The following is a 72089-nucleotide window of genomic DNA, read 5'->3' as shown; positions in this document are numbered from 1 at the left end:
GACCATTAGCATGTTTGCACCTCCAACAGGCACTCGAATCTGCCAAACCTCTTACATGTAATCTTTGTAGCATCCAAAAAACTGTTCAGAATTTTGATCTGTCTACACCTTTCTCCTAGATTCAAGGATGTTAGAGTCGCATTCTTGCATAGATTTCTCCATCTGCCCTCCGACATCTCTGAGTCTATTATGTCTGACCATTTTGATAGTAAGTCATAGTTTGGTTCTTCATACTGTTCAAGATTCTTGTACACTTTTGCAGCCATGCCACCTTCTGATTTATAATCTTTCAGCCAAATATGCCACCTCTTGCACCCACCCGGAATCTCGTTCACCAGAGCTTTTTTCAGTTTCCTATACTCTCCCATTGTGCAATCCCTAAGATCTTTAACTAGCTTCAGTCTTTTAAAGCTGATCCATTTTCCTTCTCCAGCAAGATCTTCTAGCCACTGCACACCACCCAATAGCCAGTTTGAGCAGAAAAGAGGTTTTCCATTTAACGTAATGGCTGGATTCAACCAGAGCGAAGTAAATCCATCCTCTAAAATATTCTTTCTGCTCTTGTTCCAGAGATTCTTCCAGCATGATCTCACAAAAGCTATTAGTGGAGATGATGTATATCCTGTTCCATCCACTGTTGATAGAATTGCCCTTGGGGAAACAGGCAAAGACCTACTTGATTCCCCCATTGTCCAAACATCAGAAGAATCTTCTATGAAAGGCACCAAGTGGCGGACCCCAAATGCCAAATGATAATTTTCGAAATCCGGGACCCCTAGACCACCAAATGCTTGTGAAAGTTGCAGTTGCCATAGTTTTAGATTCAGTTGTTTTCCCTCCCACAGGAAGGACTGAATCAAGCTTTCCATTTTCTTCAAATAACATTTTATGAGCTGCAAGGGAATCATGCTTAAGACATAGTTAACTCTCAGAGTTGTCATCATTTTGATCGCTGCACTCTTCCCCATATACTTAATTTTAACTCACTACATCATTTAAAGTCTGACTCCATATTTTGGATAACGTGTGTAATGTTCACTTCCATCATTTCAGCTACATCTTTAGTCAGCCGAATTCCAAGGTAGCGCATCTTGTCCAGACACCAATTAAAGGCAACATTCTTCAATGTCAAGGTCGAGCATGAATTCGATGCTGGCAGTGCCTCTGATTTTGACCAATTGATTTTATAACCAGAAACTTTGTGAAAAATGTCTATTTGGTTAGTTAGCGCTGGGATGGAGGACTCCACATTCTTAACAACCAGCAACATATCATCTGCATAAAGCCAGACTTTTTGACATACTTCTCCGTAAGAAATACCTTTGATTGCCCTGTCTTCTCGTATCTTCACAGCCAAGAGTTCCATTGCGATGACAAATAAAATGGGTGACAGGGGGCAAGTTCAAATATGTTCGAGACCAGACCATTAGTGTTCACTCTGGCTGTAGGTAACGAATGTAACAGCCTTATCCAATCTATCATGTTTTTCTCAAATCCGAAACCTTCCAAGTCTGCCAGAAGATATTTCCACTCTATCCGGTCGAAAGCCTTTTCCGCATCCAGTGACAATACAACCACATCTTCCATATGTTCCTTACTCTCAAACAAAGTCAATAGAAGTCTTCTCATATTATCCGAGGCAAGCCTCCCTTTTACAAAGCCAGCCTGACTCTGGTCAATTATATCCAATAGAGAGGCTTCCATTCTCAGAGCCAATGCTTTTGCAAAGATTTTATTATCTGTGTTCAATAAGTTTATTGGCTGATAGCTACTTGTTTTGACTGGAGATTTCCCTTCTTTCAAAAAAACAGATATCAATGCATGTCTCATAGATTCTCTCAGACAACCATCTATTAAAGATGAGTGTAACATGGCCAACATTAGATGAAAAACCTCTGCGGGGAAAATTTGATACAGTTCAGCTGGCAAACCATCCGGTCCCAGACATTTCCCTGAATTTAAAGCACCAGCAGCTGCTCTGAGTTCCTCTTCATCCAATGCTTTCCTGAGGGAATCTTTGTATTTCAAGAAAACATTTCACTTCCCCCTGGGACATATGAACCTCTGAAGAATACAATTTGGAGTAATATTCCTTGAAAGTATCATTAATTTCAGCCGGTTCAAAGGTCATAATCCAATTAATCTTTTCTATAGCATTAATCGTTCTCTCATTCTCCAAAGTCCTAAAGCGATAAGCAAGAAGTCTATCACATTTCTCGCCCTTTTCATAGTACTCGAATTTTGTTCTAAATAGGAGTCTCTCAGCATTTGACGTAAGCAGATCTTCTAGCTTTTCTTTTTTCTTTTACATGGAACCAAAAGAACACATAGATAATTTCAGCATGTTTTCTTTTTCAAGAGTATGAATTTCCTCATTCAGCTTCGTAATTTCATTGTCCTTCTCTTGTTTTTCTTTTTGCTCGACATACCAATCAACATTCCTCTCATGTAAGACTTGAAGGCTTCGCACACAAATTCTAAATTCTACTTTCACTTCACCAGTCCAATTTTGAGCCACAAAGAATCTTGCTTCTTTTATTATTTTATTATTTTATCCACATCTTATTGTCATCAAGAAGTGCAACATTCATCCTCCAAGTGTAGGGGAAAAGTAAGTTTCATATCAAGACTGATTGGTGCATGGTCATCGGCACACCTTCACCATCCTTTCCCCTCACTCTCTGGCAGGCCTCCCTTGGCCCTCCTCCTACCCCCACCTGTGAGGCTAAGAACCTCGGGTCATCTTTGACTCCACCCTTTCCTTTTCCGCCCACATCTGTGAGGTCTCTAAAAAGTCAAATTTCCGACTGCACCTCCTCAGAGGAACTCTACTTTTCCTCTCCTTCCCCCAGAAGCTCATGGTATCCCAAGCTCTGGTTCTCTCTATCTTGGACTATTGTAACAGCCTCTTTCTAAATCTACCTGCCTCTACTCTCCGCCCTCTGCAACTAATCCAGAACAGGACTGCAAGTCTTGTCCTTGGCCTCAAGCCCTGGGATCGTATCTCTCCAGCTCTGAAATCTCTCCACTGGCTCCCAGTGGATGCAAGGATTAAATTCAAAACCCTCTGCATTGTCCACAAGGCTTTCTGGGGCCTGGGTCCAAAATAACTTCAGCTATCCCTCCGCAAATACCTCCCCTCTCGAGCTCTTCGCTTCTCTACCTCCAACTCCCTCAGGGTCAGTCATTTTTCAAAGAAACAAGCTGGGGGTATATCTCTGTCTTCAGCTGTGGCCTCCCTGTGGAACAGCCTCCCTGCCAATCTAAAACTTGAGGAGAACCATCTCCGGTTCCGGAAGCACCTCAAGACCTTCCTCTTTTCTTCTGCCTTCGCTCCCCCTCTCCCCTGCTGATCTGTTCTCTCTTGCACTGTGCACCTGGCCACCCTCTGTCCTTCGGGCCCCGGTGCCTGCTCATCCTGCCACCCTCCCGCACTGCTCCGGGCAACCCCTTGCACTAGGCTCTGTATCTGTACCCATACAGCCCACCCTTTTTCTTCCTGCGCTTATCAGACCTACCCTATCTGCTGCCTTAAACCTAGCACTTGCAAATTGCTGGCTGCATTACCACTGTTTGTCACCTTTATTATTTATTTATTATTATTTATCTGTTTCTCCTCTGCTTCACACTTTCCACTTCTCCCCCTTCCATGCACTTTTCCACTCCCACCTCTCTCATGCACTTGCGCGTTCTCAATGTCACTGGGCCTAGTAAGATCGCTGTTTTGTTCTCCCCTGTTCCCCTCCCTTGCCTTGTCGTGCTCCTCTGAAACACTTGTGTACGAGCGCGATAGAAATAAAATATCAATCAATCAATGGTCAGAAATTAGTATGGCTTCATGTCCATCATTCCAGATGTTCTAATTCTCACAGCATAGCCTAATTCTCACAGTGTGGCATGTTTTGTGCACACTGTGATATACATGTCTGTGACAAAGAGTACGCTTGAGCAACTTTATGCGGCAGGTATGATTACAGAATATATACATGGTAATAGCTTGGTAGTTTACTTAGGAATATTTAAACCTTTATTTCTAAGTTTTATCCAACATGCTCCCGACTCTAGTGTATGCATGGGCATCTGGACATCACATCTTTTGGGTTGTTGTTCAGGCCTCCTGAGTTGTGCAGGCTACCTTTGAGAAACAAGTGGCCTGCACATTTCTGAAATGTGATTTTTTTCATTTGCATTAATTATGAAGAATGTGCAAAATTGGTGTTTTTATTTAGCAATTTTAAAATTAATTGCCTTTTGTGAAGCTATGCTTTAGCTCACTTGTTCTGTAGATTAATAAGGATAATTACAGTTGTATGCACTTAAAACACACCTTAACGTAGATAACCTGTTGGGTTTATCTCATACCTGTTGTTTGAGCTGGTTGCATAAGGGTGAATTGTAAAACCTTCTTGCATTGCCTTTCAATTCCCCTGTCACAATTAGTGTGAAATATCTAGAAGAAGTGACTGGGCAGATAAAAGTAGGATCAGGTGTAAACACGTGATCGGTGGTCAAACCTAAGCTCCCCAAAAAAAGAAAAACACATATTCATATTCCTAACTGAGTTAAAGGTGCTCCAAGGTTCGATTGGGCCTCTGTTTACTTGCGCCAGGCCTATGGAGGCTGGAAACAGGGTTCACAGGAGGTAAAGCAAGCTTAGTTTGTGTCTGTATGGTGTTTGTATTCTTTGCTACCAGTTAGTGTCATTATATGCCCAGTTGCTCAACCTATTTTCAATTATCACTGCATACTTACATTATATACAGAAACGATATGTAACATGACCTATAATGCCATATTGTGCTGCTTTACAAGGTATCATCTTAATGTGATCAGAGAAATGATTTGCCAGTCAATTAATTGGTAATAACTGATTGGTGGCTGGTCAAAGACAAGCAATGGTTCACATCTAATTGCATAGGCATACTAAAAAATGAAGTGTGAACTATAATGTGCAAGCCACATACTTTTATCTCTTCTACAAACTATACACTTGCAACCATTTGAGTAGCTCTATAGGCCCACCAAGGACACCACAACTAAATGCCGGGAGTACAGGAACACCCAGCCTACTCCTTAACTGATCTCCCCAACAAGATGGAAACCCCTAGGGAACCAACCAGCATTTGCTTTAATATTTACAGGTTTAGTCTACTCAGCCATAACCAGCTCTTGGGCTAATATTGTTCTTCTAAAAAAAGATTAGGATTTTATCTATTTGTTGACATTATTCACCTCAGGTTCCTGTGGTTATTTGCACTGTAAAATGGTTTTGGTTGCCAAAGAGGTGGTCTACTGTACTTGAGAGTGACATCTATAAATGTTGCTCTTCTTTTACCAGCTGAGCGGGCCAGTTCACTGATATATTTCACCACCATTTTGGTATGAATGTTTCAGCGATGCAGACAGAACACAGCTTTTCAAGATGCTATTTGTCATTTCACCACTACTGGCCTCTTGTCATTCAATAGGAGTCAAGGTCCCTGCAATTATTCACAAATGCCCTGTGTGTAGGAGAGAAGTGGGATGTTGATATTTCTTAAACTACATAGGCATTTAGGCACATGCCATTTTATGAATTGTTGGTGGATCTAAGCTTGAGGGGCTGTTGGGTATACCTACAATCACTTGGGAACCAGGGTTCAATTCTAGTGACCCCAATCTAATTTGTTGCACTTAATCCCTACAACAATGTGCTAAATGTAGAAGCACTTTCAAGCACATTTGGGTTCCGGCGCCACTCATTCCCATTGTGCTTATAGGCTTGTGAATATGTCATACATCTGGGATAGAAACATATTTGGGATTCTCTTAGCCAACTGTTGCCAGGCTATCACAGTTTAATTCCCCTGAAAACTTTTACAATTTTTCACATGTTTCAGGTCGTTAATGATGTTAAGGCAATTTGTTTGCAAAAATATCTTTTCAGCCTGATATAGGCACAACTTTGTGTACATAAAAAAACACTGAGGTGGGCATGGCATTAGTCCATTGAACTGGCTGAGGTCTACAATAGGTTACTGTAGCACCCGTTCTAAAGAATATGCCAATAAATACAGGGCCTCATTACGAGTTTGCTTGTAATTTGACAGTAAATTCCCTGAATTACCACCAAACTCGATTAACATTACAGCTACTTAGTCCCATGGGTATACCAAGTGATTATAAGTGGTGATAGGGTGGTGTAATTCCCCAGCTTTGGAGTTCACTCCATGGGGATTTTTGGTGGATTTACTTTGCAGTGAATCTGCTGAGTTTTGGTGGCACATGGAGGATTTACCTCCAGTTTTTTGCGCTGGTGGTAGAGCTTCCACATTCGTTCCAAATACATAATTCGATGGTGCAGGACAATCAGCAATAATTTCATTACCACCCAGATAAGTAGCAGAATTAACACCACTTTTTTCCTGATCAGCCCCCAGTATTCAGCTGTATACTCTATTCCTAGTGTCACTGTAAAAAATGGGTGGCACTGCTGTACAGCCGTACCAAGATGTGGATTTCGTCTCAGTTCTATGAGGTGTGGGAGCTCTTCATCAAAGATTCCAAGACCTGACGATTTTAATCAGTTCATTTTGTGTTGGGTTGAATATCCAAAGGTGGCTGGAACATCTAGACCTGCTATTGAGCAGTATCCTTGTCAGCGTTCATGATGGGTGATTGAGGCCGCTGGTGGACGTGCCTCAGAGCAGCCTGCTGAAGGAGCCATGCAAGTGCATAGCAGAGCGTGTGCAAGGTTGCCATAGCCCCCTGCTTAGCTGATGGCCAGTTGCATTATGGTGGGCAGATTTGGCTCCATATCAGAGACATATCTCTGCATCTGTCTGGTGTGCCCCATGGGTGGACCCGAATATGAGGACCAGGATATGTGTAGTCACTCTGCCCCTCTGTTTAGCCATTGTGTTGGTGGTAGGGACCCACCCAGTCCAGGCGGAGAAGCAGGGCTCTTCCAACCTCAGCTGGAGAGCCCTTTATATGAGCAGTCTCCAGACCCAGGGACAATAGCCTCTTTTTTTAACATCTGCCATTTGTCTGATATGGCCGCTGTCAGCGTCTCTGAGACACCATTGTATGACCCCTGAGGTGAGGAAGGGTGGTGCTGAGTGACTTCTGGCACCATGTGTGATGTTTATTCTGCTGGCTCCTCTGCGTGCCTAGGGTTGTGACCGCTGCTGTTTTGAATGCAGCTGCAACTGTCTACAAAATGGCTGTGAGCTTCTGGCTGCTTGGAGGTTTCTATACTTGTGATGCACTATGTCTTCCAATATGGGTCATATATCCGAGACACCGGCCTAAGTGACCTCAGTCGCGCAATGTTTCTTCAATAGTCCACCTCATTCACTGACAGCCCTGGGTGAGGGATATGTATAGAAACTGTCTGGTGGATGCGCTTGTCATCACAGGTGTAGACAGGTGTTGGGAGTACCTGACTGGAGGGGGTCAACCGGTGTGGGGGGTGACACATTTTTTCAGACCTGCTTGCTGTTAACCCACTGATGCTGACATCTCTGCTGATTAGAGGAGTCATGCCCATTACTGAGTCCATTCCAGAATGACAAAAGGGGCTTACAATAAGAAGAGTGGGATCATGGATTGGTTTGCAAGGTCCACTCCTAGGCCATCTGGCAGCACCATTGTCTTGGTGTATACACTGGCTACCTCCCTGACCGCTGCAACCGCCGCACCGCTGGATATACACCAAATCCTGGAGCCGATGCTGCATGGCTTGGCAATTAGTTAATGGAAAACTGGTCGATATCAATACCAATGTGCACACTCAACTGGAAAAGGAGATTATGGTGGCGAAGGGGCAGATTATCTCTACTGAGGATGATGTCTCGACTTTATATTCCATTGTCACTATTTTATCGAACGACATGAATCAGCTTAAATCGAGGTGCTATGACCTAGAGTCTAGGTCATGCAGCTATAATATTTATATAATATGGGGAGCCTGAGCAAGCACTGTGTGGGAATATGGAGGTGGGATCGAGGAGATGCTTTGCAATTTATTGGATAATCTGACGTTATCTTCACATTTTACAGTGGAGCATGCCCACATTGCTCTTATGACGAAGCCCAAACCTGGTGACTATCCTCAGCCCATTCTTGCATGTATCATGAACTATCACAACAGAGATCTAATACTGTGCTAGGCCAGAGAATAGAAGGATCTTTGACTCTCCTCTCATTCGATACATATCCCCTGGCTTTTTTGGTGGCTGTTACACATGAGCGTAGCATGTTTCTATGGGTCAAAAGATGCTCAGTGAACAAAATATCCCTTATGTGATGCTTTTGCTTGGCAAGACTCAAAATTCAGTTCAATAGTAAGTCTTACTTTTTCACCCTGCCAGAAGACGCAATATCCTTCATAGAATCGAGGATTCCTTTTGAGGACACTCGTGCTGGAAGTGCCTTTGGTTCATGATTAGTTATGCGTATTATCACTGTATACTGATCAATGCTTGAGTCCATTGTAATATGCAGGAAAGTGGGCCTGAGTTTGTATTCACATTCTGTAACTAACCTTATAAAATTGGTGGGGTAGACTCCCACACTGCATGGAAAAAGGTGTCCACTGTGCAAGTGCTAATGTTTTGGTGTTTTATTGAATTATGGGAGGAGGGGATATACACTGCCATTGTTTGGGGGGCAGTGAGTGCGGGTTGGAAGGAGGTGACGCATATGGTTGTCAGTATTGTTTTCCTGTGTATCCATGGCACAGTCCCATAGGATGAAGCAACCCAAACCCCTTCTTAGTTGGAATGTTCATGGATTGGGCAACCCGATCAGAGCTAAAACAATTGCATCATATGTCAGCAGGAAGTGAGCTCATATTCTCTTTCTACAAGAAACGCATGCACTTAAGAGGCAGGCCTTGTCCTTTGCACCAGAATGGGGCCCTCAACTCTAGTACACCACCTACTCTTTATATGCTAGGGCAGTAATGACTCTTGTTCATCACTTCCTGCAATTTGTACATTTGGAAAGCAGGGTAGTTACTGGTGCATGGTATATTACAGCAACAGGAAGTATTGCTGGTTAATCTAAATGGCCCTAATATAGATGACCCTGATTTCTATGACGGGACATTTCGACTTTGTGCTAAGTATCCTATGGTGGAAATACGTTGCAGTGGCGATCTCAACACTGTACTAGATATTACACTTGACCACATGGACACCGCTGTGAGGGCACTTAATAGAGCTGCACAAAGCATTCATACAATTATGACTACATTGACGTTGCTAGATGCTTGGTGCATACTGCATAGCACGACCGGAGAATATTTGTCTTATTTGTCTGTTTGTGATATGCACTCCTGCATGGATACTTGGCTAGTTTCTAGCTCTCTACTGAACAGGGAGGAACACTGTGAGATTCTACCACACACCTCATCTTACCATGCTCCTATACTGTTTATGGTGGGATTGGTGTCGGGGGATGGGCCTTGCACGATATTGCGATTAAAACCTGCTGTTAAATGCAGCCTACTCACTCAACTGAACCTTCACACACAAATCTACACTTATTTCAGTGCCCTCAGTAGCAACTCTCTGGCAGGCATTCAAAGATTATATACGCGGGGTGGCCACGTTGACTTTATTTGGGGTCACCAGGAGCATCAGGGGTGAATTGGATTCCAGGGAGGACAAACTTTCATCTGTCCAGTAGAAGTACGTGTTAAGCCCCTCACTTGAATTAGATGCCTTTTGAGATATATGGATAGGCCAGTACTTGCAAGGCGATATGGTGAGGTAGACAGGCCTGTTTGGACACTTGCAGAACTACTGAAGGCACAGACAGGAAACACACGCATGCTGTTTTTTAGATGTCAGAATGGTACGACAGCAAACACTGATGAAGAGATAAACAATAATTATTTTCAATTTTACTCAAACCTATATCAGTCCAAAGGGAGTGCAACCCCTCTTGAACCAGAACCACATTTGAATGGGATACCACCTACTTTATTACCCGGTGAAGCTAGGTAGGCCCTTTATTTGCCAATGACAGTTGAGGAAATCAAGGCTGCCATAGTACATCTACCGAATGGTAAAGCATTGGTATTCAATGGATTTTGTGCAGAATTCTATAAGAAGTTCAGAGGGATCCTTGCTCCTTATTTGTTACAAGTGTGGGAGGAGGCGCTGTGCATGGGTCACTGCCTGATACTGTCTGCGAAGCGATAGTTATTTTATTGCTTAAACTTTACAGCAGGCGAGGACTGCAGGTCATATAGACCTCTGTCCCTTATAAATATTGACGCTAACTTGTATGCTAAGTTCTTGCAACCAGGCTCTCCCCATTGCTGCCCTACATGGTTCACCAACCAGTCAGGATTCATACCTGGCCGCTCAATGGCATTACATTTGAGGAAGCTCTATATTGTGATGGCTCTGACTTGGTCAAGTGTGCGGGCAGTAGCTGTGTCACTGGACATGCAGGAAGCATTTGATACGGTGTTGTGTCCTTTCCTTTATCAGGTTTTTTAAATTATGGATTTGGGGCCCTTTTTATATTGTGGGTCAGACGTCCTTATACACAACCATAAGCTTGTGTGCAGACAAATGGGCAGCTGTCACCAAAAATGAAATTGGAAGGTGGGACCAGACAGGCCGTTATACATCTAGGATGGAGGCCAGAAGTCATATTGTTGTATGCAGATGATACTATTTTAAACATTCAAGACCCGGAAACCAATTTGGCTAAATTGATTGAGGAAGTCAGGGACATTGGCAAGTACTCAGGTTTGCATTTAAATACCTATATGTCCAAAATATTCCCCCTAATTGAAACGCGCCTGGTATGTTGGATACCTCTGGTCTTAAATGGTCCAAGTACAGTTTTCATTATCTGGGCAAATGAATAGCCACGTCCACAGATTTGACATTAGCCCTTAATTATACTTTATACTTGGTAGTTGTGAAATCCAAATTTCAGAAATGGTGCCAAATCCCAATGTCGCTAGCCTGGAAACTGTCACAGAACAAGATGATCCTTTTACCTAATTTACTATACTTGATCCACAATATCCTGTTGTGGTCAGGTTGTGCATTGTTCAGTGATCTTACCTGTGGTCTGTTCCTCTTTCCTGTTGGCCAATGGTCAAGGTTGCATAAAATAGGAACATCTTGCCAGACCATATGATGTTGAAGCTGTGGCGGCCCCCGATTGGTAGTTATACTACATGATAGCACAAATTCACTTTGCAACCTATTGGATGGGTGATGTATCAGATGCCCCACATATTCAACTAGAGAGGGTGCAGGTGGGCTCCACACCTTTGTTGGTGTTGCATGCAGGTGACCCATATCAATTCTCCCACCCGCTAGGTCCAGTGGGGGTACAAGGAGGCTTGGCATTTTGGCCCAGTATGATAAACAGCTTCCACTTTGGGGACTCTCAATGGTGTCAACCACAAGTGACAGAGATAATGAAAGAAATTGGCATAGAGTCCAACTATCACATTAGGCGATTTGTATATTGATGAACATTTTGTGGACTGGGATACTATTAAGACGCATGTGTGCGATAACTATTTACAGTTGCTGAACTACTTCCACATGAGAGCCGCCTTCTCTACTCACTGGTCGGTGTCTCTAATAGAACTTCCTACACATGCCTGTTTGAAATACATACTAACAAACACAACAGCCAAGAAAAGAGTCTCTACACTGTATGCGCTAACACAGGCTATGGATACAAGGCAGGCACAAAGGCTAGAGAGAAGTGAAGTGCAGAGTTGTGTGTGCAATTCACTTAATTTCAAATATTGCATAATACACTTCCAGACACTCAATGGGCTTTTTTACCTGCCATCTAGAATTATCAGGCTTGATCCCCAAAGTGCTAAGAATTATCCATATTGTCATGATGTAAATGCCACGTTGCTACATATGTTCTGGAGCTGCCCCAAGTTGAACAGATATTAGTCAGCGATCTGCTAAACATTATCGGACATATTGGGGGTTCAATGGGAAAATTGAGAAAACTAAGCAAAGATGTTTGAATTTGGGATTACTGCTTGCTAAGAGAGCAATTCTCCTGAGATAGACCTGGAGTGTACTGCCCAATCGTGATAGTTGGTTGCAAGTGTAACGTGGTCGAATGACACTGAGGAACTTTATCTGTCCCTGTTGCCATTGGTGTGCTGGCCTAATCATCTATTACAGGACTTCCACAATTATTTAATGAGAATGACAGAGTGTTGCAATGTTGTCATCATATGTATGTAATGCTATAAGCTATTATAGCGTTGTTATACAGGTGAGACTGTTCCTTTGACTGTAATTGCCTAGTGCTTCCAAATCACCAAATGTTTAATAAATACACTTTAAAAAAAATGAATTTTGGGCACAGGACTTGAGAATTGGAGACCAATGGTGACCTACCGCATGCCCCTTCCTATGGAAGGGCCCTTCTCAGGGAATCTTCAACTGGAAAACATAAGCTCCTTAATTTACTCTCTCTCCCATTTATTCACACCAAAACATTGAGTGCAATACAGTGGCATTCAGGCAACCCATTAAGGATACTTTGCATTGCTGCATGACCCATGTTCCAGGCTGATTCTCAATGCACTGCGCAGCCAGAATTATTTTTGCACCTGCTATACAAACAATGAATGCCTTTTTACTGAGACTATCTGTCTTTGTATGCTTTTCATTGCAGACACATTTGTAGAGCAAACTCTATCCTTTTGCAACACTCCCTCGACCCAAAATAGCTCTGAATTGAGAATGGCATACATTATTACGGCAGCTGTTTTTGTTTAAGTGGAGAGGTGATGTGGCCTAGCAATTTAGGTTGGTCGGTTTCCTTTGGTTTGGGTTCCAATATTGATTTGCATATTGCGAAATGTTTCAAATTAATTAAAAACCTTCCAACCATCAAATTTTTGGATACAGTATTGCTGATACAGGATCACATATTCATTTTATTTAATCACTTGTGCAGACCAAAAAACAAAATCAACTTCATAGAACATGTATTAAAATTCACATTAATTTCACCATCTACTCATTGCTGCTATATTCCCTTCGATGACCACTGATAGATCCTTTTAACTTGGGCAATTGTCCTGCACCAAATGCCTTGTGAAAGTAAATAAAACCAAGACTACCTTAATATCATCAATAAGGTCAGCTGTGCTCATGGGTTATATATGCCATGATGTGCACCCACAATATTCCGATCTGATTTAGATCTGTTGACTGAGGTGGTGTCGGGTCCCAATGAAATCCCAGGCCCACAGTCAGTCTTGCAGCAAGGGAATTATTTGGAGTCCTGTCCTGCACTTTCGTAAGTGTGCAATTGTCTTGGGAATAAAGACTTTGCACATGTCAGAACAGTGCCCCGCAGACAATGTGCACATTGAAGAAGGCTGTGTTCATTATCCCTTCAAACATGACTCTGAGGCTTGGGCCTGTCTTGAAGATGCCTCCCAGACATGAACTTTCACCACCTGCTTTGATTGTGACTTCTCTATCTTTAGAATAACCATTGTCACAGATGGCCTCAAGAATACATCAACACGTGAAGAGTGTTCAAGGGTTTTTGTTTAGATAATTCTCAAAGGGGTTCGCTAATGTCCATCCCCCTCTCTCTCTCACTCTCTTATCTAGAAAAGGGTGCTCCCTGCCTAATCAAGGCAACTCTGAACCTAAGGATGGCCACTGAAGACTGGTAACCTCCACTAGCTAAAAACCACCTACCTAAAGGTGATGGTCTAAAAGCAAATATCTTATATAACTAAAGCACCCTCTGTGAGAAATGTTGGTGGTCCCTGCTCTAAGATCCCCAGGGTGTGTTATGTAAGGGCATATACCTCCTTTGCTCTACAGTTCTTCTCCTAATGTCTTACTGCCACTCTCCCTTTTCTTCTCCTATTCTTCTTTCTCCTACTTCACCCATGGTTTCTCCCTTCTCTGTCCCCCTGGTGTCCCTAATTCTATTACCTACCTCCACTCTGCAATCTTACTCCTCACTACTCCCTCTCCACTGCAACTCTCACTGGTCCAATCTACTTCTACTCTCCCTCTCACATTACTACTCTCACTCCAGTCGCACCTCACATAGTTACCTTTGTATTGCCTCCCCAGTCACCTTTCATTGACTCTTTATTTTCTTTCTATGAATCTCACTCACTCACTCACTCACTCACTCACTCACTCACTCACTCACTCACTCACGCACTCACACACTCACTTTTCAGGCACATTTAATACCAATTACCATTCTCTTTCACTAACCAATACCTCCCTTTGTACACTGTCTCAGCATGCCTCCCCCACATTCCTCCACTTCATGCTTTCCCTGACCAGCCCCTAAGTCCTACTCCACCCTTGACCTCACCCAAACAACCCACTTGCTCCTCCATTGACTCTCTCCCTCTACTGTTCCCGGTGCCAATAGCTGATTGTTCCCCTCCCCAGGGAGGTGTTACAATTATGAAAACATTTGAAAGGGGTCTTAAGCCCCACCCCTTTCTTGTACTTGGATCTGCTGTACTCCGGATGTGGTGACCCACAAGATTCAATATCCCAGTTCTTGTATTTCCCGGCTATTGAGAATTCTGCTCCACGACCCCAATGCAGGTGAATATAATCTCACTCGTTGGATAAACCACCTGGGCATTCTGTGCCCTGACTGGCGTTGGCTTTGCTCTGTCGCAGGTTGCTGTCTCTCAGCGTGTAAATCCAGATCCTTCTCACATGCTTAATCGCGCTGCTGATTTTGCTGTAACAGATCCCGTAGTGGCTTGCTTCATTCAGGCTGCTGCTCTAGCGGTTCCATGGTTGAAGTTGCTGATATTAAAGATCCAATGAAACAACCAAAAAGACACTGGCTGGAATGTGCTGTGCAGGCATGAAGTGATTGATCATGAGAATCCCTCAAGTGAACCAGCACATGGGGAATGGACAGGGAATAGGGCCCTCCTTGTGACACAAAGACTTTTGTTCTGCATGAATATAAGGATGATTAATGGCTAAACCCCCTACTCAGCTTCTTCATTTCTATAAACCAGTAATCCCATTTATAAAGGTAAAACAGGAATAGCCAAGAGATATACATCCTTTGCCTTTTGTGGTAAAGTGGGCTGAGGGAAGGCTGTACTCTCAGAGGGGGTGTGAATGTGATCCACTAGCATGCCAAATAGCAAAGTACAACAGTAAAAAATAAATTAATATACAATCAAGGTCATATACAAACAAATACACTTTAATTAAACACACCAATGTGCAAATGACTATTAAAAACACTATATAAAAACCCATCTCTGTGGAAAGAACACAGAATTTGTAAAAGCTAGAAAGATGCAGCACTCCGAAACATGGGTGAAAGACAAACAACAACCACAGTTAATTTGAAAGATAAGTCTTTCAGTGGAAAAACGGGCAAAAGGGATGTAGTGAGTCTTTGGGGCTCATAAAGGTGGTGCAGGGATAAGGATTAGCTCTGAGTACCTTATTCCAATGTTTGGTGGTCGATGGCATTGAGCCAGAATTTGAGTGGTTGTGTTTGTGGGTCAAATCTGTGTCGAAGGCATCGAGTCATGTTGGCCAAGGTGGTGAACTGAGTTGGGAAGAAAAGGTGCTCTGTGTGGTTCGGAGCAGTGCAAGATGAAGGAGTCACCAGTTTGAAGAACAAGCATGTTTCGAAAGAATGAATACTGTTGTTTCAGTTCGATGCATTACTCGCTGCTCCAATGGTTCGAGTCGAGTTCTGATGCAAAGCCTCTGTGGTTCGATGCTTTGGTCAATTGAGTGATCAGGAATCGATTGCACAGGCATTGGTGAGTGATCAGGATTCGATTGCACAGGCATTGGTGCTTGAGATGGTCAGGTAACGAGATTCTGCTGAAAAACTACAGCGTCAAGCCAATTCAGTGATGCTAGCAAGGCTGCTTGGAATTAAGCGTGTGCCAAAGTTAGAACTGTTGGTTCCTGTTGTCTTGTCATCCTTGAAGGTTTCTCTGGTGTTGCTTTATGTAGTTTGAAGGTGTAAACAGGGTGTCTTAGCTCTCAGGATGATGTGAAACCCACTCTAGGGCCTCTAGGACAGCAGCTTTCTTTTTATGTTCTGCTCTTCCAATTCAGTGCTGTTTGCAAGCAAACTGGCAGGTCCTGGTCCTCAGCAAGCATCACTCCCAATATACCCTGGGAGTGAGTAGGAATCAGAGCTTCCCTCTGCCTTGCAATTGTTGTTCTTCTTCTTCACCTAAGTGGCTGAGGGCTTTGAAAAAGTCAACCCTCCCAAAAGAGAATTAATTAAGTCTTGAAGTCCAAAAGTGAATCAATGAAGCAGTGGGAGAACCGGTTTTTTACAGACAAAAGGTGATTGGACAAAAGCAAGGTTGCTTTAACATGTACAGTCCCTGTTCTTGTGATACGTGAGCTTTGCTTGCTTGCATTATACCCAAAGTGCTTTATGTTAAGGAAGTAAAGGAGAGGTACAGAGAGAAACACAATGGAGGATCCCTCCCCATTTGATCTGAGCATCCTTTGTCTACACTAACCCAACCCCCTTCTCAGACACATTGTATCAAAGGTCCTTGCGTGGGCAGAATCTTGGTGCAAGGTTAGTCCTTTGTGTAAGGCGTTTCCTTTGATTCCTTTTTCCCAGGACAGCTCCTCGTGAGGGATCTGTATATACAAAAGATTCCAGAGTATTCACAATTATATAATTTATTATTTTTAATTAATAACCCATTTGCGAAAACTTAATGAGACACAACCGATAAAGCTTGATTAATTTTTACAAAATCAGGGGGATAGATCAGATGTGTGAAAGAAAAGGGTGAGTGCTCTGCCTAAACAATCAAATCCTAGGTGCCCCGATACTGAAATGCATTTTTTTTTTTACAATACAACAACTTTTAAAAATGTGTAGAAATGTTATTTGTACTGATTAATCAACATAACATTACATCTACCAAACATTTACACTCATGATTCATCCCTTTTTCGTTATTCTTAGGGTTTTCATTAGGACGAAGCATCAATCCTGAGTTTGTCTTCAACTGTTTACATGATATGCGCTGCCCTGTTATATCCGTCTGTTATATTATATAAGTTGAAGTGTATGTTTCTTATCAATACAATTTGAAGTGCAAGTGCCAAATAATTATCATGCCGAATTGCATAAGATTTTAATCCCAAACTTCATTTAATCACTTTGTGTGAAAAGTATGGTTGGTTCTTATGCTGAATTTCAAAGGACTTATTGGCAGGCTTTAATCAATTAATCACATTTCTGATTCTTTGCCATTGTAAATATGGACTTCATCAAATCTACAATAAGCAAATGTATATCTGTTATTCTTGCAATTATCTACGATTATTTGTTATTACCAAATTCTTAACTGCAGAGAATCACACGACTTTTGCTTGTTTTCTCCATGTACCTCTTAAACGTAATGTAGTGTTACATACTACATTTCATTAATATCTTTTGCTCAAAGTCGTCTATTTTTGAGATTTTTTTGGTCTGATCACGTACTTATTTTGAATTATTATTATTATTTATTTATTTGTTTATGGTTTATATAAACCTTTACAAAATAGAACATCAATACAAAAAAGGAAACTACATTTCAGAATCAAATAAAAAACATATCGTACATTTGATACATAGTTGAAACAAACAGACATTATAAACACCTTCAGATAAAATTTCACAATTTGAGATCACATTTCGGAGCCTTATCCAAGAAGCTTTATCACAAGATAAAAACAAACAAATAACAATTAGCTCATGAAAACCATAATAATTATGAAGCAGATCAGAAACAATTCATATAAAGTCAGTCCTGTAAACCTTAAAAGAATTCTTAAAATTCCCAAAATATGTCAGTTTGTTTAAACCGATATTTCTTATTTATATATAAGGTTTGAACATAATATGAAAATTCATTATAATAATTTAAGATAAATCACAGAAATGTTTTAAAAACGCCAAAATTCTCAATTTTAAGACAATCGATGTGTTATGTCTGATTTGATACCATAAAGATTCTGTATCAACTGCATGAAGATACATAACAAATTGTTCGAAATATAAAATCCTTTGCTTTAAAACAGCTGGACATTGTAGTAGTATGTGCTTCAAAGTTTCTTCGGTCCTTTCTACCTTACAGTATTTACACCACATCCATTCACCGTTCAATAGGTTCCATCTTTTTAAAATATAATTTTTTTTAAGATATCAAAACGGAACCTCATAAACGAGTTTCTAAAATTTCGAGAAGGGTATTTCACTAAATAATTCTCAAGAACGGGATAAAATTTCCAAAAAGAGTGTATCTGATTAAGGGTTTTAGATTGCCGGACCGAGTCCAAAGTCTTTTACCAATCATTACTTTGAAGTATAAGTTTCACTTTTTGCAGTTTATTTATCAACATCTCTATAGTTACTCCTATATTCAATAGTGACTCATCAATTACAGGTTTTAAATTCACACAAAAAGGGTTAGATTGATCTTTTGCTGCAATCGTATATAGAGATGAGGTATCATTCATCAAACATTTCCTCCATAACAACATTTTCCTCCATATAATAATTGAATGTAAGGATTGCAGACCAAATTCATATCTAATTGCGTGAATGGGAACGCCTTTAGGGATGAAAAATAACACACCTTTCCACATATCTTTTTTTCATGAAATCAGAGCTTTCAAGTTCATAAAATTCTAAACCATATGTAAGTTTAGGGATGCCCGAAATAGTATAAAAGCATTTCAATGGTGTTGCAGTGAATCTGCCATATTTGGCGTCAATTTTCGACATCTGACGCTTTATTATTTCTGCTTTAACTTCTAACTGTTTTTTGATTATTGGCATCATACTATTTGCTATAAAATGGTATCCTAGATATTTCAGAACCGGTTGACTTTTTAAACGTTTCCCTTTACAACACCATGTTGATGAAGATTGTTTTTTATTAGGTTTTCCCATTCTTATAATAATAGTTTTCTCTGCGTTCATTTTTAGGTGTAAGCCAGCAGTAAATAACACAAAAGCATTGATCAATTTTTGCAGACCGATTTTAGTCCGATCTAGTAATAAAAAATCATCAGCATATGCTACCCACTCTATTGCCATTTCACCTAGTTTTGGTGGAACCAAACCTTTACCCGATATTGCTTTGGCAGCCTTAGAGACATATAAGTTAAATAAAATGGCGGCTAACTTACAGCCTTGTCTCAGCCCATTAGGTATAGGTATTTTGAATTACGATAGCAACATGTTGGGTGTCTCTCCAATTTGATTTATCTATGTCGTGGCGCAACTATACCGACACCATGGTTGTCATTTCGGAGCCTTATCCAAGAAGCTTTAACCCAAGTTTTTTCAGTTAATTTTATAGGTTTTTATTAGTGCAACTTAACCATAATGTCGCTTTATCAAAGTGTTTTCATTGAATTTCATAGGTTTTTATTAGCGCGAACATCTGAGATCATTGTGGACCTTCTGGACAGTGCAATGTGACTATGCGCTTGTGCATGGCATGATGACGTGTCCATGAACGCGTTTGCACTTTGCGTTCGGGTCCTTGCTTCGAAGGCCATTTAGAACTGCATTTTCTACTGATCTAGGAACTTTTAAGCTCAAAATGTATACTTGCACAGCTCCTACACCTATTCTTATTCATTATCAAGTAACAATCTTGAACAAAGCACATACTTGAAGAATATTAGCAAAACTGCTCTTTACCTTAAAAATGGCAGCAGCTCTTGTCTTGCCTCCTCCCCAAGAGCCAGCACCACCACCAGCTGGAGGACTCAAACAACAAAACAAGTGTAGTATTTCCAGGGAAATGGGTCGTGGACCGAACCCAGATTTCACTAATTTTTTTGGACCTACTTTTTGGGCATTTAAAAAAAAAAAATACTGGACGGATTAACACCAAATCTACAAAAGCACGCTTTTGGGACCATGCCGCTGCTCCTGGCAGAAATTTGGTGAAAATCCATCCAGCGATTTGGGCTCTAGGCATGAGCACATTTTTGTCCATTATGTCTATGGAAGAAAAAAAATATGGGATCCCCTTATAATGTTGCCCCCCTTTGACGAAACCTCACCAAAACTTGCCAAAAAAAACTGTGACCAGGTCATATACTTTTTTTTGCAAAGTATGGTAAGGATTCGTCCAGGGGGAGCACAGTTATGAGTTGAGCAACTTAACCATAACTACACGGCCGCTATTGCAAACCATGTCATATCACTACACAAGATAGACATAACCTAGCTCTAAATAAAAACTGTGCACAAGTATTTAATTTGTCTTGCCACTCTATCACAAAGTGAAATTGATTGCCTTTGTAAAGACCGGAGTTTTGTCGCTAACAATCAGGCAGATACTTTACAAATACGAAATAAACTCACAAAAATCTTAAGGTCAATTTGATCAAAAGCATATTTTGCCAATAAAACTTGGGGAAATAGTACAAAACAGCACTGGTCTACATGTAAAAAACAATTTTACACCCCCATTGACTGTTCTTGATCCTGAAATTCTCACATTTGAATAAGTGATCATGAGAGTAGTGTCTAAATTAGAAACCAAACATATTCATTTCAAGACAAATTTCAAAAGATCAAAGGAAATCATTACATGTACTTAAACAAAATGGAAAAGCTAGCAGATAAAGACAGGGGCATTGTAAAAAGGGGATACCTGTGAGTATGAAGCTGTTCCAACCTCCTACATCACTGCCTTAATGGATCCTTTAGTTATGTAAGCCTTTAACAGAAGTATGATTAGTGAAAAAGAAAGAGCGTATCTTTTGAAACAGAATCCAGTTGTCCCCTCCCTCTATGTTCTCCCTAAGATTCATAAGAAAATCGACGACCCCCCAGGCAGACCCATCATTTGCAGTCTCAATTTATTTTTTTACTACTGTCGAGACACGTAGCTTTCTACAAGACATTATAAATAAAAATGGAGTGAAAATATGTCCTCACATGCCCGCACCAAGTTCTAGTCACTGCGGGGTATTGTATACAGACATTCCTCAAATTGAATTAATGTATTTCTTGAAAGACCGTAAAAGACTGCATAGAGTGGCAACTGAGTTTTTAATTGACGGGCTCTATTGGTTGTAACAAATAATGTCTTTCTATTTAAATATCAATACTTGTGGCAAATAAAAGGTGCTAGCCTGGGCTCCACATTTGCCCCTAATGGGACAAATGTATTCATGGTTGATTATGAGGATGAATTGATCAACAGCGAGAACAATCCCTTCAAAAACTGTATCACACAATGGTTTCATTATCGTGATAGTATATTCGCAATTTGGCAAGGAGATATCAAGGATTTAAAGTATACCATCCTGCCTGTTCTCGCAACATACGGGCACATAATGGTGCTAGTAGATTTAGTCTTTGCCTGCCTGCTTTACCAAGCCCCTCCCACTTTGCAGGTAAGATTTTGAGCAGAACAAGCAGGAAACGGTCAGTGGAGAATAGATGGAAAACTGCTGTTGGCCCCTATCCTTCCCAAAACCATCCAACCTTCCCTTTGTTTCTGAGTGTGTCATGTACCTTTGTTTTGGCGTGGTGTCTCCCCTCTTGCCCAGGCCTCTCAGTAAATCCGGGAACTCTAGGTCTTGGCCTATAGAGGTATTGAGTCCAAGTGAGAGTTACATCACTCTTCTAGGTAGTTTGCACTAGACGGTTGTTAGCTGCACCCTGTCAGTCAGCATCATACTGCTGTAATGTGTCCTTGTCTGTAATGTTCCTTCTTTAATGTGTTTGTGTTTGTGATATTCCTTGTTTCTTCTCCTACCTCTCCTAGGTGTAGGAGCGGACTGGGTGCCTGGCGACGGGTTAGGCGTGGGGTGCCAAACTGAATAGTCAGGTAGGCAATGCTAGAGTGAGTGGTAAGGGCCTGGAAGGGCATTTCCCTTTCTTGATTTGCAGATACGCAGAACACGACGATGCCTTAATGAAGCAGGAGTGCGTGGAGTGTGCGAATGCGACTTGGTTAGGTAAGTTCTGTCCTGTTTCTTCTTCCTTTGCTTTCTTCCTTCTTCCTCAATTCCGGTCATCTTATTCCATGTCTAGTGGTTGTTCTCTTCCAGGCGCAGACTACTTCTTTCTTCTTTCTGCTTTCTTTTATTCTTTCTTCTTGCTTCCTTCTTCCTTATTCTTGTGTTGTTCTGTGCAGGATAGATGGATATAACCAGGCGACAAAGACCTTCCAGTCAGGCTTACTGGAACATCTGGCATGGTTTGTTGAGCACAGCAGCATCTTATAGGCCCATTTGAAATTGCTCAATATGTGCAAAGCATGTGTGATGTGCCCTGAAGTCTTGTATATCCTTGTGGATGGTATATCTCTACATGACTGACCACACATCCCAGGCAGACATTGCAGCAGAACTGCAGCCATCTTGGGGCATCACCCAATGGCACAAGGCACACAGTGCACAGCTTGCACTTGAGATATTGACCTGATGGGTTGCACTTGGCAAAAGCTCTGAGGACATAGAGGAAGCCCCTTTCCGGGGTCATACCGATCTAAAGACCCCTTAGCGCCTGCTCCACTTCAAATAAGTTACAACAACAGAAGGGACAGCCTTCATACTTAAGCCTACGACTTGGAACTTAGGGGAGGTTGATCCAACACATTTTATGTGCTTGACTAATGCGCATAGCATAGCGTGCTACAGAGAATGAGAGCACAGCGTGCTATGGGGAAAAATAGGGTAATGCTCACAGTGAGAGGAGTGGGAATGACAATAACCCACTGCTGACATTAGCCATTATTTTACAGATGCATCAGCATCAAAGGCACAGAGTTGAAGGAGCGCACATGGACCACTGCAGGGGCTAAAGTTAAGTGTCCCTTACTTACATGACACTAATGCAGGAAGGCAAGGTATTTGGAACTGTTGTTGTGTACTAGTGTGATACTGGATCTGAGGGCTAGGCTTTAGTGAATGTGGTTGTGCAGGCACAAAGGAATCACGTATGTTCCACAAAGGTATTGAGTAAGTTCTACATGCTGTGTTGCATCATCAGCGGGATTAAGGATCACTACGGAGCCAAAGAAGCTTACCCTCCTACTCTCCTCCTATCCACAACATCTCCTTCACCCTCTTCCAGGTTCCCTATAAACTTCCAAACCCATCCAAAGCATCCCTCTTTCCCCACACGGATTGCTGAATGCTGTGTATACACACGCAGAGTCACCAAAACCTCTGAAGGGAGGCAGGAGCTCATGCTACCCCTGTGCAAAATGGTTGTTGCAGCTTACATACCCAATTGCACAATCTCTCTTCTAGCCAACCTTCCTTTGTTACAAATGTGCCCATCCTCTAACTCCACTGCATTGTCAAATTCTATTGTAAATCTGTGTGGTCCCCAGAACCCTGGCTCACATTTTGGCAGCATTCCAGGCCTCTGCACAAACACTCTGCTCCCCATACCCCACTCACCACTACTCATATGATTCTACCCGTCCTAACTTTCCTTCATACACAAACCACCCTTTCTCCTAACTCCCTATCACTCCACCCAACAAAACCTGATCTGCCCAACCAAGGTGGATTTGTCACTGTGCGTGGCTTTCTTCTTCTCAGAACCTCAAACGGAATTAGACCAGTGGTTGCATGTGGGGCTAACCTGTAAGCATGAACTCTCTTCTGCACCAGCTCTGCCAGATTCTGGCTGGCATCGGTAGCCATTCTGATCCCCTGCATACGTGTATGATGAAATCGCTTAACCACAACATTGGTTTCAGGGTGATACAATGAGATACAATGATGTATCACTTGAATACCCTTCAGAAATTACTCCATAATGCCCAAAGTCAATTGAACTCCATTGTCTCAGCCCCTCCTTCTGAAATATATTATCCACAATTTCAATTACAGCACTGGAGTCTGCATCACATAAAATGTGTGCCTCAATTCATTTGGAAAACAAATCACTCAGCAGAACAACATAATTCTTCACTCCTCTTGCCCCAATCATTGGACCTAACATGTCCACTACCAACAACTCAATAGGATTCAATGGCTGAACATAGTTTCTCAGCATCCTTTCTGCATCCCGACACACAGCACATTCCTTCACCAGCCCCTCAGTCTCAGAGCCAGCCCAGGCCACCAAAAATCTCCCTGCAACATCCCTTTTGTCTTAGTCATTCCCAAATGCCCCCTCTCAGCCACCTTCAAAATACTTCTCCTCATTCCCAATGGTGGCACCAACCGCCCAGCTTTACAAAAGTCTTCACCCTCTACACACAAATCATCCTTGACTTTGTGATAACACACTAGTTTGTGGGTTGGTAACCAATCCCTCCAACACATCCTAAATAGTTGACAGAATGCTAAATATCTGCCACCTGCTCCACAGCCTCTGCCCTCACTTTCTGATAGTGCCCTCACAAACCAAGAATACTTGACCCTCAATAATTTCACCATTCTCCACATGTTGTTCCTCTTGAACCCTATAGCACACCGTGAACAGGTAGTCCACAACAATATTGTCTTTGCCTGGCACATGCTTTACAACAAATCCAAGCCCCTGAATCGAAGTGACCCACCTCATTATCATTCTCGAGACGGCTTCAAGGGCTTATGATCAGAAAAGATTGTAAATGACAAACCCTACTGGAAATACTTCAATTGTTTTATTTGTCACACCACACTAAGTGCCTCCTTCTCGATAACAGGAAATTTATGTTCAGCCCCTCCAAGCATTTGTGAGGTGAAGGCTATGACCCTCTTGACACCATTTTGGTTCTGTGACAGATTTTGCCCCAAACCAGAATCACTTGCCTTGGTCATCACAAATGTCTCACATGCAGTGCAAAAACTCCACAACTCCGGTGCTCTCGCAATGAGACTATTGATATCCTCAAATTTCTGTTGGCAGGTTTCATTCCATTCAAAGGGATACCCCTTCTTAAACACTTCCCTGATGGCTTTGCACCTGCCTAATACATTTGGAGTCATATGTACCAGACCAAGAAATGACGAAACACTTGTCATTTGCCGGACATTCCTTCACTTTGGTTGAAACCAATTCCTCTTTAGACTACACTCCCCTCTCAATCAAATCATGCCCAACATAATCAATCTACAGCAAACATAACCAGCACTTTTCCTTTCTAATGGTAAGACAAGTACTGGACATTACTCTCAATGCCAACTCATGTTCTGCTGCATCCTTGCATGTAATATGAAAAGAGCTACTGACATGAACTAACTCAAACCTGTCATTTCCAGTTGAATAGTCAAACAGCATCTCCACATTACTCTTTATGATATGGCACTACCACACAAAGTAATTCATTTAAGGAAAACAATTATTTCAGTGAACATGTTTCATATTATTTTACAGAAACAAAAAGGAAAAAAACAAAGCAAACCAAAACTAACTCATAAACATGGCCACACCAATGTGGCCTCTTCTGAAAAAATGTACAATTATTCTTAAACCTGAGAATATAATATAATCTGGCTGTACACAAAATATAATGCAGCTACACATTTAGGTGTCAGTGCTTAAAAATGAAGCGAAGTCAAGAGAGACATGCATAAAAACAGTGGTGTCCACAATTATAGAGTGTCACTGTGAAAAAATGAAAAATACATACAAAACACAAACAAAACTAATACAAAATTGCAGTCTGTAACCAACTCACACACTTTTGTGAACAGTAAATTTGAGTTTCAATCCCATGTTAAAACATAATTCAACAATAAATTGCTTTTCTTGTACTTGATATCATAGTGACTGTGGTCCATGCACTGGTAAACTAATGCCTACGTGCCCATTTAATGTCAATTCACACAACCCAACTATATGTGTACTGAATATATATGTATAAGGCAGATATTAGATGGTCCTTGGGATGTTTCGGCAAAAAGATGTTATGTGTACTGCCTTCTTTGGGGCAGGACTTCATGGGACACTCTGCAAAAAGACACAAATAATTTTAAGTGAAATGTAACTCTAACTGAATATAAAACAGAACAGTTACTCAATGAGTGTGTGTGCTTCAACTAATAACTGAGCTTATCATAATGCTCCAAGTAAAGACACCATTGAAACCCCTGTCTTCAGTCGACTAGCAAACATATGGGGATCAAGTGCTTCCTCACATAAAACAGCGGGTTTATCTGATCCAACCTACAGCACACCAACAAAAGGTAATGGAAATCAACACATCAGGCTTTGTTATGAGTTTGGCGGTAACCTGCCATTGCTTCGTTGGGGTCTTCTGCCGAAATCGTAACACGTTCCACCTCCTGATATCCCGCTGCTGCCGGGACAAGTCCCAGCGGCCCGGGACGACAGGCAGTGTAAAGTGTAAGTCCTCACTTCCGCTGAGGCCCAGAGGACTCCATGGGAATGGAGACACAGAAGCACCATCACCATTGCTAATGTTGTCAGTGCTTATAGAAAACCATGCCTGAAGAGGACAGTGCCCCCGGCCGACCTGCCATGGCAATGGCCCCTGCAGGCATACTTGCAGTCTTGCAGTCCATAAAGAGTGCTGGTACGCTGCTACCAGCACCCTTATTTCCAGACCACCAGGCTTGTAAAGAGGTCCATCATTTTGGAAATACACCACACCCTTAGCATCTTTCAATAGTGCATACACCACCCGCTACAAGGAGAAAGAAGCTGACAATAGACCAAAAGGCATTCTTATAAATCTAAAGGTCCCCTCATGCATGACAAAGCTGATATAATCTTTCCAGTCCTGATGTAACATAACCTGGTGATATGCGGAGGCCAAGTCAAGCATGCTAAACACCTTAGCTCCTGCAGCTAAACGTACCAACTTACCAATATTTGGAAGAGGAAACTTAACAACCCCAGCCTTTTTACAAACACTGAGGTACCTGCCCGTTGCTCGTTCAGGTCATCACCACTGTCAAATTTCACTCTGAGGTCTCCACAACTTCAGTAACACCATCCTTCATTAATTAATTTGTTACCTCTTCCTCAAAGAAATAGGAATATTCCTCACTCATGCAACAACAGGAATGGTATCTATAATGATATGATGATGCCCCTTTAGATGTACCAACTCCTCCATGAAAATATCACTGCTCTGTTTTCTCAGGGCAATCCTCCTGACTCACCTCCACCACATGACCTGACACACGCTGACGTCCCCAATGTTCTCACTCCTCATCCAAGACAGGACTTTGTTCTTTTCACATGTTCTGTAACTACTGCATGAAAATTCAGGTTCACTGTGGCCTTGACTTTCTGGTGCTGGGCCAGCCAAGCCTCTCTTCAATTCACCTGTGAATGTAGATTGCTTTTCCAACTGCTACGCACTGAAAGCCTTTCACTGGATCTGGCTCTCCTAAAATGTGTTGTAAAATCATCAATAGTCCATAGATTCCAATGCATATACGTTGGCGCATCGCCCCAGTCTATTCACTACATAGCCATCCTTTAAGAATACTTTGTCTACTTGCGTTACTGCATCTGTACACTTATAAAATAACTTGATATCTTCTTCATTATTTCTGTAGCGTGAACATCTTCACCTCAAGCCCGAAATGTTGCTCTTCTTCAACACCTCCTCCTTTTTTTATGTAGAATGTCTTTATTCTTCAGTCTCTTCTTCTGAGTGTGTCAGCTCTGCTGTGTATGACATCACCAGGCTTCTCTTTTGCTCAGTTTTCACACTTCTTCCGGGATTCCATTCAAATGGGCATCATATTGTTGTGAATGCTTGCATAGCTTTGTCAATGGGAATCTTCCTTCCAAGATCGTTTTTGGTATCATTGTTTTCACCGGTAGTGTGTTTGTCTCACACTCTTGTTCCCAACATATAGGCAGCATGGGGGAAGAGCTTTGGGTGGTGGTACTTGGCTCCACCTCTACAATAGACATACGCATTAGCTCCAATTTGGCTTCCCTTAAGCTCCAGTCAAGCTCTGAACACTCCAAAAATGTCAATGTGGATACCACATATGTGTTTGCATTTATTGTCACTGGATCCAACCGCAAGCCTTGAAATTTCTCTTTTCCAAATGTCACTTTCACTGTCCTGTGTTCACTAGGATGGAGATATTAGCCCTGTTGACTTTCACAATCGCATGTAGCTTCTCTCCTTTCTTGGGTTTAGAGTTGCTGACTACACATTGTATTTTCATTGTATAGTTTTACATTGTATCTATATGTACATTACTGTATTCTACCTGCTTCGATGTATCTCTCTGTATATAACTGTTCACCACTTACTGCTATTTGTACTGTCGATTATATTGTCTATCTTCACCATTTGTGTTCCCTCTGGTATGTATCTTAAGCAATGTGCCCAGTTATCTGAGGGCTAGGCACGCTATACAAATAAACAATTCAACTCAATTCAGAGCCTTGGCTAAGTGACCAGCTAACTCCTTCAGCACATGATTATTGTCCATAATCATGTTCATCCTCTTGAGGAAGCACGACAATTGCTCATATAGGGCCTCATTACACGGTAAGCGGTAAGGGTTTACCGGTACCGGTAAGGGCACCGGTACTGGTAAACCCTTACCGCCTTACTACGAGTTCCCTTGGCGGGACCCGACCTTAACGGCTTGTTTTACCAGCCGTTAAAGTAGAGTGCCGCAAAGGGAACTCGGTGCTAATTATGGTACCGCAATCTGCGATACCGTAATTAGCACCTTCCCCATTCCCATTATGCCCTATGGGGGCAAAAATGGGAATGGGGAAGAGCCTTGGTGAATGGGGAATTACCGGCCACGCTCACCTTGGAGTAGGCCGGTAATTCCACCATCCACCAAGGCGCACACGTTAAAATACCAGCGGCAACCATGGCGCTAATAGCGCCATGGTTACCGCACAACGTGTTATGAGGCCCATAGTCTTTTGGTAAAAATAAAAGTTCAGCGCAGTACATTTTTTAATTGTTATTTATTTATTAGTGATTTGGTTAAACACAAACCTTTCACCACTTACAATAAAACATTTAAAATCACATTCTAATATGTGCATAACACTGTCTCTACACAAAAAAATATACACAATTAATCGATTAAAACCCAGAAATCTCCATCAATTAAAACCAGCATACTTGAATTAGTTTATTGGTTTAATGATTTATTCCCCCACTTCCGAACCAATCCTAAACCCCCAGGAAAATTTCCTCCAAGAAGTTAGTCCAATGGTTAGGCTTACCCTCTCCACACCATTGAGCCTGTTGCACCATTCATCTATGGAGAGCCTTTTAAATGTGTTGAAATTTTGCGCATATGGAAACTTTGTTTCTCTGTAAGGCCTGGGCAAGCCAATGCCAGATGGTACAATGTCCCCTTAGATTCACACACACTAGAAAACTTGCAATACACATCCGGCCCCCTCCATTGTTTCCTGGCGGTCAAAATCTCCTTAGTGGGGTAAAGGTTAAATTGAAATCTCAAAAACTTTGCACGGAGAACACTACAAGGAAACAATCTCAAATATCTCGGAAGTGTATTGCAACTCCGACATTCCACTGTAAAATCTCGATATACCTTGTACTCCCCTCTTGAGTTTATTGTGTCCAGCCAATCTTTCTTCCACAGATTTAGTTTGATCACACTAGGGTTGGTCAAAAGGATCCATTCTGTCATGGCTAAGTCCATCAAAATCCCGACACATGCATGTTTACATACATTCAAGATTGGTTAACTCTGAGCGGCTAATTCCTCTGTCACTACCCCAAACCCTCTTACTGGATGCTTACAGACACATTTCCGGTACAATGACAGGCTCTTCCACTTCATCATTGCACACAATGACATAAGGCCCAGCTAAAACCCGATTACTGGCTTCCGTGTGCCCCTCAGAATGCCCAAGACCCTTCTCAGACCTTCTAGGACTACCCACCATGTACGATCAGTCACAAAAAACACCTCATCGCCATAGGTTAGTACAACCACAAACTTTGTCTTAGAAAAAAGTAATTACTGGGTTCATTGAAAATCACCCAAATCTCCTTAATAATATTCTGGCTTGCACTGCTAAATGTTTAGTCTTAGATTTTAGTTGTTCTGTTTGCGGTCCATCATTTATACTATTGTTCATCAGCATTCCCAAGAACAACAAAAGTTGTTGTTACTGAGATTCATTTATTAGGAAACACCCAGAAAGACCGAAGTCCACTTCTCCCTAAAGCATGCTCCAGTATCAGAATTTGTGTTTTTGGCATGTTCCTTTTTAGCCTGTTCTTCTCTACATACACCTGTAATGCATTTAGTTGTCTCAAAAGGCCTATAGGTGTTTGGTCATTTAGGACCAAATCATCCATGTAGAGCAGATGCCCTACACAGCGGTCATTTATCCTTGGCGAGAATTACCTCACCTTCTTCCAAGACTCCCTTTAATCCGATATGAAAAAGTTGAAAAGTGCCGGCGCCAGTGGGCACCCTTGTTTCAGGCCTTGCTTATTTCTTATAGACTCTGAGAGCAAGCCACTAGCATCCGACCTTTGTCAGAATAGGGGGCCTGTATCGCTTTCAGCAACCCCACTGGGAATCCCCTATGGGCTAATTTATCCCACAGCAACTGTCTATTGACCGAGTGGAAAGCCTGCTCAAGGTCTATAAATGCCAAATATATTTTCTCTTTGACTTGCATGACTCTCGTCTTTAAGATATTTAACAGGAAGACATGCAAGCTAGTTCCCACTAATTTTACAAAGCCTGACTGTTATACATCAAATCTTTCTGTAAGGGTGACCCAATTCATCAGCCTCTTTAACAACAAAGACGCATAGATTTTACTGACCATGTCCAGAAGGGCAATTGGATGACAGTTTCCCGAATTCTCTCAAATTCCCTTTCTGGGCTCCCAAACACTAATTTTGATAAATATTTCCAAAATGTTTTCTTCTTTAGCACCTGGTTTCAAATATAGATTGCAGACTATGTAGCATTCATTTGTGATTAACTTCGATGATCACCATTTGAATGTATGGATTAGGGTGCACAATCCCCAACACCTCCATATTACAGCCATTCTCAACCGCCATCAGGAGCTCCGAAGATGGCCTTGCCTTTGCTCCCTTCAAAGCAGGGTTGAGAATGACTGAATAACCCTCCATTATCGGTGGATTGCACAGCCATGTTTCTTGTAAGAATATCAGAGTGGGGGCTCTCATTTGTGACACACCCAATTCAAAGAGATGTTTAAAACCTTGTGTGTTCCATGATATTAGGGTTGCGTCTCCCCAAGCACTACCTTTTTGTGTTAATAGGATATTCTATTTACCACTAGTGCCTCAGGTAGCCATGCCCAGTCAGTACCCTTTAATCCTGAAAGATATTCCAAACCATTGATCACTTTCCTCTTCATACCAACTTCGCCTCCCACCATGATTGTAAACGGAACTCACAGATCCAGTCTCCCCTCCTGCTTACTAGATATTTGAGTGCTACCTTTTGCCATTTCTTCCTTCTCTGACACTCCGTCTCTTATAGTGGGCTCTACCAGTTGGTTCCTTGATTCCCCTCGTCCCTCGCCCACCTCCTGTGCAATTCCCTTCATAGACAAGGGTACATTCATCAGATCGAGCTCCAACGAGAGCAGCTCTTCAACTTCATCTAACAACATTCCTTTAACCAAACTAGATGTTAAATAGTCATTGACTTTGTGCAGCCAATTTTCATTGGTGAATTCCACAAGGTCAATATCTGTGGTTACCATTAACCTTAGCCTAGGGATGCAGCGGAAGAGCCTCAGTACATTGTACCTGCTTAAAATGAAGTCATCTGCCAGTCTAAACAATATTTCCAAACAGATACAATGATTAAACTCATTTCTGATCTTAAGTGCTCCCTTACCATTTCTTTTTTTGTTTTTTCCGGGAGAATCTTTCCCACACTCCTGCACCTGTTCACCCCCATATCTTTCCCAATTGCTGGTCTAAACTGATATTGGTTGGGGTAGTCTTGACTTATACCCCCATCAACACCCCCCCTTTTCTCCACTTGTCAGGGCAGATCATCTTGTACTTTCTGAAAGTCTTAAAGACCCCCAGCAACTTTGCTGGATTTTGAGGACTTGATTTTTTTACCTGGCGAGAGTGTGAGCCTTTTTCCCACTCTCTCATGTATTTTGATGTGAGTTTATACACTGTGTTTTTTTTTGGTTATGGAGTCTAACCAACTCCATTGGCATCATCTTTTACAATTGTGTGCGGTCACACAGGGAAGTCTTTCAGATTTTCCAAGGTTTAAATACCTTCTCTGGGATCAACTACTGTTTCCCAGAACAGTGGAGTGAAAATGACTTCACTTAGTCCTGTAAAAATCTAGACCCAGCACACCCTATTTTACAATAGAGTGCTGGAGGGGTTACTTAGTATCTCCTGTGTCTAGTTACTCATGTAGCATTCACATGTTACCCTTTCCTCTCATAATGGCTGGTGGCAGTGGCTTTACAACGAACTACCATGATTTACCCCGACCGCTAACTGTTCGCAGCTCCGGTAACATTAAATCGTGGGAGCCATGTTTTTCAAGATGGCACCCACCCATCATTGCTAAAATGGTTCCCAGTCTTCTTTTTTCACCATGTCTTTGTGGGAAGGTCCTTCTAGAGTTTTTCTCTGTGCGACAAACCAGGTTTGGTATCTTTGTTCTTTCGCCTTTGGCGGGCTTCAGGAGTGAAACCTGCCTCTGGCTCCAGAGTGTCTGGGTTAGGCAGGAAGTGAGGGAGGCGCCCAAATCTCCCTGTGCTTAGTCTCCTAGGAGACCCAAATGCACTCTGTGACGATTGGCTGGCTGACTGTCAGGCAAGGACGGCCACCCTGCTGTGTGAGTGGCAGCTAGGCTGGAATTAATGGGAGAGAACTGAATAAAAGGCGAGTCTCTTGGCTTGGAAGGCAGAGTTGACCACTGGATGAAGGAACCGAAGAAGAGCTTGAAGAGGACGGCTGCTGCAACTCCTGGACCATAGGTTTGCCCAGTGAAGCCCTGCTGCAGGTCTGAATCACCAAGTTTGCATCGACAGAGAAGCCCTGCAAGGACGACTTCTCCCTTTGAGTTGGTGGGACCAATCAACTCCCAAGTAAGCCTCCTGTACACCCATCTCGGAGCTGGTTGCATTTCCTCAGAGTGCTGCAGGAAACCATAGAGCCAGGGAGGGGGACACCAGATTGTGTGTGTTGCTTGTAAGCTGGCCAACAGCTTTTGGAAGATCCTCCGGACACCCACGAAGTAGGACTGAGACTGACCTAGCCTGACCCCCCTCAGTGAGTGCAGGACCTCAGATGTGAGGAAGGTCCAGCTTGACAGCCAGGGACCACCCTTACTGCTATTTGCTGTACCGCAAGGAGCTGAAACGCTAAACAGCCACTGAAAGTAAAGTTTGCCAGTTGCCAGCTTTGGCAGTGCCAGTACAGTGCAGGAGTCCCCCAACGTCCTCCTTCTTGTCCCCACGACGCAGGCCCAGGAACAGCGAGATCTGCAGAGCTGTACAGAAAGAAAAGTCTTCAGCTGCATCTTTTTCTTCTTTACTAAAGTACTGTAAAACTAGCCTAAGAGAACTTACCTCTTACTGTGGAAGTGCTTGTAACTTCTGCAACTCACAAGTCTAATCAGCTTGTGGCCCTTCATTTCATTCTTCTTGTTCTCAAAGACACCTAAGAACTTGTGCAAAGACTTTTCCATGTACTTACCTGAAGTGCTGCATACTATACAAAGACTTTGGCCTACTCACTTTGGCTTAGGCTATTGAATTGAATGACTCTTCTAAGAGCTATCTGAAAGTATTTGCCCTGCTTATGACTATTTGTATTTCTTGTGTTCTAATAACTTTTGCCTTTTACTTACATTTTAAAGAATATTCTGTATACCAACAGTAAGGTATTAATGTCCCTAGCATTCTTGTTACTGAAGTCACCTGTGGGTGTAGGTTGTGTATGTGGGCCATCCCAAAAGGGCCTTGTCTGATCCAGCAACTCAGAGTGTACAGTAGTGAAGTATATTTGTGTGTTACTATTCTATTGCTCCCTTCTGAAGAAGGCTTTATAACTGACTGATAAATAAATCATTAATTGTTTATGCAGGAAACCTTGAGTGTAAGAGTTTATTTGAATACCTGTAACTGTGAATCTTTGTGTAACTCCACTACAGCTCACATTTCCCCTTTTGAGATAAGCTTGGCTGCTCAACACGCTACCCAAGCTGTGTAGTACAAGCTTATACCAAAGGTTGGGTTGCCTATACCTGTAGTCATAGTTGTTTGTAGTGTTCCCAGAGGGTACTGCATTCAAACTTTGCCTAACATCCTCATGTTATATGACCTTACCTTATGCACCTTTATTTTAAGATTGTGAAAGCTAAATTTGCTTCAATGTATTCTTTTGTCCTTTCGCTGTCTGCCCTCAAATGTACCATACGGCAATCCTTCATTTCTGTTTAGTTTAACTAGAGAGCCCCATGAAACAGGAGCCTCTTCCCAATGTTTGTTAAATGAGGTAGTTAACAAGCTCATCACAGTTTTATAGAAGCAGTTGGCGAATCCTCTGACGAGGGAGAAGCTGAGCTGACCTGCTACGAGGACACCACCGGTGGAGCCCTGCGGAACTGACTCACCACTTACCGATGACAGAGAAGATCTCCCGGCTGGAGAGTCTTCTTCCCCTGACTGGTGGGCACAACCAGTTTACCTTCTTTTCCTCACATCCCAGGACGTCTGGTGGTCGAATTGCCTGTGCCAAGCAGCCCGGCAACCGGATAGCCACTTACCACTGGACCGCAAATAAAAGGACTGCTCCTTTTAACTGAGAACTCCGCGGCTGGTTTCTTCCCTGGCAGTGCAACAGACTCCTGTCTTCCTCCCCGACGAGATCCTCTCTTCCCTCGGACGAAGCACTGACTTGCACCCGCTGCCAGGAACAACTGCCCCCGCTGGAGTATTCTCACCACTTTAAGGTACTGTGTCCCCCAGGCTTCCCTTTCTAAAGATTGCTACAAGGTAATCATAATCCCTTAACCTTCTGGACTGGGCTGACCGCCTTGACCATCTAACTGGTCGCTTTCTTTTGGTCCAACTCTTTCTGAACTGATTTCGAGACTTTTTGGGCACTTTTGAACCGTGTGACCTTGGACACAATTCGACTGGAGCCTCTTAAAGTGGGTCCGGCATTGTTAATTTTGACTTTACGGTTTTAACCTGCCTTCTTCTTCTACTGTGTTCTTCTGAAAGTGTTGGGATCTGTTTCTATCTTTGCTCTGCCTTTCTCTCCCTTGTAAACCGACTGATTAGAGTGCCATCTTCGTTAAGCGCTCACCGCTGTCTGAAAATAAGTGTTGCTTTACTTAAGACTTGTCTAACTAATCGTTGAAGGGAGTGTATATTTTTTAGTGACCGTGTTTTTGAACTGCTTGATATTAGTGCCCGTGTGTTTTATTAGATGTGTTTTTAAATAAATAATTATATCTCTTTTACACCAAGCTTTGGTCAGTGTTTGCTTGTTCTACTGTGTTCTTTTGACCTATTGTGAATACTCTGTATACTGCCTAACTCTTCTTGAGGGACGTCTGACTGCTCAGCCGCAGCTACCAAGTGAATCTGTGTGGTACAGACTGCTACCAAGTGGTTTACTGCCAAACACCTGTAGTCTTAAATCTTTTGCAGTGGTCCCAGAGGGAACTGCACAGGTTTCTGCCTAACAGTGGGCAAACCGCTTCTCCGTACAATTTGCATGCTCTTATTTGCACCAATTCACTTTCAATTCCCAGATCACAGGGACACAGGCACAATCATTTTATAATTTGGCATATAAGTTTATGAAACAGGTCTACTGGCAGTTTCAAAATGTCCCTTGACAGTTTCAAATTGCCCCTTTGCACATGTGAGACTGGGTAGGGGTTTGAAGAGTTTGTAAGATGAAACATTAAAGTTGGTTCAAGGCTCCTCCGTTTTCATGATCAGTTGCATTCTCATGAGAAATTGATGGAGATGACGGGTGGCAGATGAATAAAGATCTGCTGGTCATCTGAAATGTCTCAATGTTTTGGCAATATGATGTGGGAATTGTGTTTCTTAAATGTTTTTTTAAAAAAATGTATTTATATAGTGCTGACAGCCCACAGGCCTCAGGGCGCTGTTCAACACAAACACAAGGACAGGGAAAAAAAGCAGGATGAATTATGCAAATAACCAGGTTTTCAGATGTTTCTTGAACAGTGTGTGGTTTCCTCGGTGCGAAGATTTAGAGGGAACCTGTTCCAAACTAGGGGCAAAAGTGCATCAAAGAAACATCCCTGCCCCCTTGTTTTATTTGCCCCGGGACCCACCAGTTGCTGCTGCCTACTTGATGTTTGGTCTCTTGTAGGTGCATAAGGAGTTACCCGTTTCCTAAGGTAGCCGGGGGCCTTCCCCTGAAGGCACTGATGCTCCAAGAACAAAGCCGTAAAGCTTTGTCTGACTGTGACTGTAAGACAGTGCAATTTCTTTCTAGAGCCAGTAGTGTGTTCCCTCCTTGATATGTCAAATATGATCCTGACTGCCTCATTCTGGATCTTTTGTAGCTTATTTATGCACTTGTTATTTGCTCCTAATAACAGTACTTCACAGTAGTCTAGCCAGGAAATGATGATGGCCCGGACTAGCACTTCCTTATTTTTTTTAGATATAAATGGCTTTGCTTGTTAAGTACCCTTAGGTGGTAGTGGGAGTTTTTTTGCAATTTCATCCACATGTGCCTTGGAGCTAAGGGAAATCTCTATGTGTACACCCAAGGTCTTATATTTCTCCGGTATATTTATAGATTTGCCATCTGCAAGCATGGATTTATACTTTGGACTCAGCTTAGCTCTTGCCTCTCCACTGAGCTCAACCACTAGTTGGGTGTCATCCACGTAATTCATGAAGTACACACCCAGACTAGTCAACAGATCACAGAATAAAGATCTGCTGGTCATCTGAAATGTCCCATTGTGGTACTCCATAAAGTATTTCCTATGCATCAGAGAGAGCTCCATCTCAGCTTATTCAGAACTCTCCGTTGCTCAGAAAAGAGTAAAACCAATCTATGGCCTTCTTTGAGCACTTCTCCTTCTGGAGTAAGGTATACAATATCAGGCTGTGATCAAGCAAGTCGAAGGCCGCCGACAAATCCAATCGAATAGAATAGTCCATGCGAAACTCCTGGCAATGCAGCTCTTCCCCTTTTTGGACATGGTGAACAGACCCTTGGGATACCCTTATGGCACTCATTGGTGGAGGCACAATCCTGTACCCCTAGTGTATGCTTTTGGGCACCTCTGTGTGGACCAAAGAGCAGGGTATGGGCTGGTGGCAGCAGCATGCTGAATTTGACAGGTGCTCTGAGTATCCTCCATTTTGGGATACGCAGGCCCTGCCGTTGGAATCAGATGATTCCTGATAGGAGACAAGATGGCCCCTGTGGTCTCTTGCTTTCTATTGCCTGTTGCCTTGTTTTTCCTAAATCCTGGGAAGCCCTGATTCTGTCCCTTCCCCTGACTGGCTGTTGGGTGGAAGTTCCATACATGGTATTGTGGTTAAGTCCAGGCCAGACTGGCTGAAGCCTTCCCAATGACTGTACGTTGTGGGTACGCCCTTGGAGCGGCACCTGGGTGAACATAGTGTGTGACCAATATATATTTCATGTTATGGATGTCTGGTTTCTGGTGTGTGACACAAAGAATGAGACAGCCCTGCCCAAAACTGGTATGAATGCAGTGTGGTGTGCTGAATGGCTGGCTGCTTGTCTGAATCCACATTCCGTGTTGTGAGTACCTGGATGGAAGTGAATGGCCTGAATGAACTGTGAGCCTGATTGGCTGCCTGACTGCCTGAATGCCCTTCTGAATCTTTGGTTGCCTGAGTGAGACCCAGCAGAGTGAATGAGAGAATGAACAGTAGGGACATCTCACTGATGGAAATCGTTCAGAAGCTTAAGCCAAAACTTGATGCTTACCTTGAAGCCCAGCTGAAAGAAGGCTTTGCTGCTGCTTTCCTTTGACGCAATCCGAAAGCTGTTGTGTCTGCAAGAACTGATCTAAGTGAGGACCTTGCTAAGAGACCTCTTCCCGAGGAACATCGTGCACCAGCAAACCTTCACCAAGGCTCTCTGGAAGTCAGTCATCGAAACACTGCCGACTGGAGACGAGGACCGCTGAGGAATTTGAAGTGAAGCGCCCGGACATTGAAGTCCATCGTCGTCGATGACTATCATCCTCGACCGGAGCCACAACGCTCCTTTGCCTATGACATTTGAATCAAGGACTCCCTTGCTCATCACCGTCAACCGCTTTGGCCTACCGGAGAAAGTCAAGGTCGCTGACGAACCAAGGAGAATCCGCCAGTGGGTTTCCGCCACCCAAAGTACACAAATACGCAGACAAAGATCCGAAAGCCATCCGTGGTCGGGTCCCGATCGCCGACGCCAACCACTGATGACCCAACGCCCTTGCTGGGCCCACATTCTTCATTGATTTGCTTTGTGTCAATGGTACATTTCACATAGGCGATGGTCTGTGTTTGCTTATGTGGAAAATGACCCCTTTGGTGCACCTTTATTCAACAATAAAGCTTTATTTTAAATATATCAAGAGAAGCATATATAGTAAGTAAAAAGATTACCACAAAAATGAAATCACACTTAAAACAATCATGAATAGAATACAATTAAGTAATGATGTAAAAGATGCAGTTCTACCGAGTCCTACAAAGAGTAAGGACCTCACTGGTTTTCTGCTTTACACTCCAAGCTTGCGAAAGATAGCTAGCCACTGCAGAGAAGCCATGCCTTGAAAGCAGTTGTTTGATCCATTTTAAGCTTAATTTGTATAGGTTGGACATGGAAACAGGAAACTAATAACAGGCACTTTGCCTTTGTGGGCAGAGCAGGAGCACACACTCCACCCCCTCCATTTGGCAGAATGCACTAATACTGGCAAAATACAAAATCCCAACTCCTTATACAGTTCCCTCATCAGGAGGAGGAATCTCAAGCAGATTTCCAGGTCTACAGAAATCTTAGTATTAAAATATACTTGCACCCTAGCATTTCCATTGGCAATCCTCAGCATTTTCAGATGTGCTTCGTAGACTGAAAGCCCCAGCTTTTGCCTAATCCTAAATCAGGTGAGGCTATAATGCGAAGAGATCATGAATAGTCCTTATCTCCAGCTCTTCTATAGCCAGTATTGATGACGAAGATCTGGGAATACGGAGCAGTGACTTCAGGGCTTTGTTCTCTTTAACTTATTGGGTTTGTGTCTGCACAGCCCGGCAAGTCACTCCTATATCCTACAGAATCTATCTGCAGCATTATGAGTCTATGGGGGGAGCAACTTTCCCTGTGCGCAACGTGACACCAATCAGGACCTTCTCCATACGGCCAGGGGTCCCCTTGTCCGCAGGTGGAGGAGAGTCAGATGACATGGACATCCCCCCTACCTGCGGACTGCCTGGGATGGAGCATCCCTGCTAGTGCATGGTGGTGCAGTCACAGTGTCAGGGACAGTGACATGCACAGGCCCCTCCACGGTGACCTGTGCTGCCTCCTGCCCCTGCCCCTGGACTGCACCACTTGCACCAGCAGGGATGCCCCCACCAGGCCCCATGTGCGGCTCAGTAGCGGCCTCCTCCTCCTCTGTGGAAACCACCAACCTGGATGGCTCCACCCCGTCTTCCGCCGTTGCAAGCCCCTGTGGGGCTTCACCCACCCCTTCCACTGCAGCCGTGGGGGCATCCCCGCCGCTTTGCCCCACAGCGCCGTCTCCGCCCTCTTCTTCACTTGGCGCTGTGTAGAGGGAGACATAGAACACAAGCATCAGGGTACTGTACAATGGTCCCCTAGACAGGAAGCAATAGCAGATGAGTGGCACTGTCAAAGATCACTTCCATCATGTCCCTCCACAACAAATGGGTCAGTGCAGGCAAAACACATGCAGTAACAGGCTTGGCGCATGCTATGGACATTAGCATACATGTCCAAGGGACTCTTGAAACATACAATGTTGTTTTGGAACTCACATGTATCATGGGTCATGCCTATCACATGCACACACTTCACCGCAGTTTCATCCATCTGGACTCGTACACCCCAGACACAGTGGATGCAAGGATAACTAGGCTGCATCAGTGATTCTGAACATTGTCACCGACATGTGTCATGCATCTGTGCTATTCACAAGTCACAGACACGCAGGTCAGACACACAGACATGGACACCATACATATACATGGCATCAGCACTCATCCCTCACCCCCACCCATGTCCAGGAACAGAGACTGGCATGCTCTCATGCGTCCATTTCGCATAGGGCTCCCCATGTTGCATTTAAACACATACACCAAGCGTGTGCTTCACACATTACTGGTCTCACATGCATGACCATGATGTCCCTGCACACACACATGCGTACATGGCCTATGTCACACATACAGGCAAGTATCAGACAACCAGCACACTGCAACATGCCCTGTCTCACACAGCAATGCTTGGCCACTTACCGCTCGACTCCAGACGGGTCTGCCTCTCAAGGATCTGGGCAGGGAGCGCTGGGAGTACGCATTCCAGGACCCTCATCTGGATGGTACTCATGCTGCCCCGGCCCCCCTCCATGAGGCGCCTGGCCTTTATGAGGGTCCTGGACCTCAAGTGTTCCCAGCGCTTCTTGACTTGCTTGATGTTGCGGGTTGCCACCCCCTCCGCGCGGATGGCAACCACAAAGTCGTCCCAGATCCTGTCCCGTCCTTCTTTGTCGGCGCATGATGATCTGAAGAGGGCATCATAATGCCCCAGGACAAGCTCCATCAGGACACCAACTTCCTTCTGACTGAAGCTGGTGACCCTCTGCCCCTCTGGCTGGGGGTCACCAGTGCTCTCAGATGGTGTACTGCCCGACATGGCAACCCCAGAGGCAGGAGTGGGTGGGCAACTGGGTCCTGGGGCTAGGCTGTGGAGCGATGGTATCCCAGTCGGGAGTCTTCAGTTCCAGCAGGGGTGGTCACAGCAACTGCACCCCTGGCTGATGTGCAGGCAGCAAATAGCAGGGCACGTGGGCAGCAGGCAGTCAGGCAGCAGCAGATGGCAGATGGGAGCGTGCTCGGGGCTCTGGGGGGGCAGTGATTCGGCCTTTTGGGCAGGAGCGTGGTCTTCCGTGTGTTTTCGCGTGGCCAGCTTGACACGGAGTGATTTGGCACGTGAAAAATGTGCATGTCAGCGTGTGATTCGAGGAAAGGCCCCTAGCACGTAAGCGCGTCAGCACTCGTACGCGATTTCATTGGACCAAAGGCCCTTCAAGCGTAAGCGCCTCTGTGACGTGACGCGCGCGGGCGTGCGCAAGCATTTCCCTCATGACGTTAGCATAGTGGTTCAGTGCGTGTGAAAAACTGCACATCTGCGTGGGAATGCGTGTAATCCGAGGAAAGGGCCCATGCGCGTAAGTGACGTGATGCGCCCGGATGTTTCACTCAGCACGGGTTAAAGGTGAGCGGGGGCAGCAGTTCGCTGTACGTGCCTTTCGTGGAGACCGACGTGTGTTGCTGCTTCCTGTTGTTTTGTGCGCCATCACAACTTCACAGCTATCAAGGACATATCTCTTCTTTTGGCTGGGGTATTGGCTACGCGTGTTTTTCTGCATCGTGCTAGTCAGACGGTGAGTCGTACACGCTATTTTTCCCACTGTGGGTGCCCCTGTGTATCGCACCCATTTTCGAGGTCATAGTAGCCTGTGTGTCCCACGCGTATGCATTATTCGGGTTACTGGGTGCAACCGCGTACTGCGGGAGGTTGATTCCACGCACGTAGGCTGCAGGGTTGCATGCATGGTTTTACTGCAGTTTTGGGGTGCCTGAGCGTTGCGTGACCCGTCACTACATCACCGGGGTCACATACAGCCTTGCAGGTGCAGGGGGGCTGTTAACATCTTGCTTCCCACCCCCTTCACCCAAATTGCCCAGGTCAATTGTGGTGTACACCTCCCATTGGCACTACTCCATCTGTGCCGGCACCACTACATCTGTGCATGGTTGGGAGGCCACCAAAGGTGAGGGGCGCCTCAGCTGGGCGTACTCCTCATGGCGGGTGTGGTCGGGGACGTGGCCGTGGTGACCAGGGAGTAGGGGGACTCCAGGGTGTCCAGGGCAGCCACAGAGGGGGAAGAGGCAGTGGTGCGCCACTTGAGCACAATGTTGTGCCATGTGTTGGTGCAGTCATGCCACCACCCCCTGTGGTTCTGGGGGATGCAGCTTCTGCATCTGGCACTGGTGCCCGTGTGACCCGGCAGTCCGTTCCATCAACTGCCACGGGCCCAAGGGTAGTGGTAGCTGCATGTGCAGCTGTGGACACCGCCACCCAGGCTCAGGGTCTGCCAGCGCAGGCTGCGTTGGCACTTGAGGAGCCCTTGGTAGATTTCCAACAGGCCAGGAGGGAAACCATAGGGGCAGGCAGGACTGCTCTGACCAAGACACGTGTCCCTGGGGCAGTTATGTCATCTGCTGCCCCGAACTGCCGGGTGTTGGCAAGTGCAGAGGCAGATGCACCCAACAACACCCCGGTTGTGAGTCTGCCAACCAGGACCGTTGCGGTCAATGACCCTGCCACAGCGGATGTTGCTGCGCAGGGTCCATTAGAGGGCACCCAGCTGCCACTGACACAAGTCAGGCCTTTGGTCGTCCCTCCACCTGCCACTCCCTTGGCTCAATCCACAGAACCCACTGGCCATACTGGTCAGGGAGACATTAGCCAGCCAGGGTCTGTGCCATAGTCCAAGAGGAGGAAGGTTGCACCTGCAGCACAGGCTGGGACCCCAGACACAGCCACGACCTCCTGCACGTCGAGGAAGAAGCCTTTCTGCAAGCAGGAACTGGACTTCCTTGTGGACTACGTGCGGGGCCACAGCCGTGACATGGTAGTGGGTGCCAATAGTCAGACTACAGCTGCCCACTGTGACACCCACTGGAAGCATGTTGCGGAACATGTCAGTTCATTCGGCCATGAGGTGTGCACGGTGCAAGAGTGCAAAAAGCGTTGGAATGACCTCAAACGCAGCGCTAAGGCTAAGCGTGCATCAAATTACAACTTGACTCTGGTGACTGGCGGTGGGCCTGCACCAGAGGAGGAAGAGCTCACTCTGCATGAGTCACTCGTTGCGGAGTTCATACCACCTGAATCAGTCGAAGGAGTGGGAGAGATGCTGGACTTTGATGCCCAGTACAGTGAGTGTTGATGCGTGTTTGTTGAGGACGTGTGCGTTTTACTTGTGGGATGTGTTGTGCATGATTGCCACTACATGTGATGTGTACATGGTTCTGATGTGTAAGTAATGCAATGCTTCCGTGATGCATGTCTGCTCTGCTGGATGGTGGACATGTGGAGCAGACGGGGACTTTCTGCATCACCAGCATTGCACCCTACTCACATGCTGGTTACCAGTATACCCCTCCGGTCCATGTTCCAGCTCACTGGCCCTTCTGCATGTGGCGTGGGGTGACGTTCCTCTCAGCCCAGGCACAATGTCATAGCATGACCGACGTGCATGTGTCCTCTGCCTGCATGTGGGTACTCCATGTAGGCATGCTCCCTTTGCCACTCTGCACCGCAGTTCCGCCTATGCACTGGTCTGCTTCAATCTTGCCATTGTGTACATTCCTGTTCATGCGTCCTGTGTACATGCTAACTTCCAGCGTACAATCTGCCAGACATATGCTGTGTGGTACAGCCTTAGTACTTGATGCAGGGTATCTCACTTGTACTGTGCATAGGTCAGATGCCCCGCAGGGACATGAGTGCCCATTCATGCTCCATGTGCATTGCACGCATGCCCCTATGTGTCCTTGACTGGATGATCACTGTAATACAAGTCCTGGGTGACATACATTGCATGGCATCTCATCAGCCTTCCCATGTCAACTGTGGCTCAGTACTGCGTTGCACACATGTTTAGGGTCTGACAATCTGTGTGGGTCAAAGGCCACAGCCTGTTTAATGGCCAATGACTATGTCCGACTGTTGTAGTGTCTTCTTCACACGTGGGCGGCCTTCAGAGTTTTCATCATGTGTCCTGCTTACTGTCCCATCATCATTTGCAGTGTTGTCACTTGAATCACATTAAGCTGTTGATGCCAGTCAACACTGACTGTCAATACACAGGCCTATGGTCAGCCTTTTGATACCATGCTAGGCATCCCTGCTTTTGTACTTGGGTGGAGGGGTGCTTTGCTTGTAGATATGATACCCATTGAATGAACTGTGCATGTGATGCCTGAATTTGACCTTGCACTGGCTTCACATTTCCTGACACACACCATTGAGTCCTTGTACATGTAGGTAGTGAGTGACATACACATTTACTGCACTGCATAGACCCACTTCTATGCAAACTGCCACCTTTCAACAGGTCTGATCACAGACGCAATTCAAAGTTGACCCAGCATGCATGCCAGGTTCTATTTTGTGTCTCACATGTCTGCCTGATGTGTTTGTTGTCGGTGTGTGTGTGTTGTGTGCTTCTGACATGTGTAGTGACCTTTGTCCTCTCTATTTTTCAGGTGATGACGCAATGAAGGCAGAGGATGGTGTTGTCATGCCAGACATAGGGTTGTTACCACTACATCAACCCGGCACAAGTGGGGGTTGTGGGGTGGTAGGCCACGAAAACCCCCAAGTGCTACAGTCCATCTTGTCTCTGGCTGCCTATGAGTCCAGCCCTGATGACGACTCTGACGTCCATGTCGAGTTGGATGAGCATCAAGTCCATGTGTCAGGGGTGAGTGATTCTGATATGGACACTCCTCTGTCCGCGACACCTGCACTGAGGGGTCAGACAGCCTTGGTTCCTCCACCCGTGGTAGATCGGGCGCAGGGTCACCCTCCACACCAGTCACTGATGTGCCTGGGACATCACGTTGACGGGGGCATGTAGTTGTGCAGCCGCGGGCGGTGCCAACACAGCGAGGACACCCAGTCCTTGGGTCCCGCAGGGGTCAAGCCCAGCAACGCGGTCGCCGCACGCAACTGCAGTATACTGAGTGGGAGCAAGACATGACTACCAATTCAGAACGGCAGGGGGCAGCAATGGAGAACATCGCTGAGAGCATGGAGCGTGTGGCCCGATCTGTGCTCCCCCCTGCTAGGCAGGTGCTTCTCCAGCAGCAGGCGGCACGGTCCACGTCCCGCTCGCTCAGGCTGGGCATGGCGGCCTCAGACAGGGCACTCCAGGCTGAAATGTCGTCTCTGCATGAAGCAATTGCTGCTCACGCAGAGGCGCACATGGATGCCCTGAGGGAGGAGTATGCTTCCCTCAAATCCACTCTGGGTGTCCTTATGATGTCCCAGAGGCAGCGGGCAGAGGAGAGGTTTGCACAGCTTGAGCGTACCATCTCGGCTGAGCTACAGGCTTGCCGGTAGGTGCAGCGGTTGTCCAGCCAGGCCTTGCAGGAGGAACTCCGTGTTACACGTGCTACCTTGCAAGAGGAAGCACGTGTATCACGTGAGGTTCTGCATGCAGACCTACGTCACATCGCCACACAGAAGCAGGCTCACCCGTCCGGCAGACTTGCTGCCGTCGAGGGGCAAGCTGCGGCTAGGCATGGCCAGACTACTGTGCCACATCCTCCTTTCCAGGATGAGCCAGACTCGGACGACCATCTATCTCCCACATAGGTCGGGCTCTGCAGGCGTTGACCCCATGGAGGTTTTTTTTTTGGCTCAGCATCAACGCATGTGGGTGTTGAGCAGCACCATGTACCTCCCCTCATCTGGGTACCTCCCCTCCCCCCCGGGTCGTATGTGGCCATTTTTGATTTTTCTTTTAGTTTAGTTAGTTAAGTTTCTGTTTGATAGTTAGTTTAATTAGGTAATGTGGGTTTTTCATAGTTAGTGTAATTAGTTAATATAGTTTAAAATTGCTTGTCTATTGTGCTTTCATGTGACAGTGCAGTGCTTTGCGGCTTTTGAAAGCATCCACTGTCTGTTCCAGCTGGGCCCTTCAGGCTTGTCTTGTGTATGTGTTTGCAGCTTGGGGTCCTTGACTCACATATGCCACTCCTGCCTCCCTTATCCATGGCTCGCAAGGATTTAGTTCAGTTTAGTTTATTCATTTGTATTGCGCACCAGACCCGAGGGTATGAGGGCGCATGAGCAGCATGGTTATTCAAAGCTTGGTTACAGGTTGCTTATACATTTCTTATACATGTCAATTACAGTGTTACAGTGAGGTACAGAGGACATTTTTACAAGAGGGATATAATACATTACAGATATTTTATAGAATTTGCAGATAAGCATTCATTCTAGGATAGCGGCAGTGTGGTGTTGGGTTAGAAGTATTAGTGATCTTTGTTCTTTATCCATTGGATATAATTACGTCTAAAGTGTGTAAAGGTTTGGGGTGTCCTGAGGGAAGGTGGTAGGGCGTTCCAGTGTTGGGGTGCCTTCACCTGGAAGCTGTTGCCGCCCATTTTGGTGCGTTTGAACCTGGGGACTATGAGTAGGTTTGCGTTAGAGGTTCTAGTGGGTCTGTTGGGGGTGTATTTGCATATTCTGTCTACCAGGTAGCGTGGGGCAGCGTTGTTCAGACATTTGTGGGTTAGCGATGCTACTTTGAGCAAGATTTTTTCTGAAGTATTGACCCAGTTATGGGATTTCCGGATGTTGGAAATGTGGGCTCTCCTGGGGATGTTAAGCGCTGCTCTGAGAGCGTTGTTTTGGAGCGTCTGAATTTTGTTGGTGATTTGCTTGCTGGCTCCTACGTAGAGGGCATTACAGTAGTCCAGTTTGGATAATACCAAGGCTCTGGCTAGTGTAATGCAGCTCTGGGGAGATAGGAAGGGTTTGGCTGCTCTTATAAGTTTACATGTGTAGGCCGTGGAGGATGCCATGGAGCTAACCTGTTTGTGGAAGGTAAGGGCGGAGTCGAGGTATATTCCTAAAGTTTTGACTTCTTTGGCTACCTTGATCGGGTTCCCGTCTATGATGAAGTTGGTGTAGTTGTGGTCTAATTTGGATATGTTTGAAGTGGACCCAAGGATGATGAGTGTAGTTGTGGTCTAATTTGGATATGTTTGAAGTGGACCCAAGGATGATGAGTTCCGTCTTATCATCATTCAGGCATAGACTGTGCAAAGCCATCCATGCCTGGATGATGAGGTACACCTTGTCACCAAGGCCAAATCCTGGTTGTAGTCTCCCGTCAGCGGGATGAGGATCTGTGTATCATCAGCGTAATTGGTGTAGGTGATACCCAGGCCATCTAGATCATCAAACAGGGGCTTTGTGAACACGTTGTACAGAGTGGGGGAGACGCAGGATCCCTGAGGGACGGGGATGGGTCGGCAGCGGCAGAAGTGGAGAAGACACGCATGGATCTGTTGCTGAGGAATGACTCGATCCAGCTGATGGCTTCTTGGGAGAAGTGTGCGGCTGAGTTTAGATGATTGCATAGGATTTTGTGGTCAACTAGATCAAATGCCGCAGAAAGGTCCAGTAAGAGTAGTAATGCAGTTTTCCCGTTGTCTCTGATAGTGTCTATTTGGGCTTTCAGCTCAATGAGGGCTGTTTCAGTCCCGTGTAGGGGTCCGAAGCCTGATTGGCGCATACCTAGGAGGTGGTTTGTTTCCAGGTATTTTTGGATTTGTTGGTATGCTGTCTTGTCTAGTATCTTGAGCAGGAAGGGGACGGTGGTAATGGGCCTGTAGTTGGTCTGGATAGAAGGGTCATCAAGGGAAGGTTTTAAAGGAGGGGGAGGACCCAGGACTCTTTGAGGTTACTGGGGACTGTTCCTGAGGAGAATGAGGCATTGATGAGTCTGGTGATGAATGGCGAGAGGTCTCTTGCCGCATCTTTGATGATTTATGGGGGGCAGAGGTCGCCTTTACAGTTAGATGGTTTAAGGCTGAGAATGATTTTTTCCACTTCTAGGGTGGAGACTTTGGAGAAGCTGAAGCGAGTGGTGTTGGGTGGGGGGTAAGTGGGTGAAGTGCTTGGGGGGGTGTTGATAGGTTGGATGGTTTGGTGAGGGAATCTTTATTGTTTTTAATTTTGGTTTGAAGGCCTGTGACTTTGTTGTTTAGTGCATTTTGGACACTAGTGCACCATTGTTTGTTCTTCACGCAGGTATCTGGGATAAGCACAGTTGTTTCCAATTCTTTGATAATTGTAAACAATTCTTTGGTGCTGGGGTTGGATTGTGTGATCCTCTGGTTATAGGATTCTTGTTTGGCAGCTATGATTTCTTTTTTGTAATTGGCCGTGATTTTATTAAGCAATAACTTGTTGTGGTCTGTGGGAGACTGTGGTTCGGTGTAACATCCTATTACACAAGGGCTTTGGACTGTCATATCTGTGGCATGTCTGGTGCTGTGTAAATTGTCTTAACACCCCCAGTGGGGATGATTGCAGTGTTATTGACCACTGTTCTGCTTTTGCTAGATGGGGTGTTTCATGATTAATGTGTACATTCATTGCTATGCATTGTGTAGTATGTTTCTTATCTTTACTGTACACGTGCTTGTTGCAAATTCATGCCATAGAGAGTGTGTTCCACACTTTGGATGTGAAAGACGAACTGATGGTGTGATTTCTGATGTACGTCTCTGACATGGTCCAGTAATGAGATGCCTGAAGAGACACACACACATGACTTTAAAGCATTAATCATGTGTTTCATGCCCTTTCTGCAGGGGGGTGAGCTTCCAGACCACCTTTGCCAGCAGAGATGGCCCATTGGACGTCTGGATTCTGGACACGTTTGTTGGTGCCCACATGCAAATGTGTGCGCAAGCAGAGGCACAGGGATTGCAGACATACATCCTAGAACTGCTGACGTGTTCCACAGAACTCCAGGCAAGGTGAGCAGCACAGTGGGGCCACAACACAGCAAAGCTTCCACCAGGCCAGTTGCACATGCAGGCTTAGTAGCAGCACTGAGGGTGAGCTTGGACAAATATTGGTGTTGAAGCACACAATACAGCTCAGATGTGTTGGTGGACTGATGGCTAGTTGATTGTAAGGTTGTCTGGGGCACCTGCAGGGGCAGTGTCACATACCCTCCGGTCCACCATGGGCCATTGAGGCACTTGTATCACCCATGTAGCCTTCCAAGACATGGAAAGGAGCAGCTCACAGGGACATACAGCAAGGGACAGACTTGGGTGCAGTGCATTTCATTTCCATGTACATTTTGAAACATGCACTGCCTACTTTGTTTCGGTCATGGTGGAACACGACGTGTTCTGAAGTCATACCTTGCTATATGCGTCTGTCTGCTTACCCAGGGAACATTGCATGTTGTGTGAATTGTGACACATTTGTGTTCCATTTGCCACGCACCCACTGGCAGCTGACTTACTGCATTGACTGTGTATGACCCATCACAGGGGTAATGTTACATATGGGCACGAAGCATCCACACCAGATTGTCTGTTTGTAGTTTGTTGCTATGGGGCATATTTGGTGGTGTGTTTGTGTGTTATGGGCACGCACATATTATTAACTGTGGCTCTCTTTGCAGCATTGAAGTGCTCCTGTAACCGGACCTGAGAGTGCGCAAGCAGGAGGCCAGCACTCAAAACCAGAGCTAAGTGTCTTGTTGTTTTTCTTTCAAACTGCTCTGCATAGGCTTGCTGGGGGGTGCACTAATACATGGATGAATGTGTAATTCAATTTGGTATGTTTTTTTTTCCAGAATCACCCCGAGTCCTATCCAATTCTAAACCCTGTACTCTCTACCCGGTGTTCCTGCTTCCCGTACCTATCCAACCAACGTTCCCTAACCCTCTTTCCCCGCTGGGGTTGCGGATGCCTGTGTAAACCCCAAGCTTGCAGGCGCCGAAACCCTAGAGGGGGTGGTTGGTTCGTGCCACTCCTAAGCCTGGACTCCGGAAGGCCCTGACAATGATGTACAAGTTTGTTAGGATTGTGTATGTGTTCATGCAGGTAGTACATGTTTGTGCATTCCCTACTTTCACGTGTCATTCCTCCTCCCCTCTCCTGCCACTCATTCCAGTTATCCAGTGTGCCAACGCCTGTCCCGACTGCATATCCCTGACCCTCCTTCCCCACCAGGGTCTCAGAGGCCTGTGTGAGTTTGACCTTGCAGGCACCCGGGCCACGGTGGGGGTGGTTGGTTTGTGCCACTCCTGCGCCTGTACACGAGAGCTATGACAGTACACATCTGTTCGTGGTGCATCATTCTATGTTATGTACCACACATGGTTCACATCCTGTTGTGACATTGTTTTACTGTGCTACCTTGGTTGTTACATCATTGTGGTAGTACTTGGCCTTTGTGAGGTACTGCTACTTCAAGTCATCTACTGGAGGCTGTTCTGGTTCGTTTTTCTGCCTTGGATTTTGTGTTTTTGCAAATCAAGGTGGACTCTGAGGGTGCAGGCAACGTTTTACACACAAGGTGGGAGATGGTGACGAAGGGGAAGGGTGATCCTGTTGCCAGGTGAAATTGAGGGTTGAAGGCTCCATGACCCAGGTGCAGTTGTTCAGTGGGTCATGGTGATTTGTGAGGGAGGGGGGTGTTTTGTTGTTGATAGTTGCCTTGCCCTGCAGTGTGATGGGAACCCTGACATTGTAATTGTGGTATCCTATGTACATGATGTGTTCTGCTGATCAATGCCTGTTCATGTCTTGTGTTTACCTTTCAGGTCTGAGGGGATAGTTGTGGTTTGACATGCTGGGGTGTACACATGGTGAATGTTCACATGTGATGTGTAGAGGACACTGATGGTCACTTGATTGCAAACATGCATATGTTGAGTGCATGTCCTTAGTGACCCACACACTCGCACTATGATGCACTACATGTACAACCACCCTTGGATATCCACGTGTACACTCTGTTTGCCTTCTGGTGCCCACTGTGTCCCTGCAGCACATGTTCTGTGACCAATTATGGATCCTGTACATGCCTAAGTTGCTTTTTGATGTGGTTTGTCGCTTAGATGTGATGCTCAGGGTGTGCATCACACACAATAGCTGTTCACTGTGCTGTGCGCTGAGCAGTGTCTTGCAGGAGTTGGACACATCACACAGAAGCTGCAGTGTTGATTTTGCAATGCACAATGTGCATGTAGACAGGCATTCATTGCTATGTTACGGCTACAACTTTTGTAATGCATTTTGGAATTACTTATTTTGGGTGGGTGTAACGCTCACCTGATTCCCGTAGAGGCGCCGGTCTTGACTGGGCGTATACCGTATCTTCAAAGGTGATGTGTAACACACGGCTGGCTCTTTGGGCTGGACCTCTGTGCACTGTATGTCTGACTCGAAGGGTAAGATGTCTGCAGATAGAAAATATGGGATTAAGGAACTGGGTTATTGAATGTCTCTCTCTTCTTCCCTTTCTCTTCTCCTGTAGAACCCCAAAGGTTAACGCTCTCACCTTAGGTAAGTGAACGCCGTGCTCTCCATCTGCCTCGGGGCAGGGTGCTGTAACCAGTTTCTTCACTGGATAAGGGGATCAGGCCTCTTGACTTCAGAGGACTGCTGTCCGTCGTTTACTGCACGAATGGTAAGTTTCGAGTAATTCTAATGTCTTTAAAGTCTTTAGTAATGATGTTTCTTGTTTTGCAGGGTTCCGGCGATGGCGGATGACGGGCTGAAGTGAGTTGAAGATGGAGCCCGTGTGATGAATAGAAGCGCCTGGAAGCACGTAAGTAAGCGCTTGTTGCCTGCTTCACGATGCGCTCTAACTGGCTTTTTATTTTGCAGGTTCAAGTTCGGAGCGGCTGCAGGGTGCCGGAATACCCACTGGGTTAGATGTGGAAAGGAGTAATGGCACGTGAGTATTAAAGTTCCCCAATGTCTTTAAACGCACCTTGTTTTGTCTTTCAGATGCGGGATGCAGCGCCGAAGGCCTCCGGAGCGTGCGAAGAGTTGGTAAGTTTTTGTCTTTCAGATGCCGGAATGCAGTGTGAAGACCTCCGGAGCGCACGAAGAGTAGGTAAGCCTTTGTCTTTCAGATGCCGGAATGCAGCGCGAGGCGTTGGTGACAGCCGATGGACCAGGTAAGTGAAGAGCTGTCACTGAAGACCGTAATGCTAACCTGTTCTTTCTTGTCTTTATAGGTGTTGCTGAAGACTGGAATCAGGATGGTAAGCCTTTTTCCTTAGGCCCAGGATCAGATGCAGAAGACACGATGAGCGTTCTGCTGCAGAGGATGCAGAATAACGCAAAGCAAGATTCATCCATCGGGTGTGGTTTAAATAGCCTCCTGTAGTGCTTAGGCGTCTCCTTCCACAGCCACGCCTAGGTAAGAAAAGAGTTCCTGCTTTCCAGAAGAGTTCCAGTGTTCTGAATCTAGGGAGTGGCTCCTGCCCCACCCAACAGGAAAAGTAGTTCCAAACAGAAGAGGATCAGAGGCTCAACAGCGCTGGGACTGGGCATATTTATGAGCCTGGTGCCACTGGCGCCAGGACTGGGTCCAAAAGGTCCCAATTGGGACTGGTTGGCACTCGGAACCTGGGTTATGGATCTGCTTCCAAGGGAGTTGGGAAAACCCTGACCTTTTGGAAGCAGAGATCATGACAGTACCCCCCCTCAAGGCCCCTCCCAAACCGGGCTTCTCCGGGGGTTTTGGCTTGTCAGGAAATGTTCGGTGAAATCTTTTGATTAGGCGAGGAGCGTGGACATATTCAGCAGGTTCCCAGGATCTCTCTTGGGGGCCGTAGCCTTTCCAGTCAATTAGGTAAAATAGTTTAGATTTGGAGATCTTGGAGTCCAGAATGCTTTTGACTTCAAACTCGAGTTCTCCATCAACTAGGATAGGTTTTGGAGATTTAGTTAGTCGGGTTTGAGGTTGCACGGGTTTTAATAGAGAGACGTGGAAGACCGGATGTATCTTCATGTGCGGGGGCAAGTCCAACTTGACCGCTACTGGGTTTACTATGGTAGTGATGGAATATGGACCAAGGTATCTTGGGTTGAATGTGCGTGGCCCTTTTAGAGGTAGATATTTGGTGGATAACCAGACTTGATCCCCTACTTGATATTGAGGGGCTTCCTTCCGATGTTGATCTGCTCCTTTCTTGTATTGTTCTTTAGCCCTTTGAAGGTGAGAAACAGCTTCCTTAAAGGCTTGGGTGATTGTAGAATGCAGGTAGTCTACTGCTGGTGTTTCAAGATCTTGGAGGGGATCCAACTCCGAGGTTCGAGGGTGACTGCCGTACAAAAGAAAAAACGGGGTTTTCCCAGTTCCCGAATGGACAGAGTTATTGTAGGCATATTCGGCTATCCAAAGGATGTCTTTCCAAGTTTTTTCAGTTTGTTGCAGCATGCAGCGTAAATACTGTTTCAGAGTTGATTGGTCCTCTCGGTTTGTCCGTCGGTCTGAGGGTGGTGACTGGTCGATAGTCTCACATCAATTTGAGCCGACCGACAGCAACTTCGCCAAAAATGAGAAATAAATTGACTACCTCGATCCGAAATTAGAACCAAAGGAAAACCGTGCAGTCGGACGATGTTTTCGAGAAATTCTCGGGCCAGAGTTGCTGCTGTTGGCAAGCCTTTGAGCGGAATGAAATGCGCCATCTTGGAGAATAAGTCCACGATTACTAGAATCGTATTGTATCCGGAGCATGGAGGTAGATCGGTGATGAAGTCCATAGAAAGCGTATGCCAAGGGCGAGGTGGGATGTCAATAGGGCGTAAGAGGCCTGCTGGTCTTTCCTTTTGACTCTTGTTTTGGGCGCATACTCCACAGGACATTATAAAGTCTCTGATATCTTTTTTCCAAGACGGCCACCAGAAGTAGCGCTTGATCTTTTCTGAGGTCTTGGCCATACCGGGATGTCCTTCCATTAAAGAATCGTGATAACAAGAGATTACTTTTTTCTGTAAATCTGTGCTGGGTAGGTATAATCGTTCTTGGAAATACAATAGGTTGTCCTTTACTGCAAAGTCCTTTCCCTGCAGATGCCAATTCTGTATGTCTGCTGGAGTTACAAGTTGCCTAGCTTTATCCTTAACTTCCTCTATGGATTCTGTGGCGATTACACCCAGAATTCTTTGTTCGGGAATGATTGGTACAGGTTTAGTGTTGATCAAGTGTTCTTCCACTCCCATCCGAGAAAGGGCATCAGCTTTACCGTTCTTTGTGCCAGGTCGATAGGTAATTATGAAGTCAAACTCGGCAAAGAATAATGCCCAACGGAGTTGTCCAGAGGATTGGGCTTTTGCGGTTTTCAAATATTGCAGGTTTCGGTGATCCGTAATCACAGTAACGGTGTGTCGGGCCCCCAGCAGATAATGCCGCCAAGCCTTAAAGGCAGACTTGATAGCCAGAAGTTCCTTGTCAGTAATCGTGTAATTGATTTCAGGAGGCGAGAATTTGCGGGACCAAAATGCCACGGGATGCAACTGATTGGTTACCGGGTCCTTTTGTGATAGAACTGCCCCCATGGCAAGGCTTGAAGCATCAGTTTCCACGATGTAGGGGAGTTCGGGGCGAGGGTGTTTTAAGATTGGTGCAGAGATAAATTTAGTCTTCAAATCCTGGAAAGCTTGTTCCGCCTCGGTAGACCATTCAAAACGTTTGTTTTTCTTTAACAAGGCAGTGATGGGCTGGACTATTCGAGAGAATTCGGGGATAAACCTGCGGTAAAAGTTAGCGAAGCCTAACATGCTTTGCACACCTTTTACGGAGGATGGTGATGGCTATTTGAGAACTGCATCGACCTTCTTTGAATCCATACGCACTCCGCCAGGTGATAATATGAATCCCAAGAATTCAACTTCAGTCACGTTGAAAACACATTTTTCCAACTTAGCGAAAAGTTTGTGTTGACGCAATCTTTCGAGGACCATTTTCACGTGTTTCCGATGTTCAGATTCCGATGAAGAATAAACGAGGATGTCGTCAATGTAAACAACAACACACACATCTATGAGCTCTCTGAGGACATCGTTCATAAAATATTGAAAGGCGGCCGGGGCATTGCAAAGTCCGAAGGGCATGACCTGATATTCAAATAGCCCATACTCGTACCAAGTGGTAAGCTCCTCTAAGATCCAGCTTTGTATATATGCATGCTTTTCTGACTTGGTCCAGGAGTTCAGGGATCAAAGGTAACGGATATCTATTCTTAACGGTGATCTGGTTCAGGGAGCGATAATCTATACAAGTTCTAAGGTCTCCTTCCTTTTTTGGAACGAAGAACAAAGCTGAAGAAGCAGGGGACTTGGAAGGACGAATAAACCCATTTGCCAGGTATTGATCCAGGTATTGTCGAAGGTGAAGGTTCTCAGGCTCGGTGAGGGCATAAATTCTACTACAAGGAGGAGTAGATCCAGGTATCAGGTCTATCTGGCAGTCATAAGACCTATGAGGAGGTAGAGAGTTAGCCTGATCCTTCCGGAAAACATCTTGGTATTCTAGGTATTCGGGAGGTAACTGGGGAGTCTCTGAAGAAATTGCTGCCAGTGCAACACCAGGTGGAGGGTGACAAGTAGAGACACATTCTGGAAACTGGACCGTTCTTGCTCGCCAATCGATCAGAGGATTGTGTTTCTCTAACCAAGGTATTCCTAGAATAATCTGAAACTGAGGGGCCTTGATCACATCGAACACGATCTTCTCATGGTGTCCATCTTGACTTACTAGCGTCACCTCTTGAGTGGTATGCGTTACTGGCCCGGAGGCTATCTCCGTACCATCCACCGTAGTAATGACGTCCTTTACAGCCTTGGGACAAAGATTTAGATTCATCCTCAAAACCATTTCATGATCCACATAATTGCCGATGGCACCGCTGTCGACGTAAGCTTCAATTGCATGTAATCGATCCGGATTATCAGGGCTAATGAGGACCATAGGTATCACGAAATGCGAGGTCACGGAACTGGTTTTCACGCTCGGCAAGAGGACCTCTATTCTTGTCGGGCGAGGTCGTTTCCCTGCTCAGAGTTTGTAACTTTGGTAACTGCAGCTCCTACTGCCTTCTTGGCAGGTTTCACCGGACAGTCTCGAAGAAAGTGCCCTGAGTTTCCGCAATAGAGCCATAATTGCAACTGTTTTTTCCTTTCCCGCTCCTTTTGTGTTAGAGGACCTTTCAGACCCCCTATTTGCATGGGTTCCCCGGAGTCTACTCCTTTGGAGGGAGTTGGCGGTTTGGAAAATACTCGAGCATCAAACTTGGAACGATCGGCCTTCCTGTTCTGCAGTCTGTGATCTATTTGAACGACTAAGTCTATATAGTCCGAACAATCTTGTGGGGGATTCACTACTTGGGCTAACACATCTTTGAGCTCTCCACGTAGACCTCTATAAAACAGCGTAATCCTTTTGTCCTCAGGCCATTGAGTTTCCACTATCAGTCTGTTGAAAGACGCAATATAAGCCAAAAGGTCTTGATTACCTTGTCGCAACGAAAGAAGCTCATTGTCCAAGGCCTGCCCCTGTGAATGTCTTGCGAACAGTTTTTCCATACTGAGCTGAAAAGCTTGAAAATCATGGAGGACCGGATCATCTTGATTTACTAGAGGGATCGACCAGTCTGCCGCATTGCCACTAAGGTACGAAAGCACGAAAGCTACTTTAGCTTGATCAGTTGGAAAGGCTGCTGGCCGGCATAAGAAATGCAACCGGCACGGATTGATAAATACTGCAAACCTCTTTGGGTCACCAAAAAATCGTTCGGGCGGAGCCAGAGGTACATTCCCAGGTAGGTTGATCTGCACTGGATTCATAGAGGAATTAGAAGGAAGATTTCCCCCAGATGCGGGTAACGGGGTCTGTCCGGCTTGTGACTGTAGCAATTGTCTAGCGAGATCATCTGTTCGCTCCTTGGAAATAATCAGTTCCCTTCTTAGAGCGTTCGTTTCCTGACGGGCTGCATGCACTTCTGCCCTTAGTTCCCCAAGTAACTGGGCTAGCTGGTCGGTATCCGAGGTTTCCATAGCGCCTGGACGGGAGTTTTGTGGTAGGCTTTGCGTTCTGTAACGCTCACCTGATTCCCGTAGAGACGCCGGTCTTGACTGGGCGTATACCGTATCTTCAAAGGTGATGTGTAACACACGGCTGGCTCTTTGGGCTGGACCTCTGTGCACTGTATGTCTGACTCGAAGGGTAAGATGTCTGCAGATAGAAAATATGGGATTAAGGAACTGGGTTATTGAATGTCTCTCTCTTCTTCCCTTTCTCTTCTCCTGTAGAACCCCAAAGGTTAACGCTCTCACCTTAGGTAAGTGAACGCCGTGCTCTCCATCTGCCTCGGGGCAGGGTGCTGTAACCAGTTTCTTCACTGGATAAGGGGAGCAGGCCTCTTGACTTCAGAGGACTGCTGTCCGTCGTTTACTGCACGAACGGTAAGTTTTGAGTAATTCTAATGTCTTTAAAGTCTTTAGTAATGATGTTTCTTGTTTTGCAGGGTTCCGGCGATGGCGGATGACGGGCTGAAGTGAGTTGAAGATGGAGCCCGTGTGATGAATAGAAGCGCCTGGAAGCAGGTAAGTAAGTGCTTGTTGCCTGCTTCACGATGCGCTCTAACTGTCTTTTTATTTTGCAGGTTCAAGTTCGGAGCGGCTGCAGGGTGCCGGAATACCCACTGGGTTAGATGTGGAAAGGAGTAATGGCACGTGAGTATTAAAGTTCCCCAATGTCTTCAAACCCACCTTGTTTTGTCTTTCAGATGCGGGATGCAGCGCCGAAGGCCTCCGGAGCGTGCGAAGAGTTGGTAAGCTTTTGTCTTTCAGATGCCGGAATGCAGTGTGAAGACCTCCGGAGCGCACGAAGAGTAGGTAAGCCTTTGTCATTCAGATGCCGGAATGCAGCGCGAGGCGTTGGTGACAGCCGATGGACCAGGTAAGTGAAGAGCTGTCACTGAAGACCGTAATGCTAACCTGTTCTTTCTTGTCTTTATAGGTGTTGCTGAAGACTGGATTCAGGATGGTAAGCCTTTTTCCTTAGGCCCAGGATCAGATGCAGAAGACACGATGAGCGTTCTGCTGCAGAGGATGCAGAATAACGCAAAGCAAGATTCATCCATCGGGTGTGGTTTAAATAGCCTCCTGTAGTGCTTAGGCGTCTCCTTCCACAGCCACGCCTAGGTAAGAAAAGAGTTCCTGCTTTCCAGAAGAGTTCCAGTGTTCTGAATCTAGGGATTGGCTCCTGCCCCACCCAACAGGAAAAGTAGTTCCAAACAGAAGAGGATCAGAGGCTCAACTGGCAGGCAAGTAAGCAGCATGGTCTGCTGCACGTAAGTCCACCCAAGCATTATGAGCCCGGCGCTTCCAGCGCTGGGACTGGGCATATTTATGAGCCTGGTGCCACTGGCGCCAGGACTGGGTCCAAAAGGTCCCAATTGGGACTGGTTGGCACTCGGAACCTGGGTTATGGATCTGCTTCCAAGGGAGTTGGGAAAACCCTGACCTTTTGGAAGCATTGATCATGACAGTGGGAGGTTGTTGGTCAGTCATTTCATCTGATTCCATGTCAGGCATCATTGTCTGATGCCAATGTACATTTTTAACATGGCAATGTGTACCTTATTGGTACTGTGTTGGTGTATGGCTATTGCTTGCCACGTCATGTTGTGGTTTGGGAGGGTTTGAAAGACATAACAGTGATGGTCATGGCCTGTTTCACAGGTGTGTGTGATTCACACCTTGCATGCCAGGGTCAGCCGCTTCTCGAAGCAACGAGCTGGGGGTAGATCTCTCTCCACGGCAGGGGCCTCCCTCTGGAACAGCCTTCCTGCCTCCCTGGAACTTGAGGAGAACCATTTCCGGTTCCGGAAGCACCTCAAAACCTTCCTCTTTGCTTCTGCTTTCTCTCTCCCTCTCCCTTGCTAAATTCTTCACTGAAACTGCACTGAATCTGCAACTAGGGTTGCCACCTTGCGCCTGCTTGCGCTGGGATTTTCGGCGCACGTTTGTTCCATGAATCGACCCCTTAATGTATATATTAAACATTTTCAGTTTCTCCCAAACATATTTGCCCTGAATTCTGAGGTACAATATATATGCAGAATTAATGGGAGTATATGTAACAGTGACTGGACTGGTACTGAGAACCATAATATTAAGTCCCCATTGGATCTGTTTTGGAGGTTCTGGTGGGAGTACAAAAAGGAGGTCTCAGTTTTCTTGAAAAAAAATACAAGCAGCATGGACGAGGAAGCATTCCCAATACTTGTCAATCACTTTTTTACTCTGTCCTCCTATGTTTCAAGAAACACACTTCCTGGCAGTGGGTAGCAAGTCCCTCTGCTAATAGGCACCCTCTTGTTGTGCCACATGATTCATCTGCCTGTGGCTAATGTCTGTCTCTTTTTATCACTACTCTTAAAGCCCTTAGGTGTACTAACCCTCTTTCCACTGGAGGAGCCTACTTGACCAGTTAGTCAACCAACTTAAGTCGTTCGTCTATAAGAACTCTGTTCCCAGCCCGAGAGGTACACCTCCCTGTAGGGAGGTTGTACCATTGGCTAATCTCTGCAGCCTCTGCACAAGTGTGGCCTGCAACCAGTGAAATTCCATATAAAAGGAAATATGTCTGGGTGATAAGATCTAATTTGCTTCCTACTGGTCATTGGTTGGAATTGATGATCAGGATAACAATATCCCAAAAGCAATATATGCCTGTTCATCATTCTGAGGTGAGATTCTCTGCTCTAATTCAAGTACCTTCCATACCCACTACCTATGTGAAAAGAACAAGACATCACAAACAGGGCTCACCCATCTCACTCTGCGGGTCATTAATATAGCTACTGGATTTAGTTCTCCCCATGATATGCTGATGTTAAGCCGGTGTGCTGATGTATTCATCAAAGCCCAAGTGTGCTCCTGAACTCCTACCAGGGATGATTGAATGCTGGCTAGGACCGCTACAAAAGAAGCAGGCTTGAGGGAACCTCTAAGGTTATACAATACGTATGGGATCAGAAGGCTCCTGACTCTTCTGTTATTAAAGCCCAGCTCCTGCCCGAGTTGCTTTGAGCCCCTGTCAGGCCAGCGTTTCTACCTCTGATCACCCTTTACCCCATGCCTACTCCTGATTGGACCAATTTACCAGCAGTCGTGGATAAAGCATAATAGTAATGCTCATTGGCAATAGGAATGTGCATCATGCCAAGATAGTGTGTGGTAAAAAACACCCAATATGAGCAGTCAAGCTGCGAGCTGGGGTAGTAGACTTATCATATTCCAGGGGACATCACAATAGTAGTCATTTGCAGTGCAAAGTGCGAAGAAAGGGGGTAAACAACAGGCAAAATTGCCTTTATGCCTCCCTTTTTCATTTCACAGCACAAACACTGTCAGGGCCACTTGCCATTTTTACATGTCATACATCATTTATAATAGATTCCCGTGGAATACACCTAGTTTTTGTCCGTTTGAAAACACAGGTGGATTCCATAGGAATACATTAGTTTCACACCAGTGTGTAAAGGGCTTGCTGGCCGACAACCACATCGTTCTGCCTCCAAAACACATTAAAACAACCTGGAACACAAGAAGAGTGATAAGGCTTTCGTAAATGTGTTGCATCTGTCTGAAGCACTTTGTTTAACAGCCTGGAGACTTAGAAAATGCCCTCTTTATATGTACAAATATTCTAAATATGGTTTCTTTTTAGAATGCAAAAGCTACATTTGCATTGTGGTGGACATGTTTTCTTTAATCAACTTTTTAGCTCACAGATGAAGGGGCAATGCCTGAGCATGCCCCTATTAGCGATCCACCACTGCTTATCAATCCCAATATATCTGTATATTTGTTGGGTTACCTGCGCCTATGGTGCTCTCATTGACTTGTATTCATTTCTACTGATCACTTAAGTTGCAATTAGACAGAATTCAACCATGCTTATGCTGACTGAGCAGTGAAAGGAAGTTCTTTTTTATTACTAGCATGGGCTGAGTATGGACACAACATAGGTCCAGTTAATTGGAAGTGCACACATGTTTTTATTTGTGATACAAAGAATAGTGTGGTTCAGATAAGAGCGAGTAAAGGGAATAACTGAAAGGTGTGGGAACAAAAAATGAAATGTCTGATAATGGATATAGCGGCCTATGTATTTATGATGCCTGCTGTATCTGCTGGTTCGTATACCATAGCTTGGCTCGTTTCTATTTCTGCCTTTACTCCTGCCACCTGATCTCCAGTGGTAATCAAAAACCAACAAGCAAGGGTAACTTGCGCTGATGTTGCATCGTAAGTAGTCACAAATTGCTTTCCTGAAAGATGTTAATCCAAGTTTCAGGCTGCACCCACCCACACTTCATTGCACCTCTGGATGGGCATCTTGCATAATCACTGCTTAACTGCAAGAAATCAACTTGAGCTCCCCACATCTTGCTTACACTAGAGTCCTTTTTTTATAAATGATTAATTCCAGGAAGAGCCTAGAGCTTTTCTACAATCAAAATGTAATTGCGCACAGCCCAGTCAATACACATTATTTTGATATATTCTTAACATGGCACTGTTTTGGTAGCCATAATCCACCACGTTGATACAATTTGATGTGAAGGTTTTCTGACTCCAACCTCTAGCACCAACGGTTCTGTAAGTGGCTATTTCAAAGCTGTTAATTCACTCTCAGAGGACAAATCTACCATGTTAATGAACTTCTGGTCTCCATGGTCTATAAGTACTTGTGTTCTTCTGCTAATTCATACACGTCACTCTCAAGTTCTCTCAGGGCACACTCCTAGACTACATACATACATATAAGTATCAATGAAAAACTGCAAAGTGATCTATGGTGTAGTAAACCATGTTCTGAACAGGAATTAATTCCTGGGCTGTGAATTGAGAGTCAGTATTTTTTGTGAACACTGATGAAGGCATTAATCAATAATTCCAAACCGATGGTGCCAACTTTCACAAAAGGTGAAAAAGGATCCCTCCCCATCATTCACATTCAAAGGCATGGAGCAGAGCATGAGCCTTCCGCTAAATAGGAGAGGTGCCAGGGCAGTGCAGATGCTGTGGCATTTCTATTAAAGCTGTTGACTCCTCCATTTGTAAGTGCTACTGAAAAAAGTTGTTTTGAGAATATATAATTAGTAACATCATATCCATTTGGCATCATATGTTGATGCAAGTATATTGAGTGGTGTCCTGAAGCATCCAAAAGCCCAAGTAAAGAACACTGTGGGTGGGAGCGGTTCCCAGACCCCCAGAGATAATTAAATCTCAAAGTCAAGAGACAAAGAATGGGAATTTTGAAGAGCATCACAAGTTGTTGTACTCAAACATGGCCACTGCTTAAAGTACTCAGAAGCATCTCTTGGAATTGTTAAGTTAGAGCTTGTGATGAATAAGCAAGTGTCTACAAGGAAATACCAAAGTGGGTTCTTCAAGGAAGTCAGAAATGTTATGATGAGAATGGAGGTATGTTTAAATGCTCAAAGGATGGACCAGTCACCACGCATTGGGTGTGCTTTACAGTCAGAACAGCCAGCAGTACTGCATTAATCAAATACTGAGTTTCTTTAGGCAAGCAACATTCTTTTAAAGGGATTTTAAGGCATTCCAACAGGCCCCTGTGTTGTTGAATACTTTGCAGTCTGGAAACAATGACAATGACAAGTTTGAGGATTTATTTCTGTGATCTAGATTTCTTTGTACGGGAAACAGCACCAGCATTCCAATTACCCTAAAGACTGGCAACGATACACATGCACACTTTGTAATGTGTCTTGAATCTGTTTGATGCTGTTTAGTCAATTGTAGAAGCCTCTTCGGGCATTGCAATCAATTCAGAAATAGAAAGACCTGAGCAAATAGGCATCATCAAATGAGACATGGTATTCCCATTTCCTTTTAAGGCTACCCACTCCATTCCCCATGCCTTAATGGAATAGTGTGATAAACCCCTTCCACACCCTACAAAAGCTGCTGAGAGACATCTTTTGACACAACATGTACTGAGACGAGGAAGAGAACTGCAATGAGCAAGAGTATGAACCATAATGTGAAGTCTAGTGTTTGGGATAGTGTGATTGTTCAGGACACCTTCCAGCCTGGAGGCAGGAGTTTAAATCAGCTGCTGTGAGAAGATGGAAGAACCTTCCCTGTCCAAGCATCAGAGAAAAAGATTGCAATGCAGAGCTGATGGTTCTCCAACCTGGAGGCAAACCCCTGAGGGTATGCGAGTGGAGGTAGTGAGAGGGAGCCAACTCCTGCCATGGCAGTCGGGTAGACCAGGAAGTAGGCGGAACCAAGAGCCATAGCTGTGCAGTGCTGCCTGTGGGAGAAGAAGAGGCGAGCTAGGGACCTGCCACATAGAACAGCAATTTCCGGAGAAGTGCCCGAAGAATTAAGTTGCAGCGGTAACTGGAAGCTAGGACAGGCTTCATTCCAATGCAAGGAGCAAGCCATGCCGCTGACTAGAGAAAAGCACTTGTGGCCAGTGAACCCTGAGGAGAGAACCTGAACGAGTGCAAGTTGTTTGAAAGAATTCAGAAGGGGTTGTGAGCTCAGAGGAGAGGAGGAGGTAAGGAGACCCTGCACGAGTGAATTGGTTGCCAAATGTGGGTGAACAAGTAATCCTCATTGGAATAAGTGTCATCTTCATTGTCACAGTACTTTGCCATAAAATTACTGGGGGGAGACCCATGCCCCCTTGTGCTGAATGACACAGTCCTGGCATGAGAGTATAGAAGGTGAAGAGCGGATCTGGTATTGACACCAATAAATAATTATTAAAGTAACTGTGTAAAGACCCATGCCCCCTTGCGCTGATTGGGAAAGAGACTGTATTGTAAAGTACTGGCAGGAAAGTATACCAGGAAAGAGCAGATCTGGGATCGCACCAAAATACATTGCAAAAAGGCCTGGCAGGGAGTATACCAGGTGTTTGAGTGAAAAGAGAGATTGCATTGCAAAGTCCTGGCAGCAGAGCATACCAGGTGAAGACCAGATCTGGGATTCACACCCATGAGAAATTGTAAGAGAAAACCTGGCAAGGGAGTACAGCAGGTGTTTAGCTGGTCTTGGACACGCATCCAAGTCGTGATATCTTGGAGTTGCATTGAGTGTGGAATCCTGGGGAAGGGAGTAATTTCCCCTGGAGTGAGTTGCAACACAAGGAGGGAGTTATCCTCTTGATCATTAGAACTTGGCTATTCTTTGAATTTTTGCTTTGGTGGTGGTGGGACTCCTGGGGAAGGGAGTAATCCATCCCCTTTGGAACAGTGAACATTGATCATTGGAAACCTTTGTTGGAGTTATACCTTTTGTTGAACTTGAACATTTGTGCACTTTTTAAACAAGAGAATACCCCTTTTACACCTTCGAGTTAGTTTTAGAATGTGATGTCTAGGATAGAATTTCAGACACAGGATATTTTTGTTTTGGACATCTTGACATTTGACAGACCTTTAGTTTTGGTTGAGGTAGGGAAATGCCTCCTTGATTAGGCACAGTGAGACATTTTCCAAAGCACTTTTTATTTAAATAAAAAAAACTATAACAACTATAACAACCAACATGAATTGTCTGTGTCCATGACTAATTCCTGGCTCCTCACAGCTGCTGGTTTCATTGAAGTCCAAAAATGAAGTTCTTTCTATACTGATTAAAGGCACATGATCACATACTAGCACATAGTCGCTGTGACATACCATTAGGCATCTCCATGATTATTGATTAAGATGCAGGTCTTGCAAGTGGTGTACCTGTTATTGTGTCATGATGCCTACCTCCAAGGTGCCAGACAAGACCCAGCTACCCCAGAGGCAGACATCATGTCTTCAAGGGAAGTCACAACAGCCTCAAGTAGGGGCTCTTTGGACTCAGTCCCGGCGCCTTTGGCGCCAGGCTCATATCGGGCCACAGTCCTGGCGCCATAGGCGCCAGGCTCATAAAAGGGAACTTTGTGTTAAATGTGCTTAGTGTTAACTTACCTGATGCAGACCATGCTGCAACATCCAGGCCTTCTGAGGCCTGAATGGGACTACTTTATTTTTGGAACTACTTAACCACACGGGTGTGGTCAGGGGAGGAATACATACCTGAGAGGAAGGATACATACCTGGAACTACTTTGAAGGCTATTTAAGCCACGCCCAAGCAGCAACTCACGCTTCGCGTTGTTCTGCATCTAACAGCTGGACGCTCACCGTGTTTGCTCCTGCATTCTGTCTTCTGCCACTCCTGCCAGCATCCTGGAACACCTGCAAAGAGAGAAGAGAAGAAAAAAGGGTAAAGAAGAGTCCTTACCTGCTAAACCCGCATTCCGGAGACATCTCGCTGACGGTCTTGAAAAGGAAGACATCCATTTAAAAGCATATCGCATTGATCGCTGCAGCGCCGCATCTCACTCACCTGTACAAGGTACCACCACGTTCTACGGCGACATCTGGACTCGCAGCCACATCACCGCGCCTAGGGAGAAAAAGACAAGAATAAAGGTGAGAGGGGAAAGAAAACAAGGAAACCTTAATTTCCATTACAAAGCTTACCTGTTGGGTTATTCCAACTTCATTTCGGGTCGGTGCCGCATCCTGGCATTTCTGGACCCCGCCCCTTAAGGGGAAAAAGAGACATCAGCGTTAGTGGGCGCATGAAAAGACGTTACCCAACGCCCATTAAAGACTTACCTGATTTCTTCTGGATTGATCTTTGTTTCGGGTCGGTGCCGCATCCAGGCATTTCCGGACCCCGGCCCGTATGGGGAAAAAAGACATCAGCGTTAGTGGGCGCATGAAAAGACATTACCCAAACGCCCATTAAAGACTTACCTGATTTCTTCTGGATTGAGCTTCGTTTCGGGTCGATGCCACATCCAGGCATTTCCGGATCCCGGCCCCTATGGAGAAAAAAGACATCAGCGTTAGTGAGCGCATTGATACAAGGACACTGAGAGAACTCTCATCAAGCTCACCAGAGTCTCATTCTTCGGTTCCACAGCTCTTCTCGGAATAGTTTCCGCACCTGAAAAAGAGACAACAAACAATTATTATTGCGGAATCATACTCATTAACAGAATCCTTACGGGACTATACCGGGAAAACAAAACTTGAACCCTCTACAATCAAAATCCCAGTGAAGTAACTGGATACAACGCGCCCCTGCATGAGTAGCAGGATGGAGAGCTCAACCTTTCAAACCATAAGAAAGATATTTCTGCGAGCCAGACAAGCCAGATTCGAAGGTCCGGTCCAGTCTATCGTCCGGGTCCTGCGCTTCACCATAGAAGAAGCAACAACACTCCAAACCAGACCTGCGCCTCCGTGGGAGTGAGGTGAGCGTAACATATTGTTTATCTCTTTTGTCTGTCCTCAGTTTGCGTAATTATTGTTAGGGTATGTAGGGTATTTTGTGTAGATTTGGAGTCTGATGGTATTTTCTTACCACCAAAAGAAGAGTGGTAATTTGGTGATAACTTATCCTTGCATATAGATTGGGTTTGGCCTTACCTCCTTCCAGTGACCATATTTTATTACACTATATTGGATAGTTTAGTAATATATACTATTGGCAGTATTTTCTGGTGGTAAACTACTTGGTAGTGAGCATAATTTCGACCCCTATTTACAGCCCCATCATACACAAAACCTTCCTTATTCTTATAATACTCTTGTGATCTATAGAGAGCCTTGGACCTACATTCAGGAACACCACACTTTCACATAGAGTGCCACCTGTGGCTGTTATCACTGATTTATCTACACCAGTGAACTATGTGTCCACAGGCCTCATTACTGATTCATAACTGGTTCATGGACCCCCAGTAATCTATATATTGTATTAGATTTCACCCAGACAGCATGCACTGGGGAACACACGCATGCAGCTATTTATTACTGCTAGGTCTTATTTTAGGACAGCTTATCCTGTCTGTTATTTCATTTACATGGGAAAAATGACAAATGTACTACCTAAAAAAAGTCTTCCCCGTGTCATAAATGCTATTCCAAATGCACCGAGAAAAAAGAACAGCAAAAACTCTCTACACGTTCTGCTTTTATATTGTGTGTATTATAAACGATTGCAATTCAAATCAATATCTTACCATGTACATCGCATTATTTTCTCTAATAGAAAACAAGAAAAGAAACAATACAGAGACAGAGCAATATTCACTTTGCAACATTATCATATGACAAACTAAATTCAGGGGATTTCTTTTAGCTGCTCTACCTACATGACATTTTAGATTGCTACTGTTCATTCACACGAAAGTAGACAGTGAGCCCCTCATTTAACTTTGGCTGCTTACCAAAGGATTTGTGGTTTCCTCCTCCAAACAACCTCCTTCAGAAGAGCGGGCCCTGTTGGCAGGGGTTGCCTTTGTAATCTCAGTGTTTGATATGCACAGTGAAAATTCCAAGCCAGTGCCAAGACACCAAGATCATCCGTCGAGCCCAGCAAAAGCCAACTGGCTCTCCTTCTGTCAGACTTTCCGCAGCAAAACTCTGCACCTTCCCCTTTTATTACGTAAAATCATTGTAGGTGCTTTGCACCAATCAGATTAAAAAGGCTGCATCACCCTTCCTTCCACACAATAAAATAAATGTATAGTGAAAAACTGTAGCTAAAATCATTTCCTGGCATGCAGATTCTACTTGCTGCAAACACAGTGAAAAGAAAAATAAATATTCTAGTGCACATTTGAAAACGAATTTCAGAACATTTACTTTCACCTCATTTTCCACATAGAGATTACATTTTGATGTTAATGAGTTAGCACTAGTGATTAGTAATTGTTAATTAAAGTCAGTTAATTAGATGAATAATGTAGTCTCCTATGTATGAGGCATTTCAAAGAAGAAAAAAAAGAAAACTTCTGGTGCACTTTTAAACTTGCAGCATGTCCCCACCTGCATATTCATATGTTATGCTAGCAACACAGGACTAGCTATATGTGTATGCCACATTATTGCTGGCAACAAAATGCTATCACATTCAGTGAGGTGCATTACACTTCAAGGCGCTATATATTATACTACAGGTATTTATTGAGTGCGGACCTAGCTTTGAGAAGCAACGACACGCTTTACAAAGGTATACAACAATACAGATATATAACATAGCATTTTACTGAGGTATACACCAGTATAGATGCATAACAGCGTGCTTTTCAGAGGTAACAACAGAACAGATATACAGCGTGGTGCTGGGATACAGATGGCCACAGAAGTGGGGTATAGCCCTAACGGGTGACACGGAGGACAGGGGCGGCAAGCATCTACACGGAGGACAGGGGCGGCAGGCATCTAGCAAGTCAGGTGGCGCAAGATGGGCATGTGATGGCTTAGATGTTGAGGCAGAGAGATTCCTTGAATAGTTGCGTCTTGAGTTCTTTTATGAATTGTAGGAGCATGGGGTCAAGTCTGATGTTGATGGGGAGGAGGTTTAAAAGTTTAGGGGTGAAGGCAGAGAAGGCTTGTTTTCTGGTCCTTTCCATTTTTGCAACATTGGATTTCAAGTCTTCACGTGTCCTGGCTTCTAGTGGTGCGCTGTCCGACGGAGATGCTGAGTTTCTCTTCAAGTTAGCTGTGGGACTTGAGGGCGACCGTCTTATAGATGATGCAGCAAGACTTGAAGTTGATTTGTGCGTGCAGTGGGAGCCAATGAAGGTCGATGAGAGCCAGGGTGATGTGGTCGAATCTGCATAGACCATTAATGAGACGTACGTCTGCGTGGTCAATCCTCAGGGTGCAAAAGGGAGGATGACGGGAAACCTTCAAGGTGTGCATTGACCCCATCCAGGTGGGATAGGACCAGTGCTTGAACAGTGGATCTAAAATTTCATCATGTGGTCGTCTTCCGAATCGGTCGGTCACACTGGTCTGACGATATCCAGCATCCACCTCCTCGGACGATGGGTGTTGAGCCACCACACCCTGATGTGTTTCCCGAAATGGAAAAGAATCCCTTGTCTTGCCTAGGTCAGTCTGACCGGATCCAAGATGGAGGGCCAAGCGGCCTTCACCCAGCACCCCCGAGAGCTCCTCAAAGCGATATCTCAGCAGTCCTCCTGCGCATGCTTTGGCAGAGGAGCTCCCAGTGCTGGGACAAGCATTACAAAACACAATAGGTGGGTTTCCATATCAAATGGCCACTAGGAATGAAAAGAAAAAAGAAAAAGCGCTCTGGCTGTGTTCACAGACAAATGATGCGTCATGTATTCAAATAATTCCCCAGATTTCTGCCATTTTTATTTACCTTCCTACACATTCATTGCCACCATGCACCATTATGAGGAATGTCTTAACACAAATCATATTCCCACTGCATGGGGGTCCTCAACATTCACAAATGGAATGAACATAGTGCTCAAGCATTCCTTATAGATGCAGGAATTAGTAATTAGGTAGTCAGACACAATTGAGATAACTAAATGAGAAAACAAGGTATGTGGGAAACTTTCAAAGCTGGAAGCAACAGACTAAGAGCTGGCATGAGGAAAAGGGGGCTGTCAGTGAACTGGGGGTGGACCTTCCATCAGAGAAGTCCTTCTGAAACAACTGAGGAAAAGTCAGATGTAGGCAATGTGGATGGCCACTGAGGGCATAACTGTAGAAAAGGAAATGGCTGCATGCTCAGGGTACAGGAAGCAAGGCCATCAACTCCAAAAGGGGAACAATGTCTTTGCGGGGGAAGTTGCCTTTACATAGTCTAGTAGAGTATCCAGGATTGCAGACAGGTGCTTGCTTATAGGTTTTTCAGAATCATTAAGGCTCTTGAAGGGAAAAGATTTATGAATTATCCAAGTCTTTTTTATCAGCCCCTGCTTCAGATGTGGGAAATGCATGAATTGCAAACACATTTTCCCTTTGATCTTGACAACTGAGCAAGCTCAATCCAGTGCCAATAGCAAGAGGACAGAGAGTTCATCCAGGATTGCAGACTGGTGCTTGCTTATGGTTTTTTTCAGAATCATTAACACTTTAAGTGCCATGGGTTTTCACCCCCCAGTGCCAAGGCCAATTTTGGTGATTTTGGTATGTCGCCATTCAATGCCTTGTAACTTTTTTGTTACATGAGGTATCTCTGCCACATTTGGCCCCTTTTTTTTCTCACATGTAGGCGGTCGTAATGCCACCAAGGAATCCTAGGTTGCTGTAGGGGTGGGTGAGAGAAAATAACCAAAAAGTGTGAACATTTTGGTTTTTTTTCAAAAAACGGCAAGAAATGTATGTACAAAGAAGCCTGTGGATTTTTCCTTGTAAGAGCTAGGAACGAATGGTTTGCTGTGCTGAATTCCTCAATTCCCTGACTTTCAAAAACAGGTTGAGTGGAAACAAAAAAAAAATATATATTTTGATGTGGTTATCAACCGTTTTGTGAGAGGTAGGCGTTTTGCGATTTGGACATGCATAGACAGAATGGAAGAAAAGGGTAGGAAAGCCGAATTGGAGGACAAAAAGGCATACATTTCTGAACAGTAGACAAAATTCTAAATTTAGGAAGGGGTGATTTGCGCAGGTCTTGCAACAACTAGGTAGGGGAAAATTCCATAGTTTGGGGAAAAAGCAGGAAAATGACTCAAAAAAGGGATGTGGTGGACATGGTTGGCTTGGTATAGCAATGGATTCTATGAATTTTGAGAAAAACAATAATGCACCGCTACATTCCCCCAACTGTTGCAGTTAGGAAATCACACATTTTTTGTAGAGTTTCACAAAACAAGCATTACCACAAGCCAAACATTGAGCCAGGGAACACAGGAGTTGTATGCTTACGGCCTAAACAGACGTAATTAGCATGTGTAAATCAGGAAAACCAATGTGATGAGGAACGGCAAGCATACTTTTTATGAAAGAGGACAGGCAGACCTTTTCAAGGGTAGGTGACTTGTGCAGGTTACAAAAGTGTATGGTGCCTAAAGCAGTGACTAAATGTAGAGCACATTTGGGAAATGAAAGGGTTGTGTGACAAAGGGCACCAGCAAATTGGTCGAAACATTATGAAAACCACGCAAACACAACAAATGTCATACCTTCTCACGTTCCCACAGGTGTCCCGATGAAAACGGTACCTCACATGTGTGGGTGCAGCTACCTTGGCGCCAAGGGGAAAGCCAAAAATGTGGCCAACCGCAAGTCTTTTTGGAAAGCAGAATTTGTGAAATTCTGTTCAAGTGCACACCATTCAGATATGGGCCTAGGGTGTCCAAGACACCAAGGAAAACAGGGAACCCCATGCATTTCTGAAAGGAGGACACCCACGGGAATCCGCAGAGTTACGACTTGCACAAATCGGCCCAAAATGTATTACCCAGAAACCCTGTCAAGTCGGAAATGTGGCAAAAAAACCCAATTTCAGCACATTTCACACGTCTCACCCATTGTAACATGCAGCCAACAACACATGGCCTACCATCCCGCGTTCCCACACGTGTCCCAATGAAAACAGTACCTCACATGTGTGGGTGCGCCTACCTGGGAGCAAAGGGGAAAGCCTAAAACACGGCTAAACCCAAGTCTTTTCCAACAGCTGAATTACAGGATTTTTTCTGAAGCGCACACCATACAATTGTGGGCCTAGGGTGTCCAAGCTACTAAGGAAAAGAGGTAATCCCATGCATTTCCAAAAAGAGGACACCTGTGGGAATTCCCAGAGGTCTGACTTGCACAAATCGGCCCCGAATGTATTACCCAGAAACCCTGGCAAAGTGCGAAATGTTGGGGGAAAAAATCTATTTCTGCACATTTCACTCAGCTCACCCACCGAAACACACCGCCAGCAACACATGGCCTACCATCCCACATTCCCACGCATGTCCCGATGAAAACGGTACCTCACATGTGTTGGTGCACCTACCTGGGCACAAAGGGGAAAGCCAAAAATACGACTAAACCCAAGTCTTTTCAAACAGCTGAATTTCAGGATTTTTTCTGAAGCGCACCCCACACAGATAAGGGCCTAGGGTGTCCAAGAAACCATGGATAACAGGTAACCCCATTCATTTCCGAAAAGAGGACACCAGTGGGAATCGGCAGAGGTCTCACTTGCATAAATCGGCCCAGAATTTATTACTCAGAAACTCCTGCAAAGTCCGAAATGTGGTGAAAAAAACCCAATTTCTGCACATTTCACTCGGCTCACCCATCGAAAAACACACCGCCAATAACACATGGCCTACCTTCTCACGTTCCCACTGGTGTCCCAACGAAAATGCTACCTAACATGTATGGGTGCAGATA

The sequence above is a fragment of the Ambystoma mexicanum genome, chromosome 2q (genome assembly GCF_040938575.1).
Source record: "Ambystoma mexicanum isolate Mex_15411 chromosome 2q, UKY_AmexF1_1, whole genome shotgun sequence".
In the NCBI taxonomy this organism is placed as follows: Eukaryota; Metazoa; Chordata; class Amphibia; order Caudata; family Ambystomatidae; genus Ambystoma; species Ambystoma mexicanum.
This window is presented reverse-complemented; position numbering follows the sequence as displayed.